This window comes from Lepidochelys olivacea (assembly GCF_965140295.1).
Source record: "Lepidochelys olivacea isolate rLepOli2 genome assembly, chromosome: 24".
Lineage (NCBI taxonomy): Eukaryota > Metazoa > Chordata > Testudines > Cheloniidae > Lepidochelys > Lepidochelys olivacea.
Genome location: NC_140434.1, coordinates 2,255,448 through 2,326,545, shown reverse-complemented (window position 1 = coordinate 2,326,545; position 71,098 = coordinate 2,255,448). Strand labels below are relative to the sequence as shown.

Sequence of the window (71,098 nt, the reverse complement as noted above, 5' to 3'; positions counted from 1 at the left end):
ACCTCTTTGCAGGTGTTTACAATTGTGAGTAATTTACCTTAATCACCTCTCACTGTTCTAGTTCCCCCTTCAGTAGAAAGGTGCATCTATACAGTCCCTGGCCCACAGTGATACATAAACATTATACGGCATGTTCCCCCAATGCTAGTGTGTGAGGTTACAATATCTGTCACAATTTCTGTGTGAGTTTGAGAACGGAGTAGTAGTCACACACACAGACAAAATACAATTGTATCAGCTAAAAGAGCGACCTGTGCAGCAGAATTTGTTTTGTAATTAATAGGGACCTCAAGATCAAAGGGTGTCTCAGATCCTACAGAAGAACTGAGAAATTGTATATAAGTTCTAGTGACTCAGAGCTTGTCTAACCACTTCTCTTGACCTGTTTTCTTTGGTGAACTGGATAAGTCTGACATGAATCAGCCTTGTTATAACTATTGAGGTGTCACATTAATGATAGTCTTAATTTAGGACTGATTCTTCCATACACAATATCTGATTCTCATGAAGTACAGAACCTACTGTGGGACCCTGGACAAATCGCATCTCCCTTCTGTGCTTCAACAGCTGTAAAATTGGAATAGAGGTAGTCACTTGCCTTTTAGGCAAGGTGTAAGGAGTAATTAATCAAGGTTTATGCAGCAGTTTGAATACATAAGAGAATATATGAGCTCTAAGTGCAATGAAAATTATTTCCTCACCTGTTATTGGATGGCCTAAAGTACAGTGCCATATCGGAAAGGAAATATGAACTTACATTTCTTGCTCACCTTGTGGCACTGCTGATGCTATAAAATACTTGTCCCTAACTGTGAGGTATCTCTCATGTCATGGGAAACTGGAAGATATTAGTAATGTAAGCTTTACCTCCTACTCACCCAATATCCTGCTCAAAGTGACAGGCCACGATTTTTTCTAAAAAATATCCTTTCCGGTCTTCCCTAAACTAAACTATGCAGTCTCTAGCTCAATAATAACTATTGAGCTTTTTGTCTTTTAACATCCCTCCTCCCTCCAATGTCCATGTTGATGTCAAAAAATCAAAAACATAATCAATGAAAAAATTCTATCTGTCGAGAACCCCACACATTTAAAAGGTAATTGATTCATTTGTGGTTCCTGCCATGTCAAGCCATGGTACCTCAGGTCAGTTTATAAAAACAATGTTCATTAGCAGGACTGTGGGTACACACTATCTTGAAACCTCCTGGATTTCATTACTGAACTAAAACACAAATTCTGTTGGGAGAATGGACTTAGCTGTGTTTGCTACATGTCTCTTGAGTCCATTTTTATCATGTCTTTTGATTCTCACATAAAAGACTAGAAATTGCTGCAGGGCAGGCTATGAACACATCAGTACAAACAACTGAATGCATCTGATGAAGTGGGCTTTAGCCCACGAAAGCTTATGCTCAAATAAATGTGTTAGTCTCTAAGGTGCCACAAGTACTCCTCGTTCTTTCCGCTGATACAGACTAACACGGCCGCTGCTCTGAAATGCTTTAAGGGTTAGTTGGTGTTTTATTGGTGGATCAAAATCCAGAATCTTAATATGAAGCTGAATGACATGGCATTGCCCTGGATCTTGAATGGTCATCTAAAGGAGTGCAAAGTGAATGTTGGATATCAGAACTTGTAGAGTTTACTTCCATGATTGTCTGCTTCTAACCAGATTCTAATCTCTACATGTCACTGAGGGATAGGGGTAATACCTTACCTATGATTTACAGACTCTTGCCAGGCCTGATGGTTTTTGCACTACAGGGCTCGAATGAGATTTAAGAATATAAGAATGGCCCTACTGGGTCAGACCATAGGTCCATCTGGCCCAGTATCCTGTCTTCCGACAGTGGCCAGTGCCAGGTGCCCCAGAGGGAATGAACAGAACAGGTAAGCATCAAGTGAATCATCCCCTGTTGCTCATTCCCAGCTTCCAGCAAACAGAGGCTAGAGTCACCATTCCTGCCCATCCTGGCTTAAAGAGGGAACAGGCTCTGGCGGCCTGCAAAAGAGTGAATTTTTACCCACACTCCCAAATTCACAAGGGTATTTAGGTGCCTCTCTCACATTGGTTTCAATGTGCTAAGTAGCTAAGTAGCTTTGTGAATCTAGGCCACAGAGACTGACAAATAAGGAATGAAGCAGAAAGGAAAACCAGAAACCTGATATTATGATGCAGAATCAGTTTAATGTGAATTAGAAGAGGAGCACATGGAAACAGACAGAAATAAAAAGAATCTATTTCCAGGGTTTCGAGATAGTTAACAATGAATCACCCCTCCAAGATGAGACATTTCACACCAGATGTTCTTCTTTCTTCATGGCAGTTGTAGCGTTAGACATTCAAGTCCTGTTTGTAACCATTTTAAAGTACTTGTTTCATCCCAATCACGGTTAAATGAGACAAAGTACAATATGAGCAGAGCACTAAGCAACTTCTCCATGATACATTTTCTGTAGCAAAATTAAAGCCAGAAACAAAAAGTACATATTCACGAAAGGGCTAGAAAACCCAGGGCCTAATTCTCATTGACACAAAGATCCTTGTACACTGCTCTGTAAGGAGCATTCAAGTGAGTGTAAATGTTATTTCTGCCAATCTTAAGGCCCTTGCTTCATTTACACTATCAGAGTGGCATAAAGGAGTCTGCATGGACTTGAGATTCAGGCCCTCGGAGAATTATAGAGGCAGATAGTACAGAAGGCATTTGAAGAAAGAGTCATAAAATGTAACCTGGGAAATACAGATATGGGGTAGTTTTATAGAGTTACTAGGCACTCACAGCTCTCATTGGAGTCATGGGTGCTCAGCCATGAATCCACATCTTGCTTTTCATATCCTTGTTGTTCCTTGTTCCTGGGCTATTCCTGCTGGGTTTAACAGGGCCAACGTTTTCCATAGGGGTACCAATGACCCCATCGGGAAGAGTAAGGGTAGTAGCAATCGTAACCGTGGCCCCACCCCAACCTGGATTGCCTCCCATAACCCCATGGCCTCCCGCAGCCGTAATGGCCCCTGGAACCGTGCCAGCACCCGTGACTCCAGGGGTTATAAAACAATTCCTCATTAATGCTTTCATCGAAAGTCATCTTTCTGCACTGGAGGTAAACCTAAAACAAACAGCAGGGAAAAGAGTCAACACAATGCGCTAGGGCCAGTGGAATAAAAGACTGAATGCTCAGTTATTACTGTGTTGGAGGCCATGGAGAGAGAGAGACAGAGTGAGATGGAACAGAGAAATTATGACCTAGACCCTCAATTCCTGGCTATATATTCCCTCCCATTCCCTCCTTCTAATAGTCTTCCTTCACTCATTCTTAGCCTCCTTCTTAACCAACCCCTTTAATTCTCTCTCAGTCCCTTTATCTGAAAAATACTGATGGCAAAGTAAATATGGGCTACAAACTCTTGCTATCACGCATTGTATTCTCTTTTACAGATGGTTGGGGCAAAGTCTGGCTGGACAAAGGTAATCATGTTCGTGTCTTTGGGAGGATTTAACCTCAGCATGGAGACGAGTTCTCTCTAGAACCAGAACATGGCGCTTTGGCTTCTAAAGCTTGTGAGTCAGAGATACTTGCTAATGAATGAATGGACAATAGTCATTTCCCAAGGAAACACACGAAGGAACAGATCTTGAGCTGGATTAAATCAGCTCAGTTACAGACTTCAGTGGAGCTTTGCTAACCTACACCAGTCTAAGATGTGCCTCTGAAATTCTTAGTTGCACACAAGAATATAATAATTGTCACACTATGTCAGACCGGTGGGCCATTTAATCCATTATACTGTCTCAGGGTGTTGAGTATCAACCATTTACCAATGAAGTAAAAGAGGAGTGCGTTAGTCATTTGTGGATGGAAGTGGAAAAGCTTCTTCCCCAAACCTCCTAGCTAATACTGGGTTGGAGATTATTCAAAGCTACCAAAGGGATTCCAATTCCCTATTTTCAATTAAGATTCGTAGGAATTGGGTGTCAGAAATATATATGTTGCTCTGAAAATCCCACCATTAACTTCTAAAGCATGAATCCACCAAAGTCTGCTACTTAAAAACTGTGAAAAAATATGGAAAAACTCCTTAGCACTGCTAAAAATCACAGAGTCTAGTTGAAAAATTCAGTCCTAAATTAAAACCATTACTAATGTGACACCTCAATAGATAAAGAAAGATTGATTCAAATCAGACTTACCCAATTCACCAAGGAAACAAAGTCAAGAGAAGTGGTTAGAAGAGCTGGACTCACAAGAGCTTTTATACTGTTTATCTTACCACATGGAGAACTGAGACATCATTGTGCATCAGGTCTTTATTAGTTACAAAACAAATTTTGTTGCACATGTCACTCTTTTAATTGATATAATTGTTTTCCTCAGTGCTTGTGGTTATTAATCTCTCCTTAAACTCACATGGAATAATGTGCACATTACACCCAGCAGGAATCAATTGTACTAAATATTTTATGGATGAACTGTATTCCTGGTCTCATTCTCCTGACTTCCCTGACATTACACTGAGAATGAATCTGAAGGAAATTCAGAGCCAGATCTGTGCATCAGTATCATGTATAGGAATCCAATCTGGTCCTTGAAATCCATGCTGGTATTGGTTAGGGATATTTTGGCATTTGCCCACTGTAATTCTTTAGACTCAATCAGCCTTCATTCTGCATACTCAGCACATCCACCCATAATGCAGCTGAACCAACGCCCATGGAAATGAATGGGTAGCTAATCCATTGACTTCAGTGGGCTGTTCATGAAGCCATATGGCTTGAAATTAACCCTGGCAGAGGGGCAATACAAGAGCTATAAACCCCATAAGTCCCACTTACACATTCAAAAATAGCTCTTCTCACACTCCTAAGTTTGCATAAGCTTTTGTGCTGCCCCTCTGCCCTGGGGTGAATTTCACCTTACGGTGATTAGAAATACAGCTCTCAATAGAGCTCCAGGTATGTCACCAATGGTGTGGAATTAGCATGATCACCACGGCAGAGCCGCACAAAGCTGTTTATTGCGGGGTTGCTCATTGTTCACACCGAGGGTTGGTGGGGCAGTGTTTTATACAATCTTTGAGTTATAACTTTGACTCTGTATGGCCTCAGAAAATGCAGAAAATGAGAAAATGCAGCTGAGGTAGCCCACGAGAAGCACAGGAGAGATGGCAAAAAGGGAGCATTGGCCAAGTAGGAGATGGCAGTGGGATAAGATTAGGCTAATGCAGACTCAGACCAGCCAAAAGTCATGCTTCCAGATCCTTCTCTTGTATAAAGAGTTCCACCTATAATCCTTGCAGCATTCTATATGCTCCAGTCAGTGGTTCCTCTTACCAGGGGGAAAGGAAGAGAGTGTCTTTGATTTTCAGCTGTCATTGTAGTGAACAGAGCTGGAAAGATTTCCACCAGCTGAGCTTCTGGCCCATAAACTATACAATGGCATTTTATACAATAGAGAAACACATAGCTGCTATTTAATGAAAATCAAATAGTTCCAAATTCGGAGGCTACAAATCATGACCTGATTAAGGTATAGAAATAAGAGAACTTGACATGCATTTTAAGTGACGCTGTTGCTCAAATCATGGGCATTTTCCAAGATTGAACTATTAATATTGTCCTTGGAAAATCCTAATCAGTGTTTGTGGGGTGCTTTGATACCATGAGTTCTGAGGAAGCCTTACAAAGCATGCAGCAGGCATGTTATCCCCATTTTATATGTAGATAAACAGAGGCACATTGAGTTGAAGGTCACATAAGGAGTCAGGTGTAGAGACAGAAATAAAAGCCAATAGTCCTGACAACTCATACCAGATGTTATTCTGAGATGAACACCATTAGACTGCATTACAAGACAACATTAGTAATGTGTGCTGTTGTCTTGTTAATAACATTTAGTATTTTTGACTTCCTAATATGACACTGACATGACTATAATTGTTACAGAGACTCAATTATGTTGTTGTTTCTTTGGTTTTTTGGTGTTTTATTTTTCTGGGAGCTTCTGGATGAATCATCTTCCGGGCTTCTGTATGCATGTAGACAATAATTCTCCAAAGGAATGACCAGTGTATACATAACATATGGGTCCATTCATGAGTAGTAGAGAATCATAGAATCTTAGAATCGCAGGACTGGAAGGGACCTCGAGAGGTCGTCTAGTCCAATCCCTTGCACTCAAGTCAGGACTAAGTATTATTTAGACCATCCCTGACAGGTGTTTGTCTAACCTGCTCTTAAATCTCTCCAATGATGGAGATTCCACAACATCCCAAGGCAATTTATTCCAGGTCTTAACTACCAAGACAGGAAGTTTTTCCTAATGTCCAACCTAAACCACCCTTTCTGCAATTTAAGCCCATTGCTTCTTCTCCTATCCTCAGAGGTTAAAGAGAACAATTAATCTCCCTCACTGTTCTTTTCTTCAGACTAAACAAACCCAATTTTTTAAATCTTTCCTCAGATGACATCTTTTCAAGGCCTTTAATAATTTTTGTTGCTCTCCTTTCTCAAATTTGTCCACATCTTGCCTGTAATATGGCACCCAAAACTGGACAGAATACTCCAGCTGACGCCTAACCAGTGTGGAGTTCAGTGGAAGAATGACTTCCCCTGTTTTGCTCACAACACTCCTGTTAATACATCCCAGAATGTTTGCCTTTTTTGCAATGGTGTTAGACTGTTGAATCATATTTAGCTTTGATCTAATGTGACACCCCAGATCCCTTTCTGGAGTACTCCTTCTTAGGCAGTCACTTCCCATTTTGTATGGATACAACTGATTGTTCTTTCCAAAGTGGAGTAATTTGCATTTGTCCTTATTGAATTTCATCCTAATTACTTCAGACCACATATCCAGTTTCTCCAAATCATTTTTAATATTAATCCTATCCTCCAAAGCCTATCCTTACAAGCTCTCCCAGCTTGGTATCCTGCACAAACTTTATAAGTGTACTCTCTATGCCATTATCTAAATTAAGAAATGGAACAAAACTGGACCCAGAACTCATCCCTGATGGATCATAATCATAATGATCATAATAAGGATCAGTAACATAATCTTCAGTTTAGAATTCAAATCTCCAGAAGATTGTGATAAGACACTTACGTTTATTCCTGTGGAAAATCCCATTCCTCGCTTCTCTCCATCTGACTGTGACTATAAAGCAGAATCTTAACTCCAACCTCATATTTCCCTCCAAACATTTTCCCATCTCCTCCAGCAACATGGGCCCTGGACCTGTTCCACCTACATTAGCTGAGGTTGCAGCTAAGGTTTGAAGAAGTGGTTTGCGATGTGGTGCTAGCTGTCTTGGGCCCAGGGTATTCGAAAGACAAGGTTGGAGAGGTAATATCTTTTGTAGGTGAAAGAGACAAGTTTCCACTGAACGATTCTTCTGCATGGGCTGGAAAACTTACACAAGTTGGTCCAATAAAATATATGACGTTACCTACTTTTTCTTTTGTTAGTGAAATATTTGGAAGCCGAGAAAGTGAAGGGTCTAAGAAAGTTTAGCAACAGTGAGAAGTGGGTAGCAAATGCTACCTAGATGACGGTGCGTTATTTGTAACTTTGTCACTTCCTCTGTGACCTTCACCCCAACGTAACTCTATTTATTTGCACCTAAGACAGGAGTGATAACAATCTCGTGGATGTTCTATTTCCCCCGGACTCCAGATATCAAAGCACTTCACAAACATTCATTAAAATTGTTGATATACAAAGTGTTGGATTATTAGGATGGTAATAGTTTCTTACTGGAAGACGCCCTTCGAATGAGCAATAGAGTCACTCTAAAAATGCATGTCAAGGTTACTTGTGTCATTCTCCTAATTAAGTCATGATTTGTAGCTCAGAGTTTCAGACTATTTGATTTCCATTGGAAAAAAAATGGCATTTCCTTTTCAGATAAAAATTCCTTTTCAAGTTTAAGAGCAGGAGATCAGCTGGCATAAATAAGCACAGCTCCATAGAATTCAGAGATGTTCGTGGCATTTGAATCAACATAAGCGTCTTCAACCTTGCCTGGTTAGAGGAAAGAGCCTGTGGGAAAAGAGGTTGTTACACTTTAAAAATCATTCTCATCATGCTAAGAAAGCTTTCTGCAAGCTCCGGGTCTTGCAACGTGCCCTAAAGTTGGTCAGATGTTGAATTAATCTAACCTCATAACATAGCATTGGCCGAGAAGGCCATATCTCCATTTTCCTGAGGCTTTATCAGCTGCATTTTCCTGCAAGACAAGAATTGTCTTGGCTGTTGTTGGAGGGAAATCATATTGCTCATGTTGTAAATATTCCGGGATTGACCTCAAAGCCTTTATAAAATATTGCAATGCTTTTCATCACCCACCCTCACCTCAACGCAAGAGGAACCCTGCAGTAGGCAGCACCATGAGCTTCTGCCATCATGATCATCCTGACCCCACAGCATTGGTGACATAACTAGAGGTAGATTATGAACTGAATTTCTAATCAATGTATGGGGAAATTCACTCCTGCACAGAGGACCAACACAAAGGCCTATTCAACTCACAGGTCCCTCTTAAGACCTAATTTGAAAGATGAAATGGGACTTAGAGAGTTCAAAGACCTTATCCTCTCTTTCTTCCAGGGGGAATTTTCAAGTCATAAGGTCTGAGTCAAAACCCTCCCACACTAATATCTCACATTGATTTCAATGGGCGTTAGATCTCGAAACTTAGGCTTACAGGTTCTGAGCATTGAGATTTCCCCTTTCCTCCTAGGAATTACAAGAGCAGTACAATGCCCGCAATACATAGCATATTTTAGCAGGACGAAACTGGATTCCTCTGCAGGACAGCAGATTGCGAAACTGATACAGCCCTGAATCTCCTTGACAATCACTCTCATTAGCACTCCTGAGGAGGTCACTAGAATGATACCAGGCACAAACGTGTCCCATAAAACTTTTAAAATAAAAGAAACCCGTGGGCTTGTATGTGCATGTTATACCCCATGTGAGCCTGATAACACAACAATCCTGAACACAGAAGAAAACAATTATATCAATTGCAGGAGTCATGTGCCCAGCAACATATGTTTTGTAACTAATTAGGACCTCGAGCAAAAGGATGTCTCAAATTCTCCAGGCTGTTTAAGAAACTGTATAAAAGTGCTCGCGACTCAGGGTTCTTTAACCACTTCTCTTGACTTCTCCTCCCTGGTGACCTTGGTAAGTCTGATTTGACTCTATCTTTCTATAGCTATCAAGACGTGTTCGTGATGGTTTGATTTAGTTCTGAAACTTGCACATACCTCTGTGATTACTGGCTTTATTCAGGGGTTTTCCCACTGGAAAAAATGGTAAGTTATTAAGTTGCAGGCATTGGTGGATTCAGGGTTTAGAAGTTAAGGCTGCAATCTTTCAGAGGTACATAGGAATTTCTGGACACTAGGTCCTCTTTATTTTCATTAAGAATAAAGTGTTCAACTCCCTTCGGTAGATTTGAAAAATCTCAGACCCAACTTTTCAGTTTGTGGGGTTAGGAAGAAATTCCCCCAGTTTATTGCCAAACAGATTGCTTCTGTGTGCTTCTGCGTTCTTCTGTGGCAGCTGGTACCGAACATTCTTTCGGACACATTATTCTGATCTGATCCAGCAGGGCAATGTCTATGTTCTTCTGTGCACCAGGAGCATATTAAGATGCAGAGCCACAACTGGTGTAACTCCACTGAACTCAGTTGATCAGTGCTGATTGCTACCGGCTGAGGATCTGGTTCTTACTGTTTTGTTTTCCCAAAAGCATATTGTCCATTGATTCATTTGTAAGTATTACTGACCCACAAGGTTCAGAAGCCAAAGCACCATGCTCTGATTTTGAAGGGAACTGATCTCTCTGATGAGGTTAAATCCTCACAAGGAAACTATCCCGAACAAATTTGTCCCTGCCATGCTCCTTAGAAACATTTTGTAAGAAGGAATAAAAATCCCTTGCGTGTATGACAGAAATACTCTGTGTTCTACGTTTACTTATTCCAAACAGTGTTCTTAGGAGAAATGGACTGAGAAGTGTTCAAAAGGGTTGGATCAGAGGGGGGCTAAGAGAGAGGGGAGCAAGAGGACAAGAAGGAGAAACTGGGAGGCAATAGGTAGCCAGGACATAAGGGTCTAGGTCACCATTTCTCTACCTCTCTCTATCTCCCTGGCCGGCAATACAGTAGTAACTGAGTTTTGACCCTTATTATTCCACTGGCCCTAGCGCATTGTGTTGACTCTTTTCCCTGCTGTGTGTTTCAGGTTAACCTCCGGCGCAGAAAGATGACTTTCGATGAACTCATGAATGATGAATTGTATTATAACCCCTACTGTTACCAGGGCTGGCGCGGCTATAGAGGCCATTATGGCTGCTATAGGCCCTGGGGTTCCTGGAAGCCATACAGGTATGGGTGGGGCCATCAGTATGGTGGCCACTACCCTTACCGATGGGGCCATGGGTACGGCTATGGAAAGTTCTGGCCATGTTTAGCCGAGGAGGAATAGACCCGGAACAAGGAACAACCAGGAAACGTCAAGCGAGATATGGAATCACAGCTGGGCTTATGGGCAATGACGTTCAGAAATGCTGATTGCGCACAACTCCCATGGGAGCTCTGAGTCCTCAGCACCTCCGGAAATCTGCCCAGGATCTTTATTTCCCCACTTACACTTTATGACTTTTTCCTCTATTGTCTTCCAGAACATCTGGTGTGAAAGGCGTCACCTTGTAACGGGTGATTTCTTGTTGACTTTCATGAAACCCTGGAAATAGGTTCTTTTTACGCTGCCTACTGTCTGTCTCTTCCTGTGTACTTCTCCTCTTTTTCACATTAAACTGATTCTGCCTCAAAATATCAATCTTTTCGTTTTCCTTTCGGCTCCATTCCCGATTTACCAGCCACTATGGCCCAGATTCAAAAGAGCTACTTACGTGCCTAACTCCCACTGAAATCAGTGCGAGCCAGGCACCTAAATACCTTTGTGAATCTGGGTCTGTGGGTAACAACTCGCTGCTGGGCAGGGAACCAGTGCCTGTGCATTACTTAAGTCCCACTCAAGCCCTGTATTGCGAAGAGCATCAGGTCTGGCAAAAGTCTGTATATCATAAGAGAGGTATTAGCCCTCTAGGTCCCCTCTCTTTACCAATTAGGTGTCGGGGATGCCTTCTGATTCACAGCTTCTAGACCTTGCCAGTCCCGGTTCAATCTCGAACAGTAGGTGCTTGGTACCCTCAAGATGGGCAATGCCAACACTGAAACCATCCCTCCTATTCCCTCCCTCCCAAGGGTGTTTAATTAAAAGCCCGTCAGGTTTAAATTTCAGAAATCTTGTGCATCACTGGGCCTTGGTCCTGTGTAAAGGGAAGGGGCAACCTAAGCGCCCCCTTTTGGCCAGATGTGCCACTCTGGGTGAGCCACCTTACCGCCCCCTACTTAGAATCATAGAATCACAGAATATCAGGGTTGGAAGGGACCTCAGGAGGTCATCTAGTCCAACCCCTTGCTCAAAGCAGGACCAGTCCCCAACTAAATCATCCCAGCCAGGGCTTTGTCAAGCCTGACCTTAAAAACTTCAAAGGAAGGAGATTCCACCACCTCCCTACGTAATGCATTCCAGTGTTTCACCACTCTCCTAGTGAAAAAGTTTTTCCTAATATCCAGCCTAAACCTTCCCCACTGCAACTTGAGACCGTTACTCCTTGTTCTGTCATCTGCTACCACTGAGAACAGTCTAGAGCCATCCTCTCTGGAACCCCCTTTCAGGTAGTTGAAAGCAGCTATCAAATCCCCCCTCATTCTTCTCTTCCGCAGACTAAACAATCCCAGTTCCCTCAGCCTCTCCTCATAACTCATGTGTTCCACTCCCCTAATCATTTTTCTTGCCCTCCGCTGGACTCTTTCCAATTTTTCCACATCCTTCTTGTAGTGTGGGGCCCCAAACTGGACACAGCACTCCAGATGAGGCCTCACCAATGTCGAATAGAGGGGAAGGATCACATCCCTCGATGCGCTGGCAATGACCCTACTTATACATCCCAAAATGCCATTGGCCTTCTTGGCAACAAGGGCACACTGTTGACTCATATCCAGCTTCTCGTCCACTGTAACCCCTTGGTCCTTTTCTGAAGAACTGCTGCCGAGCCATTCGGTCCCTAGTCTGTAGCGGTGCATGGGATTCTTCCAACCTAAGTGCAGGACTCTGCACTTGTCCTTGTTGAACCTCATCAGACTTCTTTTGGCCCAATCCTTTAATTTGTCTAGAGCCCTCTGTATCCTATCCCTACCCTCCAGTGTATCTACCTCTCCTCCCAATTTAGTGTCATCTGCAAATTTGCTGAGGGTGCAATGCACATCATCCCCCAAATCATTTATGGAGATATTGAACAAAACCGACCCGAGAACCGACCCTTGGGGCACTCCACTTGATACCAGTTGCCAACTAGACATGGAGCCATTGATTGCTACCCGTTGAGCCCCACAATCTAGCCAACTTTCTATCCACCTTAGAGTCCATTCATCCAGCCCATGCTTCTGTAACTTGCTGGCAAGAATACTGTGGGAGACCGTGTCAAAACCTTTGCTAAAGTCAAGGAACGACACATCCACTGCTTTTCCCTCATCCACAGAGCCAGTTATATCCCCATAGAAGGCAATTAGATTAGTCACGCATGACATGCCTGGACTCACCAGTCCTCTCTTCATCAAAACGGCCCATTCTCCATCCTGGTTTTCATTTCTTCGCTGCCAGATCCTCCACTGTTACGTAGGGATTAGAATCAATCTAGAGAGCCATCATTTATGCCAGTGTACTGTGGGCGTACATTTTACAAGATCTGACACTTGACACTCACTTCCGCTCAGCTTGCATGATCCAGAGCAAAAGCAGATGGGACCCAGAGAATTCAGCTTCAAATGGAGATCGATTTTTAACAATATTTTTTCTTTCGGAAAACCTAGTCTGTTCTCAGTTACGGGTGTTAGTTGTGACAAATAATGAAACCACATGCAGAATCTTTGGGGAAATGCTTTGTATTAGGATTATCTCTCACTGTGTGTACAGCAATGTAGGGATGATTGTGTCTGATAGACACAAAGAGGAAGGATACCACAGCTCCTGCAGGAACTAAAACAGTAGGGGGTGATTACGGTAAATCATTGAGGAATGGAAACACTTCCAGAGAGGTACTACCCCCTGGCAACCTGGCATATGGTTGTGCAGCCTTCAATCCCTGGGTGAGAAGGGAGCCTGATGCGGGTCTCCAACCAAGAACGCTGACAACCGGGAGCTGAGGGAATCACACAGGGGGCTACAGTTGCATTTACACTGAAACTGTGATCGTGTGATATTCACGTTACATCCACATACAAATCAGTACTCATGTGCCTCTCTCACGCCGATTGCAATACAGGTTATGTACCTCATTAGTTCTGTGACTCTCTGCCACAGTGGTTGGCAAATAAGAAATGGAGCAGAAAGGAAAACCAAAAGGCTGGTAATATGATGCAGAAGGACTTTAATGTGAATTAGAAGAGAAGGACATAGCAAGAGACACAAGGAATGCAGAGCAGAAAGACTATATTTCTAGGGTTTCAAGAAGGTCTACAAGAAATCACTGGCTCCACGGTGATGCATTTCATACCAGATGTTCTTCTTCCTTCATTGCAGCTGTAGCGTTAAGAGTGAAGTCCTGTTTCCAGCATTTTTATCCCAGTCAGGATCAAATGAGACAAAGCAGAATGGGAGCAGAGCACTACGCTCTTTCTCTGTGAGTCATCTTCTGTAGCAAAACTAAAGGCAGAGACAAATGGCCCATACTCAGGAAGAGGCCAGTACACCCAGGGCCTAATCCTCACTGACACTAAGGTCCCTTTACGTTGCTCTGTAAGGAGCCTGCTCGTGAGTGTAAATGTTATTTGTGCCAACTTTAAGGTCCCGGCCTCAGTGACACTGTCAGAGTGGCCTAAAGGGGCCTTCATGGAATTGGGAGTCAGGCCTTTAGAGAGTTCTAGAAGAAGCTGTTAGAATAATGGTGGGGAGGGATAGCTCAGTGGTTTGAGCATTGGCCTGCTAAACCCAGGGTTGTGAGTTCAATCCTTGAGGGGGCCGTTTAGGGATCTGGGGCAAAAAAAAATTGGGGAGTGTGCCTGCTTTGAGCAAGGGGTTGGACTAGATGATCTCCTGAGGTCCCTTCCAACTCTGATACTCTAATAGGAGGCATTAGCGGAAACAGTCATAAAGGGAAATCCAGCTACTAGGTAGGTTTCCTGAGGCACTGAGCAATCACAGCTCCCATGGCAGTGGTGGTTGCTCAGCATTTCTGAAAGCCATTGCCCATAAGCTGATCGCTGAATCGTATCTTGCTTTTCGTTTCCTGGTTGTTCCTTGTTCCGGGTCTATTGCTCCTCAGCAAAACATGGCCAGCATCGTCCATAGCCGTACCCACTGCCCCATCGGTAAGGGTAAGAATAGCAGGAATCGTAATTAGGGCCCCATCCATAACTGTATGGCCTATAGTAACCCCATGGCCGATAGCAGTCATAATAGCCCCTATAACCGCCCCAGCCCCCATTCCAACAGGGGTCACAGCCCCAGTAATGAGAAATCTTTTGGTGGTGGTAAGTCATCTTTCTGCGTTGGAGGTAAACCTGAAACACACAGGGAAAAGCAGGGAAAAGAGTCAGCGTAATGCATTAGAGCCAAGAGAATGAAAAGGAAAAAGCTCAGTTCCTATGCTAACGGGGGCTAGAAAAAGAGAGAGATGGAGCCAGGAAATGATAATCTAGCCCCTGAGTTCCCAGCTCCATTTTGCCTCCTATTGCCTCGCCCTAGTCCTCTTGCTCCCCTCTCTCTTAGCCTCCCTCCTAACCAACCCTTCTCAACCCTTCTGAGTCCCTTTCTCTTAAAAAAACTGACTGGAATAAATAAACGTACAATATAGAGTATTTCTGTCAGACACTCATGGGATTTTTCTTCCCTTGTAGAAAAGGTTTATACAACGCTTGGCAGGGACAAATGTGTTAAGATTAGCTTGTGAGGATTTTACCTCAGCTTAGAGACCAATTCTCTCCAGAATCAGAGCATGGCACTTTGGCTTCTGAAGCTTGTGAGTCAGCAATACTTACAAATGAATGAATGGACTATTCTTTTGTCAAAGCGAAATACGAAGAACCGGAACCTGAGCAGGCAGATATCAGCACTGGTCAACTAAATTTAAGGATCTAAGCTAACTTACACTACCTGAGGATCTGCGTCTGACATGGCTACTCATGCGCACAAGACCACAGAAATTGCCCTCCTGGATCACACCAGAAGTCCATGTAATGTCAGACTCTCTGAACTATTGTTGAGCAGCAGCTGTCACACTATAAAGAAGCACACAGACGTGGTTTCTTATGGAATAAACTGGGGAAGTTTCTTTCTAGCACCCCTTAGTGAAAAGGTGGGTATGAGATTTTTCCAATCTACCTAAGAGATTTGAACACCTAATTCTTAAGGAAAATAAACAGGCACTAGTGTCCCAAACGCCTAGGTACCTGTAAAAATTGCAGCCTATGCTTCTAAACCATGAATCTACCAATGCCTGCAACTGACTAACTGCTATTTTAATGGAGAAGCCCCTTTCCGTAGCCAATATTCACAAAGTTACTTGCAAGATTACGTCCTAAATTAAAACCATCACATATGTAACATTTCGATAGCTCTAGAGAGTTTGAGAGAAATAGGACTCACCGAGCTCACCGAGGAGGATAAATCAAGGGAAGTGGTTAAAGGGCCCTGAGTCCCGAGCGCTTTTATACAATTTCGCAGACTGCCAGGAGAATCTGAGACAACCTTTAGTTTAAGGTCTTAAATGACTACAAAACAGGCTTTGCTACGCACGTCACTCCGTCATCTGATATAATTGTTTTCAAGATTATTGTGTTTTCAGCCTCCCATGGCATGACATGCACACAACACCCTTTCCGTTTCAGATTAGCAGCTGTGTTAGTCTGAATCTGCAAAAAGAAAAGAAGGACTTGTGGCACCTTTGTTAGTCTCTAAGGTGCCACAAAAACACCCTTTAGGTTTCTTTCATTTGAAAGGTTTTATGGGGCACAATTTAACCTGGAATTATTCTAGGGACCTCCATCAGATTTACAGGAAGAATTAATGCAAAGGTTCGTCAGAGCTGTATCTATTGAACAATCTGCTGTCCTGTAAAAGAATCCAGTTTGGTCCTTGTGAGCCAAGCCGGTAAGCGTTGCGGGCATTGCACAGTTCCTCTTAAAATTCAAAGGAGGGAAGGAACGCTGTCCAAAGTCTGAACCCTCAAGTTTTCTGATCTCCTGCCCATTGAAGTCAATGACAGCCATTACTCTGGCTGGGTGGGTTTTCTCTCAGGTATCGGACGCAAACTTTCTCAGTGTACTCTCTATGCCATTATCTAAATCACTGATGAAGAAATGGAACAAAACTGGACCCAGAACTCATCCCTGATGGATCATAATCATAATGATCATAATAAGGATCAGTAACATAATCTTCAGTTTAGAATTCAAATCTCCAGAAGATTGTGATAAGACACTTACGTTTATTCCTGTGGAAAATCCCATTCCTCGCTTCTCTCCATCTGACTGTGACTATAAAGCAGAATCTTAACTCCAACCTCATATTTCCCTCCAAACATTTTCCCATCTCCTCCAGCAACATGGGCCCTGGACCTGTTCCACCTACATTAGCTGAGGTTGCAGCTAAGGTTTGAAGAAGTGGTTTGCGATGTGGTGCTAGCTGTCTTGGGCCCAGGGTATTCGAAAGACAAGGTTGGAGAGGTAATATCTTTTGTAAGTGAAAGAGACAAGTTTCCACAGAATGATTCTTCTGCATGGGCTGGAAAACTTACACAAGTTGGTCCAATAAAATATATGACATTACCTACTTTTTCTTTTGTTAGTGAAATATTTGGAAGCCGAGAAAGTGAAGGGTCTAAGAAAGTTTAGCAACAGTGAGAAGTGGGTAGCAAATGCTATCTAGATTACGGTGCGTTATTTGTAACTTTGTCACTTCCTCTGTGACCTTCACCCCAACGTAACTCTATTTATTTGCACATAAGACAGGAGTGATAACAATCTAGTGGATGTTCTATTTCCCCAGGACACCAGATCTCAAAGCACTTCACAAACATTCATTAAGGTTGTTGATGTCCAAAGTGTTGGATTATTACAATGGTAATAGTTTCTTACTGGAAGACGCCCTTCGAATGAGCAATAGAGTCACTTTAAAATGCATGTCAAGGTCACTCGTGTCATTCTGCTAATTAAGTCATGATTTGTAGCTCAGAGTTTTGGACTATTTCATTTCCATTGGAAAAAAAATGGCATTTCCTTTTCAGATAAAAATTCCTTTTCAAGTTTAAGAACAGGAGATCAGCTGGCATAAATAAGCACAGCTCCATAGAATTCAGAGATGTTCGTGGCATTTGAATCAACATCAAGTGTCTTCAACCTTGCCTGGTTAGAGGAAAGAGCCTTTGGGAAGAGAGGTTGTTATACTTTAAAAAACATTCTCATCATGCTAAGAAAGCTTTCTGCAAACTCTGGGTCTTGCAACGTGCCCTAAAGTTGGTCAGACGTTGAATTAATCTAACCTCATAACATAGCCTTGGCCGAGAAAGCCATATCTCCATTTTCCTGAGGCATTTTCCTGCAAGAGAGAATTGTCTTAGCTGTTGTTGGAGGGAAATCATATTGCTCATGTTGTAAATATTCCGGGATTGACCTCAAAGCCTTTATAAAATATTGCAATGCTTTTTATCACCCACCCTCACCTCAACGCAAGAGGAATCCTGCAGTAGGCAGCACCATGAGCTTCTGCCATCATGATCATCCTGACCCCACAGCATTGGTGACATAACTAGAGGTAGATTATGAACTGAATTTCTAATCAATGTATGGGGAAATTCACCCCTGCACAGAGGACCAACACAAAGGCCTATTCAACTCACAGGTCCCTCTTAAGACCTAATTTGAAAGATGAAATGGGACTTAGAGAGTTCAAAGACCTTATCCTCTCTTTCTTCCAGGGGGAATTTTCAAGTCATAAGGTCTGAGTCAAAACCCTCCCACACTAATATCTCACATTGATTTCAATGGGCGTTAGATCTCGAAACTTAGGCTTACAGGTTCTGAGCATTGAGATTTCCCCCTTCCTCCTAGGAATTACAAGAGCAGTACAATGCCCGCAATACATAGCATATTTTAGCAGGACGAAACTGGATTCCTCTGCAGGACAGCAGATTGCGAAACTGATACAGCCCTGAATCTCCTTGACAATCACTCTCATTAGCACTCCTGAGGAGGTCACTAGAATGATACCAGGCACAAACGTGTCCCATAAAACTTTTAAAATAAAAGAAACCCGTGGGCTTGTATGTGCATGTTATACCCCATGTGAGCCTGATAACACAACAATCCTGAACACAGAAGAAAACAATTATATCAATTGCAGGAGTCATGTGCCCAGCAACATATGTTTTGTAACTAATTAGGACCTCGAGCAAAAGGATGTCTCAAATTCTCCAGGCTGTTTAAGAAACTGTATAAAAGTGCTCGCGACTCAGGGTTCTTTAACCACTTCTCTTGACTTCTCCTCCCTGGTGACCTTGGTAAGTCTGATTTGACTCTATCTTTCTATAGCTATCAAGACGTGTTCGTGATGGTTTGATTTAGTTCTGAAACTTGCACATACCTCTGTGATTACTGGCTTTATTCAGGGGTTTTCCCACTGGAAAAAAATGGTAAGTTATTAAGTTGCAGGCATTGGTGGATTCAGGGTTTAGAAGTTAAGGCTGCAATCTTTCAGAGGTACATAGGAATTTCTGGACACTAGGTCCTCTTTATTTTCATTAAGAATAAAGTGTTCAACTCCCTTCGGTAGATTTGAAAAATCTCAGACCCAACTTTTCAGTTTGTGGGGTTAGGAAGAAATTCCCCCAGTTTATTGCCAAACAGATTGCTTCTGTGTGCTTCTGCGTTCTTCTGTGGCAGCTGGTACCGAACATTCTTTCGGACACATTATTCTGATCTGATCCAGCAGGGCAATGTCTATGTTCTTCTGTGCACCAGGAGCATATTAAGATGCAGAGCCACAACTGGTGTAACTCCACTGAACTCAGTTGATCAGTGCTGATTGCTACCGGCTGAGGATCTGGTTCTTACTGTTTTGTTTTCCCAAAAGCATATTGTCCATTGATTCATTTGTAAGTATTACTGACCCACAAGGTTCAGAAGCCAAAGCACCATGCTCTGATTTTGAAGGGAACTGATCTCTCTGATGAGGTTAAATCCTCACAAGGAAACTATCCCGAACAAATTTGTCCCTGCCATGCTCCTTAGAAACATTTTGTAAGAAGGAATAAAAATCCCTTGCGTGTATGACAGAAATACTCTGTGTTCTACGTTTACTTATTCCAAACAGTGTTCTTAGGAGAAATGGACTGAGAAGTGTTCAAAAGGGTTGGATCAGAGGGGGGCTAAGAGAGAGGGGAGCAAGAGGACAAGAAGGAGAAACTGGGAGGCAATAGGTAGCCAGGACATAAGGGTCTAGGTCACCATTTCTCTACCTCTCTCTATCTCCCTGGCCGGCAATACAGTAGTAACTGAGTTTTGACCCTTATTATTCCACTGGCCCTAGCGTATTGTGTTGACTCTTTTCCCTGCTGTGTGTTTCAGGTTAACCTCCGGCGCAGAAAGATGACTTTCGATGAACTCATGAATGATGAATTGTATTATAACCCCTACTGTTACCAGGGCTGGCGCGGCTATAGAGGCCATTATGGCTGCTATAGGCCCTGGGGTTCCTGGAAGCCATACAGGTATGGGTGGGGCCATCAGTATGGTGGCCACTACCCTTACCGATGGGGCCATGGGTATGGCTATGGAAAGTTCTGGCCATGTTTAGCCGAGGAGGAATAGACCCGGAACAAGGAACAACCAGGAAACGTCAAGCGAGTTATGGAATCACAGCTGGGCTTATGGGCAATGACGTTCAGAAATGCTGATTGCGCACAACTCCCATGGGAGCTCTGAGTCCTCAGCACCTCCGGAAATCTGCCCAGGATCTTTATTTCCCCACTTACACTTTATGACTTTTTCCTCTATTGTCTTCCAGAACATCTGGTGTGAAAGGCGTCACCTTGTAACGGGTGATTTCTTGTTGACTTTCATGAAACCCTGGAAATAGGTTCTTTTTACGCTACCTACTGTCTGTCTCTTCCTGTGTACTTCTCCTCTTTTTCACATTAAACTGATTCTGCCTCAAAATATCAATCTTTTCGTTTTCCTTTCGGCTCCATTCCCGATTTACCAGCCACTATGGCCCAGATTCAAAAGAGCTACTTACGTGCCTAACTCCCACTGAAATCAGTGCGAGCCAGGCACCTAAATACCTTTGTGAATCTGGGTCTGTGGGTGACAACTCGCTGCTGGGCAGGGAACCAGTGCCTCTGCATTACTTAAGTCCCACTCAAGCCCTGTATTGCGAAGAGCATCAGGTCTGGCAAAAGTCTGTATATCATAAGAGAGGTATTAGCCCTCTAGATCCCCTCTCTTTACCAATTAGGTGTCGGGGATGCCTTCTGATTCACAGCTTCTAGACCTTGCCAGTCCCGGTTCAATCTCGAACAGTAGGTGCTTGGTACCCTCAAGATGGGCAATGCCAACACTGAAACCATCCCTCCTATTCCCTCCCTCCCAAGGGTGTTTAATTAAAAGCCCGTCAGGTTTAAATTTCAGAAATCTTGTGCATCACTGGGCCTTGGTCCTGTGTAAAGGGAAGGGGCAACCTAAGCGCCCCCTTTTGGCCAGATGTGCCACTCTGGGTGAGCCACCTTACCGCCCCCTACTTAGAATCATAGAATCACAGAATATCAGGGTTGGAAGGGACCTCAGGAGGTCATCTAGTCCAACCCCTTGCTCAAAGCAGGACCAGTCCCCAACTAAATCATCCCAGCCAGGGCTTTGTCAAGCCTGACCTTAAAAACTTCAAAGGAAGGAGATTCCACCACCTCCCTACGTAATGCATTCCAGTGTTTCACCACTCTCCTAGTGAAAAAGTTTTTCCTAATATCCAGCCTAAACCTTCCCCACTGCAACTTGAGACCGTTACTCCTTGTTCTGTCATCTGCTACCACTGAGAACAGTCTAGAGCCATCCTCTCTGGAACCCCCTTTCAGGTAGTTGAAAGCAGCTATCAAATCCCCCCTCATTCTTCTCTTCCGCAGACTAAACAATCCCAGTTCCCTCAGCCTCTCCTCATAACTCATGTGTTCCACTCCCCTAATCATTTTTCTTGCCCTCCACTGGACTCTTTCCAATTTTTCCACATCCTTCTTGTAGTGTGGGGCCCCAAACTGGACACAGCACTCCAGATGAGGCCTCACCAATGTCGAATAGAGGGGAAGGATCACATCCCTCGATGCGCTGGCAATGACCCTACTTATACATCCCAAAATGCCATTGGCCTTCTTGGCAACAAGGGCACACTGTTGACTCATATCCAGCTTCTCGTCCACTGTAACCCCTTGGTCCTTTTCTGAAGAACTGCTGCCGAGCCATTCGGTCCCTAGTCTGTAGCGGTGCATGGGATTCTTCCAACCTAAGTGCAGGACTCTGCACTTGTCCTTGTTGAACCTCATCAGACTTCTTTTGGCCCAATCCTTTAATTTGTCTAGAGCCCTCTGTATCCTATCCCTACCCTCCAGTGTATCTACCTCTCCTCCCAATTTAGTGTCATCTGCAAATTTGCTGAGGGTGCAATGCACATCATCCCCCAAATCATTTATGGAGATATTGAACAAAACCGACCCGAGAACCGACCCTTGGGGCACTCCACTTGATACCAGTTGCCAACTAGACATGGAGCCATTGATTGCTACCCGTTGAGCCCCACAATCTAGCCAACTTTCTATCCACCTTAGAGTCCATTCATCCAGCCCATGCTTCTGTAACTTGCTGGCAAGAATACTGTGGGAGACCGTGTCAAAACCTTTGCTAAAGTCAAGGAACGACACATCCACTGCTTTTCCCTCATCCACAGAGCCAGTTATATCCCCATAGAAGGCAATTAGATTAGTCACGCATGACATGCCTGGACTCACCAGTCCTCTCTTCATCAAAACGGCCCATTCTCCATCCTGGTTTTCATTTCTTCGCTGCCAGATCCTCCACTGTTACGTAGGGATTAGAATCAATCTAGAGAGCCATCATTTATGCCAGTGTACTGTGGGCGTACATTTTACAAGATCTGACACTTGACACTCACTTCCGCTCAGCTTGCATGATCCAGAGCAAAAGCAGATGGGACCCAGAGAATTCAGCTTCAAATGGAGATCGATTTTTAACAATATTTTTTCTTTCGGAAAACCTAGTCTGTTCTCAGTTACGGGTGTTAGTTGTGACAAATAATGAAACCACATGCAGAATCTTTGGGGAAATGCTTTGTATTAGGATTATCTCTCACTGTGTGTACAGCAATGTAGGGATGATTGTGTCTGATAGACACAAAGAGGAAGGATACCACAGCTCCTGCAGGAACTAAAACAGTAGGGGGTGATTACGGTAAATCATTGAGGAATGGAAACACTTCCAGAGAGGTACTACCCCCTGGCAACCTGGCATATGGTTGTGCAGCCTTCAATCCCTGGGTGAGAAGGGAGCCTGATGCGGGTCTCCAACCAAGAACGCTGACAACCGGGAGCTGAGGGAATCACACAGGGGGCTACAGTTGCATTTACACTGAAACTGTGATCGTGTGATATTCACGTTACATCCACATACAAATCAGTACTCATGTGCCTCTCTCACGCCGATTGCAATACAGGTTATGTACCTCATTAGTTCTGTGACTCTCTGCCACAGTGGTTGGCAAATAAGAAATGGAGCAGAAAGGAAAACCAAAAGGCTGGTAATATGATGCAGAAGGACTTTAATGTGAATTAGAAGAGAAGGACATAGCAAGAGACACAAGGAATGCAGAGCAGAAAGACTATATTTCTAGGGTTTCAAGAAGGTCTACAAGAAATCACTGGCTCCACGGTGATGCATTTCATACCAGATGTTCTTCTTCCTTCATTGCAGCTGTAGCGTTAAGAGTGAAGTCCTGTTTCCAGCATTTTTATCCCAGTCAGGATCAAATGAGACAAAGCAGAATGGGAGCAGAGCACTACGCTCTTTCTCTGTGAGTCATCTTCTGTAGCAAAACTAAAGGCAGAGACAAATGGCCCATACTCAGGAAGAGGCCAGTACACCCAGGGCCTAATCCTCACTGACACTAAGGTCCCTTTACGTTGCTCTGTAAGGAGCCTGCTCGTGAGTGTAAATGTTATTTGTGCCAACTTTAAGGTCCCGGCCTCAGTGACACTGTCAGAGTGGCCTAAAGGGGCCTTCATGGAATTGGGAGTCAGGCCTTTAGAGAGTTCTAGAAGAAGCTGTTAGAATAATGGTGGGGAGGGATAGCTCAGTGGTTTGAGCATTGGCCTGCTAAACCCAGGGTTGTGAGTTCAATCCTTGAGGGGGCCGTTTAGGGATCTGGGGCAAAAAAAAATTGGGGAGTGTGCCTGCTTTGAGCAAGGGGTTGGACTAGATGATCTCCTGAGGTCCCTTCCAACTCTGATACTCTAATAGGAGGCATTAGCGGAAACAGTCATAAAGGGAAATCCAGCTACTAGGTAGGTTTCCTGAGGCACTGAGCAATCACAGCTCCCATGGCAGTGGTGGTTGCTCAGCATTTCTGAAAGCCATTGCCCATAAGCTGATCGCTGAATCGTATCTTGCTTTTCGTTTCCTGGTTGTTCCTTGTTCCGGGTCTATTGCTCCTCAGCAAAACATGGCCAGCATCGTCCATAGCCGTACCCACTGCCCCATCGGTAAGGGTAAGAATAGCAGGAATCGTAATTAGGGCCCCATCCATAACTGTATGGCCTATAGTAACCCCATGGCCGATAGCAGTCATAATAGCCCCTATAACCGCCCCAGCCCCCATTCCAACAGGGGTCACAGCCCCAGTAATGAGAAATCTTTTGGTGGTGGTAAGTCATCTTTCTGCGTTGGAGGTAAACCTGAAACACACAGGGAAAAGCAGGGAAAAGAGTCAGCGTAATGCATTAGAGCCAAGAGAATGAAAAGGGAAAAGCTCAGTTCCTATGGTAACGGGGGCTAGAGAGAGAGAGAGACGGAGCCAGGAAATGATAATCTAGCCCCTTAGTTCCCAGCTCCATTTTGCCTCCTATTGCCTCGCCCTAGTCCTCTTGCTCCCCTCTCTCTTAGCCTCCCTCCTAACCAACCCTTCTCAACCCTTCTGAGTCCCTTTCTCTTAAAAAAACTGACTGGAATAAATAAACGTACAATATAGAGTATTTCTGTCAGACACTCATGGGATTTTTCTTCCCTTGTAGAAAAGGTTTATACAACGCTTGGCAGGGACAAATGTGTTAAGATTAGCTTGTGAGGATTTTACCTCAGCTTAGAGACCAATTCTCTCCAGAATCAGAGCATGGCACTTTGGCTTCTGAAGCTTGTGAGTCAGCAATACTTACAAATGAATGAATGGACTATTCTTTTGTCAAAGCGAAATACGAAGAACCGGAACCTGAGCAGGCAGATATCAGCACTGGTCAACTAAATTTAAGGATCTAAGCTAACTTACACTACCTGAGGATCTGCGTCTGACATGGCTACTCATGCGCACAAGACCACAGAAATTGCCCTCCTGGATCACACCAGAAGTCCATGTAATGTCAGACTCTCTGAACTATTGTTGAGCAGCAGCTGTCACACTATAAAGAAGCACACAGACGTGGTTTCTTATGGAATAAACTGGGGAAGTTTCTTTCTAGCACCCCTTAGTGAAAAGGTGGGTATGAGATTTTTCCAATCTACCTAAGAGATTTGAACACCTAATTCTTAAGGAAAATAAACAGGCACTAGTGTCCCAAACGCCTAGGTACCTGTAAAAATTGCAGCCTATGCTTCTAAACCATGAATCTACCAATGCCTGCAACTGACTAACTGCTATTTTAATGGAGAAGCCCCTTTCCGTAGCCAATATTCACAAAGTTACTTGCAAGATTACGTCCTAAATTAAAACCATCACATATGTAACATTTCGATAGCTCTAGAGAGTTTGAGAGAAATAGGACTCACCGAGCTCACCGAGGAGGATAAATCAAGGGAAGTGGTTAAAGGGCCCTGAGTCCCGAGCGCTTTTATACAATTTCGCAGACTGCCAGGAGAATCTGAGACAACCTTTAGTTTAAGGTCTTAAATGACTACAAAACAGGCTTTGCTACGCACGTCACTCCGTCATCTGATATAATTGTTTTCAAGATTATTGTGTTTTCAGCCTCCCATGGCATGACATGCACACAACACCCTTTCCGTTTCAGAGTAGCAGCTGTGTTAGTCTGAATCTGCAAAAAGAAAAGAAGGACTTGTGGCACCTTTGTTAGTCTCTAAGGTGCCACAAAAACACCCTTTAGGTTTCTTTCATTTGAAAGGTTTTATGGGGCACAATTTAACCTGGAATTATTCTAGGGACCTCCATCAGATTTACAGGAAGAATTAATGCAAAGGTTCGTCAGAGCTGTATCTATTGAACAATCTGCTGTCCTGTAAAAGAATCCAGTTTGGTCCTTGTGAGCCAAGCCGGTAAGCGTTGCGGGCATTGCACAGTTCCTCTTAAAATTCAAAGGAGGGAAGGAACGCTGTCCAAAGTCTGAACCCTCAAGTTTTCTGATCTCCTGCCCATTGAAGTCAATGACAGCCATTACTCTGGCTGGGTGGGTTTTCTCTCAGGTATCGGACGCAAACTTTCTCAGTGTACTCTCTATGCCATTATCTAAATCACTGATGAAGAAATGGAACAAAACTGGACCCAGAACTCATCCCTGATGGATCATAATCATAATGATCATAATAAGGATCAGTAACATAATCTTCAGTTTAGAATTCAAATCTCCAGAAGATTGTGATAAGACACTTACGTTTATTCCTGTGGAAAATCCCATTCCTCGCTTCTCTCCATCTGACTGTGACTATAAAGCAGAATCTTAACTCCAACCTCATATTTCCCTCCAAACATTTTCCCATCTCCTCCAGCAACATGGGCCCTGGACCTGTTCCACCTACATTAGCTGAGGTTGCAGCTAAGGTTTGAAGAAGTGGTTTGCGATGTGGTGCTAGCTGTCTTGGGCCCAGGGTATTCGAAAGACAAGGTTGGAGAGGTAATATCTTTTGTAAGTGAAAGAGACAAGTTTCCACAGAATGATTCTTCTGCATGGGCTGGAAAACTTACACAAGTTGGTCCAATAAAATATATGACATTACCTACTTTTTCTTTTGTTAGTGAAATATTTGGAAGCCGAGAAAGTGAAGGGTCTAAGAAAGTTTAGCAACAGTGAGAAGTGGGTAGCAAATGCTATCTAGATTACGGTGCGTTATTTGTAACTTTGTCACTTCCTCTGTGACCTTCACCCCAACGTAACTCTATTTATTTGCACATAAGACAGGAGTGATAACAATCTAGTGGATGTTCTATTTCCCCAGGACACCAGATCTCAAAGCACTTCACAAACATTCATTAAGGTTGTTGATGTCCAAAGTGTTGGATTATTACAATGGTAATAGTTTCTTACTGGAAGACGCCCTTCGAATGAGCAATAGAGTCACTTTAAAATGCATGTCAAGGTCACTCGTGTCATTCTGCTAATTAAGTCATGATTTGTAGCTCAGAGTTTTGGACTATTTCATTTCCATTGGAAAAAAAATGGCATTTCCTTTTCAGATAAAAATTCCTTTTCAAGTTTAAGAACAGGAGATCAGCTGGCATAAATAAGCACAGCTCCATAGAATTCAGAGATGTTCGTGGCATTTGAATCAACATCAAGTGTCTTCAACCTTGCCTGGTTAGAGGAAAGAGCCTTTGGGAAGAGAGGTTGTTATACTTTAAAAAACATTCTCATCATGCTAAGAAAGCTTTCTGCAAACTCTGGGTCTTGCAACGTGCCCTAAAGTTGGTCAGACGTTGAATTAATCTAACCTCATAACATAGCCTTGGCCGAGAAAGCCATATCTCCATTTTCCTGAGGCATTTTCCTGCAAGAGAGAATTGTCTTAGCTGTTGTTGGAGGGAAATCATATTGCTCATGTTGTAAATATTCCGGGATTGACCTCAAAGCCTTTATAAAATATTGCAATGCTTTTTATCACCCACCCTCACCTCAACGCAAGAGGAATCCTGCAGTAGGCAGCACCATGAGCTTCTGCCATCATGATCATCCTGACCCCACAGCATTGGTGACATAACTAGAGGTAGATTATGAACTGAATTTCTAATCAATGTATGGGGAAATTCACCCCTGCACAGAGGACCAACACAAAGGCCTATTCAACTCACAGGTCCCTCTTAAGACCTAATTTGAAAGATGAAATGGGACTTAGAGAGTTCAAAGACCTTATCCTCTCTTTCTTCCAGGGGGAATTTTCAAGTCATAAGGTCTGAGTCAAAACCCTCCCACACTAATATCTCACATTGATTTCAATGGGCGTTAGATCTCGAAACTTAGGCTTACAGGTTCTGAGCATTGAGATTTCCCCCTTCCTCCTAGGAATTACAAGAGCAGTACAATGCCCGCAATACATAGCATATTTTAGCAGGACGAAACTGGATTCCTCTGCAGGACAGCAGATTGCGAAACTGATACAGCCCTGAATCTCCTTGACAATCACTCTCATTAGCACTCCTGAGGAGGTCACTAGAATGATACCAGGCACGAACGTGTCCCATAAAACTTTTAAAATAAAAGAAACCCGTGGGCTTGTATGTGCATGTTATACCCCATGTGAGCCTGATAACACAACAATCCTGAACACAGAAGAAAACAATTATATCAATTGCAGGAGTCATGTGCCCAGCAACATATGTTTTGTAACTAATTAGGACCTCGAGCAAAAGGATGTCTCAAATTCTCCAGGCTGTTTAAGAAACTGTATAAAAGTGCTCGCGACTCAGGGTTCTTTAACCACTTCTCTTGACTTCTCCTCCCTGGTGACCTTGGTAAGTCTGATTTGACTCTATCTTTCTATAGCTATCAAGACGTGTTCGTGATGGTTTGATTTAGTTCTGAAACTTGCACATACCTCTGTGATTACTGGCTTTATTCAGGGGTTTTCCCACTGGAAAAAAATGGTAAGTTATTAAGTTGCAGGCATTGGTGGATTCAGGGTTTAGAAGTTAAGGCTGCAATCTTTCAGAGGTACATAGGAATTTCTGGACACTAGGTCCTCTTTATTTTCATTAAGAATAAAGTGTTCAACTCCCTTCGGTAGATTTGAAAAATCTCAGACCCAACTTTTCAGTTTGTGGGGTTAGGAAGAAATTCCCCCAGTTTATTGCCAAACAGATTGCTTCTGTGTGCTTCTGCGTTCTTCTGTGGCAGCTGGTACCGAACATTCTTTCGGACACATTATTCTGATCTGATCCAGCAGGGCAATGTCTATGTTCTTCTGTGCACCAGGAGCATATTAAGATGCAGAGCCACAACTGGTGTAACTCCACTGAACTCAGTTGATCAGTGCTGATTGCTACCGGCTGAGGATCTGGTTCTTACTGTTTTGTTTTCCCAAAAGCATATTGTCCATTGATTCATTTGTAAGTATTACTGACCCACAAGGTTCAGAAGCCAAAGCACCATGCTCTGATTTTGAAGGGAACTGATCTCTCTGATGAGGTTAAATCCTCACAAGGAAACTATCCCGAACAAATTTGTCCCTGCCATGCTCCTTAGAAACATTTTGTAAGAAGGAATAAAAATCCCTTGCGTGTATGACAGAAATACTCTGTGTTCTACGTTTACTTATTCCAAACAGTGTTCTTAGGAGAAATGGACTGAGAAGTGTTCAAAAGGGTTGGATCAGAGGGGGGCTAAGAGAGAGGGGAGCAAGAGGACAAGAAGGAGAAACTGGGAGGCAATAGGTAGCCAGGACATAAGGGTCTAGGTCACCATTTCTCTACCTCTCTCTATCTCCCTGGCCGGCAATACAGTAGTAACTGAGTTTTGACCCTTATTATTCCACTGGCCCTAGCGTATTGTGTTGACTCTTTTCCCTGCTGTGTGTTTCAGGTTAACCTCCGGCGCAGAAAGATGACTTTCGATGAACTCATGAATGATGAATTGTATTATAACCCCTACTGTTACCAGGGCTGGCGCGGCTATAGAGGCCATTATGGCTGCTATAGGCCCTGGGGTTCCTGGAAGCCATACAGGTATGGGTGGGGCCATCAGTATGGTGGCCACTACCCTTACCGATGGGGCCATGGGTACGGCTATGGAAAGTTCTGGCCATGTTTAGCCGAGGAGGAATAGACCCGGAACAAGGAACAACCAGGAAACGTCAAGCGAGATATGGAATCACAGCTGGGCTTATGGGCAATGACGTTCAGAAATGCTGATTGCGCACAACTCCCATGGGAGCTCTGAGTCCTCAGCACCTCCGGAAATCTGCCCAGGATCTTTATTTCCCCACTTACACTTTATGACTTTTTCCTCTATTGTCTTCCAGAACATCTGGTGTGAAAGGCGTCACCTTGTAACGGGTGATTTCTTGTTGACTTTCATGAAACCCTGGAAATAGGTTCTTTTTACGCTGCCTACTGTCTGTCTCTTCCTGTGTACTTCTCCTCTTTTTCACATTAAACTGATTCTGCCTCAAAATATCAATCTTTTCGTTTTCCTTTCGGCTCCATTCCCGATTTACCAGCCACTATGGCCCAGATTCAAAAGAGCTACTTACGTGCCTAACTCCCACTGAAATCAGTGCGAGCCAGGCACCTAAATACCTTTGTGAATCTGGGTCTGTGGGTGACAACTCGCTGCTGGGCAGGGAACCAGTGCCTCTGCATTACTTAAGTCCCACTCAAGCCCTGTATTGCGAAGAGCATCAGGTCTGGCAAAAGTCTGTATATCATAAGAGAGGTATTAGCCCTCTAGATCCCCTCTCTTTACCAATTAGGTGTCGGGGATGCCTTCTGATTCACAGCTTCTAGACCTTGCCAGTCCCGGTTCAATCTCGAACAGTAGGTGCTTGGTACCCTCAAGATGGGCAATGCCAACACTGAAACCATCCCTCCTATTCCCTCCCTCCCAAGGGTGTTTAATTAAAAGCCCGTCAGGTTTAAATTTCAGAAATCTTGTGCATCACTGGGCCTTGGTCCTGTGTAAAGGGAAGGGGCAACCTAAGCGCCCCCTTTTGGCCAGATGTGCCACTCTGGGTGAGCCACCTTACCGCCCCCTACTTAGAATCATAGAATCACAGAATATCAGGGTTGGAAGGGACCTCAGGAGGTCATCTAGTCCAACCCCTTGCTCAAAGCAGGACCAGTCCCCAACTAAATCATCCCAGCCAGGGCTTTGTCAAGCCTGACCTTAAAAACTTCAAAGGAAGGAGATTCCACCACCTCCCTACGTAATGCATTCCAGTGTTTCACCACTCTCCTAGTGAAAAAGTTTTTCCTAATATCCAGCCTAAACCTTCCCCACTGCAACTTGAGACCATTACTCCTTGTTCTGTCATCTGCTACCACTGAGAACAGTCTAGAGCCATCCTCTCTGGAACCCCCTTTCAGGTAGTTGAAAGCAGCTATCAAATCCCCCCTCATTCTTCTCTTCCGCAGACTAAACAATCCCAGTTCCCTCAGCCTCTCCTCATAACTCATGTGTTCCACTCCCCTAATCATTTTTGTTGCCCTCCACTGGACTCTTTCCAATTTTTCCACATCCTTCTTGTAGTGTGGGGCCCCAAACTGGACACAGCACTCCAGATGAGACCTCACCAATGTCGAATAGAGGGGAGGATCACATCCCTCGATGCGCTGGCAATGACCCTACTTATACATCCCAAAATGCCATTGGCCTTCTTGGCAACAAGGGCACACTGTTGACTCATATCCAGCTTCTCGTCCACTGTAACCCCTTGGTCCTTTTCTGCAGAACTGCTGCCGAGCCATTCGGTCCCTAGTCTGTAGTGGTGCATGGGATTCTTCCGACCTAAGTGCAGGACTCTGCACTTGTCCTTGTTGAACCTCATCAGACTTCTTTTGGCCCAATCCTTTAATTTGTCTAGAGCCCTCTGTATCCTATCCCTACCCTCCAGTGTATCTACCTCTCCTCCCAATTTAGTGTCATCTGCAAATTTGCTGAGGGTGCAATGCACATCATCCCCCAAATCATTTATGGAGATATTGAACAAAACCGACCCGAGAACCGACCCTTGGGGCACTCCACTTGATACCAGTTGCCAACTAGACATGGAGCCATTGATTGCTACCCGTTGAGCCCCACAATCTAGCCAACTTTCTATCCACCTTAGAGTCCATTCATCCAGCCCATGCTTCTGTAACTTGCTGGCAAGAATACTGTGGGAGACCGTGTCAAAACCTTTGCTAAAGTCAAGGAACGACACATCCACTGCTTTTCCCTCATCCACAGAGCCAGTTATATCCCCATAGAAGGCAATTAGATTAGTCACGCATGACATGCCTGGACTCACCAGTCCTCTCTTCATCAAAACGGCCCATTCTCCATCCTGGTTTTCATTTCTTCGCTGCCAGATCCTCCACTGTTACGTAGAGATTAGAATCAATCTAGAGAGCCATCATTTATGCCAGTGTACTGTGGGCGTACATTTTACAAGATCTGACACTTGACACTCACTTCCGCTCAGCTTGCATGATCCAGAGCAAAAGCAGATGGGACCCAGAGAATTCAGCTTCAAATGGAGATCGATTTTTAACAATATTTTTTCTTTCGGAAAACCTAGTCTGTTCTCAGTTACGGGTGTTAGTTGTGACAAATAATGAAACCACATGCAGAATCTTTGGGGAAATGCTTTGTATTAGGATTATCTCTCACTGTGTGTACAGCAATGTAGGGATGATTGTGTCTGATAGACACAAAGAGGAAGGATACCACAGCTCCTGCAGGAACTAAAACAGTAGGGGGTGATTACGGTAAATCATTGAGGAATGGAAACACTTCCAGAGAGGTACTACCCCCTGGCAACCTGGCATATGGTTGTGCAGCCTTCAATCCCTGGGTGAGAAGGGAGCCTGATGCGGGTCTCCAACCAAGAACGCTGACAACCGGGAGCTGAGGGAATCACACAGGGGGCTACAGTTGCATTTACACTGAAACTGTGATCGTGTGATATTCACGTTACATCCACATACAAATCAGTACTCATGTGCCTCTCTCACGCCGATTGCAATACAGGTTATGTACCTCATTAGTTCTGTGACTCTCTGCCACAGTGGTTGGCAAATAAGAAATGGAGCAGAAAGGAAAACCAAAAGGCTGGTAATATGATGCAGAAGGACTTTAATGTGAATTAGAAGAGAAGGACATAGCAAGAGACACAAGGAATGCAGAGCAGAAAGACTATATTTCTAGGGTTTCAAGAAGGTCTACAAGAAATCACTGGCTCCACGGTGATGCATTTCATACCAGATGTTCTTCTTCCTTCATTGCAGCTGTAGCGTTAAGAGTGAAGTCCTGTTTCCAGCATTTTTATCCCAGTCAGGATCAAATGAGACAAAGCAGAATGGGAGCAGAGCACTACGCTCTTTCTCTGTGAGTCATCTTCTGTAGCAAAACTAAAGGCAGAGACAAATGGCCCATACTCAGGAAGAGGCCAGTACACCAAGGGCCTAATCCTCACTGACACTAAGGTCCCTTTACGTTGCTCTGTAAGGAGCCTGCTCGTGAGTGTAAATGTTATTTGTGCCAACTTTAAGGTCCCTGCCTCAGTGACACTGCCAGAGTGGCCTAAAGGGGCCTTCATGGAATTGGGAGTCAGGCCTTTAGAGAGTTCTAGAAGAAGCCGTTAGAATAATGGTGGGGAGGGATAGCTCAGTGGTTTGAGCATTGGCCTGCTAAACCCAGGGTTGTGAGTTCAATCCTTGAGGGGGCCGTTTAGGGATCTGGGGCAAAAAAAAAATTGGGGAGTGTGCCTGCTTTGAGCAAGGGGTTGGACTAGATGATCTCCTGAGGTCCCTTCCAACTCTGATACTCTAATAGGAGGCATTAGCGGAAACAGTCATAAAGGGAAATCCAGCTACGAGGCAGGTTTCCTGAGGCACTGAGCAATCACAGCTCCCATGGCAGTGGTGGTTGCTCAGCATTTCTGAAAGCCATTGCCCATAAGCTGATCACTGAATCGTATCTTGCTTTTCGTTTCCTGGTTGTTCCTTGTTCCGGGTCTATTGCTCCTCAGCGAAACATGGCCAGCATCGTCCATAGCCGTACCCACTGCCCCATCGGTAAGGGTAAGAATAGCAGGAATCGTAATTAGGGCCCCATCCATAACTGTATGGCCTATAGTAACCCCATGGCCGATAGCAGTCATAATAGCCCCTATAACCGCCCCAGCCCCCATTCCAACAGGGGTCACAGCCCCAGTAATGAGAAATCTTTTGGTGGTGGTAAGTCATCTTTCTGCGTTGGAGGTAAACCTGAAACACACAGGGAAAAGCAGGGAAAAGAGTCAGCGTAATGCATTAGAGCCAAGAGAATGAAAAGGGAAAAGCTCAGTTCCTATGGTAACGGGGGCTAGAGAGAGAGAGAGACGGAGCCAGGAAATGATAATCTAGCCCCTTAGTTCCCAGCTCCATTTTGCCTCCTATTGCCTCGTCCTAGTCCTCTTGCTCCCCTCTCTCTTAGCCTCCCTCCTAACCAACCCTTCTCAACCCTTCTGAGTCCCTTTCTCTTAAAAAAACTGACTGGAATAAATAAACGTACAATATAGAGTATTTCTGTCAGACACTCATGGGATTTTTCTTCCCTTGTAGAAAAGGTTTATACAACGCTTGGCAGGGACAAATGTGTTAAGATTAGCTTGTGAGGATTTTACCTCAGCTTAGAGACCAATTCTCTCCAGAATCAGAGCATGGCACTTTGGCTTCTGAAGCTTGTGAGTCAGCAATACTTACAAATGAATGAATGGACTATTCTTTTGTCAAAGCGAAATACGAAGAACCGGAACCTGAGCAGGCAGATATCAGCACTGGTCAACTAAATTTAAGGATCTAAGCTAACTTACACTACCTGAGGATCTGCGTCTGACATGGCTACTCATGCGCACAAGACCACAGAAATTGCCCTCCTGGATCACACCAGAAGTCCATGTAATGTCAGACTCTCTGAACTATTGTTGAGCAGCAGCTGTCACACTATAAAGAAGCACACAGACGTGGTTTCTTATGGAATAAACTGGGGAAGTTTCTTTCTAGCACCCCTTAGTGAAAAGGTGGGTATGAGATTTTTCCAATCTACCTAAGAGATTTGAACACCTAATTCTTAAGGAAAATAAACAGGCACTAGTGTCCCAAACGCCTAGGTACCTGTAAAAATTGCAGCCTATGCTTCTAAACCATGAATCTACCAATGCCTGCAACTGACTAACTGCTATTTTAATGGAGAAGCCCCTTTCCGTAGCCAATATTCACAAAGTTACTTGCAAGATTACGTCCTAAATTAAAACCATCACGTATGTAACATTTCAATAGCTCTAGAGAGTTTGAGAGAAATAGGACTCACCGAGCTCACCGAGGAGGATAAATCAAGGGAAGTGGTTAAAGAGCCCTGAGTCCCGAGCGCTTTTATACAATTTCGCAGACTGCCAGGAGAATCTGAGACAACCTTTAGTTTAAGGTCTTAAATGACTACAAAACAGGCTTTGCTACGCACGTCACTCCGTCATCTGATATAATTGTTTTCAAGATTATTGTGTTTTCAGCCTCCCATGGCATGACATGCACACAACACCCTTTCCGTTTCAGAGTAGCAGCTGTGTTAGTCTGAATCTGCAAAAAGAAAAGAAGGACTTGTGGCACCTTTGTTAGTCTCTAAGGTGCCACAAAAACACCCTTTAGGTTTCTTTCATCTGAAAGGTTTTATGGGGCACAATTTAACCTGGAATTATTCTAGGGACCTTCATCAGATTTACAGGAAGAATTAATGCAAAGGTTCGTCAGAGCTGTATCTATTGAACAATCTGCTGTCCTGTAAAAGAATCCAGTTTGGTCCTTGTGAGCCAAGCCGGTAAGCGTTGCGGGCATTGCACAGTTCCTCTTAAAATTCAAAGGAGGGAAGGAACGCTGTCCAAAGTCTGAACCCTCAAGTTTTCTGATCTCCTGCCCATTGAAGTCAATGACAGCCATTACTCTGGCTGGGTGGGTTTTCTCTCAGGTATCGGACGCAAACTTTCTCAGTGTACTCTCTATGCCATTATCTAAATCACTGATGAAGAAATGGAACAAAACTGGACCCAGAACTCATCCCTGATGGATCATAATCATAATGATCATAATAAGGATCAGTAACATAATCTTCAGTTTAGAATTCAAATCTCCAGAAGATTGTGATAAGACACTTACGTTTATTCCTGTGGAAAATCCCATTCCTCGCTTCTCTCCATCTGACTGTGACTATAAAGCAGAATCTTAACTCCAACCTCATATTTCCCTCCAAACATTTTCCCATCTCCTCCAGCAACATGGGCCCTGGACCTGTTCCACCTACATTAGCTGAGGTTGCAGCTAAGGTTTGAAGAAGTGGTTTGCGATGTGGTGCTAGCTGTCTTGGGCCCAGGGTATTCGAAAGACAAGGTTGGAGAGGTAATATCTTTTGTAGGTGAAAGAGACAAGTTTCCACAGAATGATTCTTTTGCATGGGCTGGAAAACTTACACAAGTTGGTCCAATAAAATATATGACGTTACCTACTTTTTCTTTTGTTAGTGAAATATTTGGAAGCCGAGAAAGTGAAGGGTCTAAGAAAGTTTAGCAACAGTGAGAAGTGGGTAGCAAATGCTATCTAGATTACGGTGCGTTATTTGTAACTTTGTCACTTCCTCTGTGACCTTCACCCCAACGTAACTCTATTTATTTGCACATAAGACAGGAGTGATAACAATCTAGTGGATGTTCTATTTCCCCAGGACACCAGATCTCAAAGCACTTCACAAACATTCATTAAGGTTGTTGATGTCCAAAGTGTTGGATTATTACAATGGTAATAGTTTCTTACTGGAAGACGCCCTTCGAATGAGCAATAGAGTCACTTTAAAATGCATGTCAAGGTCACTCGTGTCATTCTCCTAATTAAGTCATGATTTGTAGCTCAGAGTTTCGGACTATTTCATTTCCATTGAAAAAAAATGGCATTTCCTTTTCAGATAAAAATTCCTTTTCAAGTTTAAGAACAGGAGATCAGCTGGCATAAATAAGCACAGCTCCATAGAATTCAGAGATGTTCGTGGCATTTGAATCAACATAAGCGTCTTCAACCTTGCCTGGTTAGAGGAAAGAGCCTTTGGGAAGAGAGGTTGTTATACTTTAAAAAACATTCTCATCATGCTAAGAAAGCTTTCTGCAAACTCCGGGTCTTGCAACGTGCCCTAAGGTTGGTCAGACGTTGAATTAATCTAACCTCATAACATAGCCTTGGCCGAGAAAGCCATATCTCCATTTTCCTGAGGCATTTTCCTGCAAGACAGAATTGTCTTAGCTGTTGTTGGAGGGAAATCATATTGCTCATGTTGTAAATATTCCGGGATTGACCTCAAAGCCTTTATAAAATATTGCAATGCTTTTTATCACCCACCCTCACCTCAACGCAAGAGGAATCCTGCAGTAGGCAGCACCATGAGCTTCTGCCATCATGATCATCCTGACCCCACAGCATTGGTGACATAACTAGAGGTAGATTATGAACTGAATTTCTAATCAATGTATGGGGAAATTCACCCCTGCACAGAGGACCAACACAAAGGCCTATTCAACTCACAGGTCCCTCTTAAGACCTAATTTGAAAGATGAAATGGGACTTAGAGAGTTCAAAGACCTTATCCTCTCTTTCTTCCAGGGGGAATTTTCAAGTCATAAGGTCTGAGTCAAAACCCTCCCACACTAATATCTCACATTGATTTCAATGGGCGTTAGATCTCGAAACTTAGGCTTACAGGTTCTGAGCATTGAGATTTCCCCCTTCCTCCTAGGAATTACAAGAGCAGTACAATGCCCGCAATACATAGCATATTTTAGCAGGACGAAACTGGATTCCCCTGCAGGACAGCAGATTGCGAAACTGATACAGCCCTGAATCTCCTTGACAATCACTCTCATTAGCACTCCTGAGGAGGTCACTAGAATGATACTAGGCACAAACGTGTCCCATAAAACTTTTAAAATAAAAGAAACCCGTGGGCTTGTATGTGCATGTTATACCCCATGTGAGCCTGATAACACAACAATCCTGAACACAGAAGAAAACAATTATATCAATTGCAGGAGTCATGTGCCCAGCAACATATGTTTTGTAACTAATTAGGACCTCGAGCAAAAGGATGTCTCAAATTCTCCAGGCTGTTTAAGAAACTGTATAAAAGTGCTCGCGACTCAGGGTTCTTTAACCACTTCTCTTGACTTCTCCTCCCTGGTGACCTTGGTAAGTCTGATTTGACTCTATCTTTCTATAGCTATCAAGACGTGTTCGTGATGGTTTGATTTAGTTCTGAAACTTGCACATACCTCTGTGATTACTGGCTTTATTCAGGGTTTTCCCACTGGAAAAAATGGTAAGTTATTAAGTTGCAGGCATTGGTGGATTCAGGGTTTAGAAGTTAAGGCTGCAATCTTTCAGAGGTACATAGGAATTTCTGGACACTAGGTCCTCTTTATTTTCATTAAGAATAAAGTGTTCAACTCCCTTCGGTAGATTTGAAAAATCTCAGACCCAACTTTTCAGTTTGTGGGGTTAGGAAGAAATTCCCCCAGTTTATTGCCAAACAGATTGCTTCTGTGTGCTTCTGCGTTCTTCTGTGGCAGCTGGTACCGAACATTCTTTCGGACACATTATTCTGATCTGATCCAGCAGGGCAATGTCTATGTTCTTCTGTGCACCAGGAGCATATTAAGATGCAGAGCCACAACTGGTGTAACTCCACTGAACTCAGTTGATCAGTGCTGATTGCTACCGGCTGAGGATCTGGTTCTTACTGTTTTGTTTTCCCAAAAGCATATTGTCCATTGATTCATTTGTAAGTATTACTGACCCACAAGGTTCAGAAGCCAAAGCACCATGCTCTGATTTTGAAGGGAACTGATCTCTCTGATGAGGTTAAATCCTCACAAGGAAACTATCCCGAACAAATTTGTCCCTGCCATGCTCCTTAGAAACATTTTGTAAGAAGGAATAAAAATCCCTTGCGTGTATGACAGAAATACTCTGTGTTCTACGTTTACTTATTCCAAACAGTGTTCTTAGGAGAAATGGACTGAGAAGTGTTCAAAAGGGTTGGATCAGAGGGGGGCTAAGAGAGAGGGGAGCAAGAGGACAAGAAGGAGAAACTGGGAGGCAATAGGTAGCCAGGACATAAGGGTCTAGGTCACCATTTCTCTACCTCTCTCTATCTCCCTGGCCGGCAATACAGTAGTAACTGAGTTTTGACCCTTATTATTCCACTGGCCCTAGCGTATTGTGTTGACTCTTTTCCCTGCTGTGTGTTTCAGGTTAACCTCCGGCGCAGAAAGATGACTTTCGATGAACTCATGAATGATGAATTGTATTATAACCCCTACTGTTACCAGGGCTGGCGCGGCTATAGAGGCCATTATGGCTGCTATAGGCCCTGGGGTTCCTGGAAGCCATACAGGTATGGGTGGGGCCATCAGTATGGTGGCCACTACCCTTACCGATGGGGCCATGGGTACGGCTATGGAAAGTTCTGGCCATGTTTATCCGAGGAGCAATAGACCCGGAACAAGGAACAACCAGGAAACGTCAAGCGAGATATGGAATCACAGCTGGGCTTATGGGCAATGACGTTCAGAAATGCTGATTGCGCACAACTCCCATGGGAGCTCTGAGTCCTCAGCACCTCCGGAAATCTGCCCAGGATCTTTATTTCCCCACTTACACTTTATGACTTTTTCCTCTATTGTCTTCCAGAACATCTGGTGTGAAAGGCGTCACCTTGTAACGGGTGATTTCTTGTTGACTTTCATGAAACCCTGGAAATAGGTTCTTTTTACGCTGCCTACTGTCTGTCTCTTCCTGTGTACTTCTCCTCTTTTTCACATTAAACTGATTCTGCCTCAAAATATCAATCTTTTCGTTTTCCTTTCGGCTCCATTCCCGATTTACCAGCCACTATGGCTCAGATTCAAAAGAGCTACTTACGTGCCTAACTCCCACTGAAATCAGTGCGAGCCAGGCACCTAAATACCTTTGTGAATCTGGGTCTGTGGGTGACAACTCGCTGCTGGGCAGGGAACCAGTGCCTCTGCATTACTTAAGTCCCACTCAAGCCCTGTATTGCGAAGAGCATCAGGTCTGGCAAAAGTCTGTATATCATAAGAGAGGTATTAGCCCTCTAGATCCCCTCTCTTTACCAATTAGGTGTCGGGGATGCCTTCTGATTCACAGCTTCTAGACCTTGCCAGTCCCGGTTCAATCTCGAACAGTAGGTGCTTGGTACCCTCAAGATGGGCAATGCCAACACTGAAACCATCCCTCCTATTCCCTCCCTCCCAAGGGTGTTTAATTAAAAGCCCGTCAGGTTTAAATTTCAGAAATCTTGTGCATCACTGGGCCTTGGTCCTGTGTAAAGGGAAGGGGCAACCTAAGCGCCCCCTTTTGGCCAGATGTGCCACTCTGGGTGAGCCACCTTACCGCCCCCTACTTAGAATCATAGAATCACAGAATATCAGGGTTGGAAGGGACCTCAGGAGGTCATCTAGTCCAACCCCTTGCTCAAAGCAGGACCAGTCCCCAACTAAATCATCCCAGCCAGGGCTTTGTCAAGCCTGACCTTAAAAACTTCAAAGGAAGGAGATTCCACCACCTCCCTACGTAATGCATTCCAGTGTTTCACCACTCTCCTAGTGAAAAAGTTTTTCCTAATATCCAGCCTAAACCTTCCCCACTGCAACTTGAGACCATTACTCCTTGTTCTGTCATCTGCTACCACTGAGAACAGTCTAGAGCCATCCTCTCTGGAACCCCCTTTCAGGTAGTTGAAAGCAGCTATCAAATCCCCCCTCATTCTTCTCTTCCGCAGACTAAACAATCCCAGTTCCCTCAGCCTCTCCTCATAACTCATGTGTTCCACTCCCCTAATCATTTTTGTTGCCCTCCACTGGACTCTTTCCAATTTTTCCACATCCTTCTTGTAGTGTGGGGCCCCAAACTGGACACAGCACTCCAGATGAGACCTCACCAATGTCGAATAGAGGGGAGGATCACATCCCTCGATGCGCTGGCAATGACCCTACTTATACATCCCAAAATGCCATTGGCCTTCTTGGCAACAAGGGCACACTGTTGACTCATATCCAGCTTCTCGTCCACTGTAACCCCTTGGTCCTTTTCTGCAGAACTGCTGCCGAGCCATTCGGTCCCTAGTCTGTAGTGGTGCATGGGATTCTTCCGACCTAAGTGCAGGACTCTGCACTTGTCCTTGTTGAACCTCATCAGACTTCTTTTGGCCCAATCCTTTAATTTGTCTAGAGCCCTCTGTATCCTATCCCTACCCTCCAGTGTATCTACCTCTCCTCCCAATTTAGTGTCATCTGCAAATTTGCTGAGGGTGCAATGCACATCATCCCCCAAATCATTTATGGAGATATTGAACAAAACCGACCCGAGAACCGACCCTTGGGGCACTCCACTTGATACCAGTTGCCAACTAGACATGGAGCCATTGATTGCTACCCGTTGAGCCCCACAATCTAGCCAACTTTCTATCCACCTTAGAGTCCATTCATCCAGCCCATGCTTCTGTAACTTGCTGGCAAGAATACTGTGGGAGACCGTGTCAAAACCTTTGCTAAAGTCAAGGAACGACACATCCACTGCTTTTCCCTCATCCACAGAGCCAGTTATATCCCCATAGAAGGCAATTAGATTAGTCACGCATGACTTGCCCTTGGTGACTCCATGCTGACTGTTCCTGATGACTTTCCTCTCCTCTAAGTGCTTCAGAATTGATTCCTTGAGGACCTGCTCCATGATTTTTCCAGGGACTGAGGTCAGGCTGACTGGCCAGTAGTTCCCAGGATCCTCCTTCTTCCCTTTTTTAAAGATGGGCACTACATTAGCCTTTTTCCAGGCGTTCGGGACCTCCCCCGATCGCCATGAGTTTTCAAAGATAACGGCCAATGGCCAACGGCTCTGCAATCACATCCGCCAACTCCTTTAGCACTCTCGGATGCAGCGCATCCGGCCCCATGGATTTGAGCTTCTCCAGCTTTTCTAAATAGTCCCAAACCACTTCTTTCTCCACAGAGGGCTGGTCACCTCCTCCCCATGCTGTGCTGCCCACTGTGTCAACCATGCACTTGCACAGATCAGGGCAACAAAAGGACAAAACAAACTAGTCCAAAGAAGTGTGTTTCCCTTAATGAAGCCCCGGGACAGGAGCCCATGTAATAACAAACCAAATGCCCTTTTCGCCAGATCCATGTTCAGATCCCACTCACTAAAGTCCAGACAAAGTCTCTTGTGCCTGCGCGGGGTAAACTTCCACAGCTGGGAGATCACCGCCTCTGACAGGCTGGTCAGCTCCTCGTATCCTCTCCTCTATCCAGCTGCTTCTTCCGGATGAACTAGTCACTAGCGCAGAGCAGGGAGTCTCCTTAGTTGCACACAGTCTGTTCTGTTTGTGGCCTCCAGGCTGACTGCTAAAAGGGGAGTACGCTGCTTCACATACCTCCCTACCGTGAGTGGACCAGTTGGTGCACTCACCGAATAGCCAGATCTCCTCATCTGTTCATGAGAAGATGTCCACCTTCTCACGCTCCTTTTTAGGATGGTGTCCTACCCAGACCCAAAAGAACTGCAATGCCAAGTACCACTGGGTAAGACAGCCATTTGAGTCCTTCATTGTCTGGAGCCAACACAGAACTTCATGATCTGTCAGCAGGACAAGTGCCCCTCAGTAGTTAGTCTCCTTATTTCTCACCTGGCATTTCCTTGGGTTTACTCTCACATTGGCCTCTCGTCGCCTGGATTTGAAGGCCCAGACTGGATCTAAATGACCTGACTGGATTGCTCATGCACAGATACAACTCTGGATATCAGTAACTCCAGTGAAGTCAGGAAGGTAGGTTGCCCTTAAAACTTTTACTGTGAAAGAAACCTGCAGGGTGTAATGTGTGTATCGTACTCTTACAGTTTCATGTAAATACGTCTGTATTCCCCCACTGTGGCCCCTTCAAGTTTCCGGTTCCCAGGCAACAGTGCTCTTGGGTGGAGATCTGCCTCTCTCTCTCCCTTCTGACAGGGTGCTTTCAGGCTGCAGCAGATCTCTGCCTTACCCTCTGATATCCCCAGCAAGCCTGACTACCTAAAGGTGAGCACCTGTAGCCCCTGTGCCTTCTTTTCTCTCTGAGGTCTATGAACAGTGTAGTGCCTTCAGTTACACGTTACCACACAGCTCCTTCGGTGCAAGCACCTCTACTCTTACGGTAAAGGCATTTCGGAGAAAGCAGATGAACAACAATAAAAGTCCCTATAAGCATGCTCAAAGCTTACCAGAGGGCACCATCAGCCAAGTCTTTCCTACTCTTCGGCAACTACTTGGCCAGAAGGTCCTGTATGGTTGTGGATCAGAAAGAAGGCTCTGAGTCAGTTCAAGCCCAGACCTTTTATACCAGAAGCCCTTTCTTCGTTGGTCTTTGGAAAATCCAGCATGAATCAGAGAGAGATGGTACCTCTGTGTGGATGTTTACAAATGTCTGCATTTTACCTTAATCACCCACGCACACACTGTTTTAGTTTCTAGGGAAGCAGTGATACCCTTCCCGCTGGAGTAAAACACAATCCTACGTACACTCTCTGACCCACAGTGACATGTAAATTTCATAACATACATTCCCACAAAGTTATTGCATACAATTGCAATATTTCTCACAACTACTAGGTGAGGTTGAGAACAGACTGGAAATCACAAACATGAAGGAAAACAATTAGATCAGTTGAAAGAGTAATGTATGCAACAACATTAATTTGCAACTAATAAAGACCTCGTGAACAAAGGGCATCTCAGACCTTCCAGGAGATCTGAGAAACTGTATAAAAGCTCTTTCAACTCAGGGCTATTTCCCTACTTCTCTTCACCTCTTTTCTTTGCTGAACTGGGTACGTCTGATGTGAATCACTCTCTTTATAACTACTGAGGTGCCACATTAGCGATAGTTTCCATTCAGGAGCAAATCTTGTAGTTTGCATGACTAATACGATCTCAGTTCCTGATGAATCCTCCAATCAGTCCGTCTCTTACCCCCTCTATGCCCACGCAGCTCTTAAACAGAAATTCTTCCAGACCTCAAATCTGGACTGACCAGTCCTCTCTTCATCATAATGGCCCATTCTCCATCCTGGTTTTCATTTCTTCGCTGCCAGATCCTCCACTGTTACGTAGGGATTAGAATCAATCTAGAGAGCCATCATTTATGCCAGTGTACTGTGGGCGTACATTTTACAAGATCTGACACTTGACACTCACTTCCGCTCAGCTTGCATGATCCAGAGCAAAAGCAGATGGGACCCAGAGAATTCAGCTTCAAATGGAGATCGATTTTTAACAATATTTTTTCTTTCGGAAAACCTAGTCTGTTCTCAGTTACGGGTGTTAGTTGTGACAAATAATGAAACCACATGCAGAATCTTTGGGGAAATGCTTTGTATTAGGATTATCTCTCACTGTGTGTACAGCAATGTAGGGATGATTGTGTCTGATAGACACAAAGAGGAAGGATACCACAGCTCCTGCAGGAACTAAAACAGTAGGGGGTGATTACGGTAAATCATTGAGGAATGGAAACACTTCCAGAGAGGTACTACCCCCTGGCAACCTGGCATATGGTTGTGCAGCCTTCAATCCCTGGGTGAGAAGGGAGCCTGATGCGGGTCTCCAACCAAGAACGCTGACAACCGGGAGCTGAGGGAATCACACAGGGGGCTACAGTTGCATTTACACTGAAACTGTGATCGTGTGATATTCACGTTACATCCACATACAAATCAGTACTCATGTGCCTCTCTCACGCCGATTGCAATACAGGTTATGTACCTCATTAGTTCTGTGACTCTCTGCCACAGTGGTTGGCAAATAAGAAATGGAGCAGAAAGGAAAACCAAAAGGCTGGTAATATGATGCAGAAGGACTTTAATGTGAATTAGAAGAGAAGGACATAGCAAGAGACACAAGGAATGCAGAGCAGAAAGACTATATTTCTAGGGTTTCAAGAAGGTCTACAAGAAATCACTGGCTCCACGGTGATGCATTTCATACCAGATGTTCTTCTTCCTTCATTGCAGCTGTAGCGTTAAGAGTGAAGTCCTGTTTCCAGCATTTTTATCCCAGTCAGGATCAAATGAGACAAAGCAGAATGGGAGCAGAGCACTACGCTCTTTCTCTGTGAGTCATCTTCTGTAGCAAAACTAAAAGCAGAGACAAATGGCCCATACTCAGGAAGAGGCCAGTACACCAAGGGCCTAATCCTCACTGACACTAAGGTCCCTTTACGTTGCTCTGTAAGGAGCCTGCTCGTGAGTGTAAATGTTATTTGTGCCAACTTTAAGGTCCCTGCCTCAGTGACACTGCCAGAGTGGCCTAAAGGGGCCTTCGTGGAATTGGGAGTCAGGCCTTTAGAGAGTTCTAGAAGAAGCCGTTAGAATAATGGTGGGGAGGGATAGCTCAGTGGTTTGAGCATTGGCCTGCTAAACCCAGGGTTGTGAGTTCAATCCTTGAGGGAGCCGTTTAGGGATCTGGGGCAAAAAAAATTTGGGGAGTGTGCCTGCTTTGAGCAAGGGGTTGGACTAGATGATCTCCTGAGGTCCCTTCCAACTCTGATACTCTAATAGGAGGCATTAGCGGAAACAGTCATAAAGGGAAATCCAGCTACGAGGCAGGTTTCCTGAGGCACTGAGCAATCACAGCTCCCATGGCAGTGGTGGTTGCTCAGCATTTCTGAAAGCCATTGCCCATAAGCTGATCGCTGAATCGTATCTTGCTTTTCGTTTCCTGGTTGTTCCTTGTTCCGGGTCTATTGTTCCTCAGCGAAACATGGCCAGCATCGTCCATAGCCGTACCCACTGCCCCATCGGTAAGGGTAAGAATAGCAGGAATCGTAATTATGGCCCCATCCATAACTGTATGGCCTATAGTAACCCCATGGCCGATAGCAGTCATAATGGCCCCTATAACCACCCCAGCCCCCATTCCAACAGGGGTCACAGCCCCAATGATGAGAAATCTTTTGGTGGTGGTAAGTCATCTTTCTGCGTTGGAGGTAAACCTGAAACACACAGCAGGGAAAAGAGTCAGCGTAATGCATTAGAGCCAAGAGAATGAAAAGGAAAAAGCTCGGTTCCTATTGTAACGGGGGCTAGAGAGAGAGAGAGATGGAGCCGGGAAATGATAATCTAGCCCCTCAGTTCCCAGCTCCATTTTGCCTCGTCCTAGTCCTCTTGCTCCCCTCTCTCTTAGCCTCCCTCCTAACCAACCCTTCTCAACCCTTCTGAGACCCTTTCTCTTAAAAACACTGACTGGAACAAATAAATGTACAATACAGCTTCTTCCAATAAATTTAATTCCTAATGGAAATAATGTCCCAAATGCCTATTTACCAGTGAAAATTGCAGCTTTTTTTTCAAAACCACGACTCCATCAGTGCCTTCAACTGCATAACTCTTATTTTAATGGAAAAGTTTTATGAAAGATTCAGTCCTCATTTAAAACTATCACTAACATTTCAATAGCTCTAGAGAGATTGAAACAAATGGGACTTACCAAGCTCACCAAAAAGGTTAAGTCAAGAGAAGCGGTTAAAGAACCTTGAGTCGCGAGGGCTTTTATACAGGCTCTCAGATTGCCTGGAGAATATGAGACACCCTGTAGCTTGATTTCTGAATTGGTTACAAAACATGCTTTGCTACACACGTCAGTCTTTCAGTTGACATAATTGTTTTCAGGCTTATTGCATTTTCAGCCTCACATGGTATGTCAGAAACAAAACACCTTATAAATTTCTTTCATCTCAAAAGTTTATGGGACACAATCTTCACTGGAATCATGCTAATGAGCTCTGTCAGATTTACAATAAGAATGAACCTAAAGGTTAGTTTGAGCTGTATCTGTTGCACAATGTACTGTCATGGAAAGGAATCCAGGTGTGTCCTTGTGAGCCATGCTGCTATATGTTGGGGGCATTGCAGAGTTCTTCCTGAAATTTCTAGGAGGGAAGGACCACTGTATATAGCTTGGACCCCCAAGTTTTCTGATCTACTGTCCATTGAAGTCAATGGGAGTCATTACTCTGTGTGAGTTTTGTCTCAGGCCCCATGACTTAAAATGTGCCCTTATGTTGCTTAGAAATTCAGTTCCTAAACCACTTTCACCAACGCTGCAGGATCATCATGCAGAAGCTCAGTGTGTTGCCTATTGTGGGGTTGCTCTGGGTTGAGATGAGGGATGGCAGTGGGTGAAAACAAGCAGTGCAGTCTATTAGAAAGGCTTTGAGATAAACCCTGGAATATTTATGGCATCAGGAACATGATCTCCATCCAACAGCAGCCAAGACAAATTGCGGTCTTGCAAGAAAATACAGCTGATAAATCCCAGAAAAAAAACACAGAAAAGATGGAGATGTGGCTTTCTTGAACAAAGCTATGGGCTAAGCTTAGATTGATTGAAAACCTGACGAGCCTTAGGGCATGCTGCAAGCCCCTGAGTTTGCAGAATGCTTGTTTACCTTGCTGAGAATTATTTTCAAAGTGGAACACAAAAGCCATATATTGTTTCCTCTAACCAGGCAAGGGTGAAGAGCCTTGTTTTGATTTAAAAGCACTGAATATTTTTAAATTCTATGGAATTGTTTTGAGTCTTTCCAGTTGATCTCCTACTCTTAAACTTTCCAAAGGAATTTATATAATAAAAGGAAATGGAAAGCTTCTTTTAACGGAAATCAAATAATCCCATATTCTGAGCTATAAATCACAACCTCATTAGGGGAATGACTTGACTCACCTTGACATACATATTTTTAAAGGTGAGTATATTACTCAATAGAAGGGCGTCTTCCAGCATCAAACTATTAATATCATTATAATATACTTCTTTGTGTACCAAAAACCTTAATGAGTATTTGTGAGGTGCTCTGATATCCAGAGTCCTGAGGAAATAGAACATCCTCCATGAGTGCTATGATTCCCTTTTTTCATGCAGAGAAACAGAGGCACATTAAGGTGAAGGTCAAACAGGGAACAAGTTGCAAAATCAGAAATGAAACCCAGTAGTCTTGACATCTGCTATGTACTTACCAGTGGTCCTGAGCCCTCTTAGACTCTTCACATTCTTGACTTTCAAATAGGTCAGGTTGAAATATCAAGTCACAGGGCCTGAGACAAAACCCACCCAGAGTAATGACTCCCACTGACTTCAGTGGGCAGTAGATTAGAAAACTTGAGAGTGCAGGCTTTGCACAGTGTTCCTTCCCTCCTATGAAGTTCAGGAAGAACTATGCAATGCCCCCAACACATACTAGCAGATGTTGCATAAATGATGGTTTTAATTTAAGACTCAAACTTTTATAAAACTTTGTGAGTATTGGCTATGTAAAGGTGTTGTTCCATTAAAATAGCAGTTATGCAACAGATACAGCTCTCATTAACCTTCAGATTAATTCCTATTGTAAAGCCAATGGAGGTCACTAGACTGATTCCAGGAAAGATTGCGTCCCATAAAACTTTTCAGATGAAATAAACCAATAGGGTGTTTTGTCTCAGGCCCTTTTGTGACTTGAAATTTCAACCTGACCTATTTGAAAGCCAAAAATGTGAAGGGTCTAAGTGAGTTCAGAACCAATGGTAAGTACATAGCACATGTTGTCAAGTCTACTGGGTTTTATTTCTGATTTTGCAACTTGCTTCTTGTCTGACCTTCACCTTAACATGCCTCTGTTTCTCTGCATAAAAATAGGGATCATAACACTCATGGAGGATACTCTACTTCCTCAGGACTCTGAATATCAAAGCACTTCACAAGCACTCATTAAAGCTTTTCATATATAAAGTGGTATGTTATTATGATATTAATAGTTTGATACTAAAAGACGCCATTCAACTGAGTAATATACTCACCTTTAAAAATATGCATGTCAAGGTGACTTGAGTCATTCCCCTAATGAGATTGTGATTTGCAGCTCAGGATTTGGGATTATTTGATTTCCATTTAAAAGAAGCTTTCCATTTCCTTGTATTATACAAATTCCTTTGGAAAGTTTAAGAGCAGGAGATCAACTGGAATGAATCAAAACAATTCCACAAAATTTAAAGTTGTTCAGTGCTTTTAAATCAGAAGAAGGCTCGTCACGCTTGCCTGGTTAGAGGAAACAATGTATGGTGTCTGTTACACTTGGAAAATAATTCTCAGCAAGGTAGACAAGCATTCTGCAAGCTGAAGGTCTTGCAGCATGCCCTAAAGCTGATCAGGTTTTCAATTAATCTAATCTCATCCCATAGCCATGGCCAAGAAGACCACATCTCCATCTTTCCTGTGTTTCATCTAATCAGCTGTATTTTCTTGCAACACCACAATTTGCCTTGGCTGCTGTTGGATGGAGATCAAGTTGATGATGCAATAAATATTCCAAGATTTAGCTCAAAGCCTTTCTAATAGACTGCACTGCTTGTTTTCACCCACCACCATCCCTCAACTCAACCCCAGAGCAGCCCCGCAGTAGGCAGAACACTAAGCTTCTGCCAGTATGATCCCACGATCCCTTAGCACTGGTGACACAGTGGAGGTTCATAATCATGAACTGAATTCCTAGTCAGCATGGGGGGAAAATTCACCCCTGAGAAGAGGGCCAGCACAAAGGCCTAATCAACTCTAAGGTCCCTATCAAGATCTATTTTGAAGGCTTAAGTGGGACTTAAGTGGTGCACAGGCGCTATACTATAATTTTTTCAGGGGGCAATTTCAAGTCATAGAGCCTGAGACAAAGCCCATGCAGAGTAATGGCTGTCATTGACTTCAATGGGCAGTAGATCAGAAAACTTGAGGGTGCAGGCCTTCCACAGTGATCCTTTCCTCCTACGAATTTTAGGAGGAACTATGTAATTCCCCAAAGATGTACCAGAATGGCTCACAAGGACCAAACTGGATTCCTTTACAGGACAGCAGATTGTGCAATAGATACAGCTCTGACTAACCTTTGCATTAATTCCTACCGTAAATCTGATGGCGGTCACTAGAATAATTTCACGTTAGATTGTGCCCCATAAAACCTTTCAGATGAGAGAAACCTATAGGGTGTTTTCTACATGTCATGCCACGGGAGGCTGAAAACACAATCCTGAAAACAATTATAACAGATGAAGGAGTGACGTGCGTAGCAAAGCCTGTTTTGTAATCATTTAAGACCTTAAACTAAAGGTTGCCTCAGATTCTCCTGGCAGTCTGCGAAATTGTATAAAAGCACTCAGGACTCAGGGCTCTTTAACCACTTCCCTTGATTTATCCTCCTCGGTGAGCTCGGTAAGTCCCATTTCTCTCAATCTCTCTAAAGCTATCGAAATGTTACATTAGTGATGGTTTTAAATTAGGACTGAATCTTGCATATAACTGTGTGAATATTGGCTACATAAAGGGATTTTTCCATTAAAATAGCAGTTATTCAGTTGCAGGCATTGGTAGATTCATGGTTTAGAAGTAAAGGCTGAAATTTTCACAGTTACCTAGGCATTTGGGACACTAGTTCCTGTTTATTTCCATTAGGAATTAGGTGTTCAAATCTCTTAGATAGCTTTGAAAAAATCTTATACTCAACTTTTAACTAAGGGGTGTTACAAAGAAACATCCCCAGTTTATTCCACAAGAGACCACGGCTGTGTGCTTCTCTAGGTGGTGGCAGCTGGTGCTCAACAATATTTCAGAAGCACGAACGCTTAAGACGGACTTCTGGTCTGATCCAGGAGGGCAATTTCTATCTCCTTATCTGCGCTAGTGGCAGTTTTAGATTCATACCTACAATTGGTGTAAATTAGCTTAGATCCCCGAATTCAGCTGAACAGTGCCGATATCTTCCTGCTCAGGACTCGGCATTAGAAACCAAAGCACCACACTCTGATGCCAGAAGAGAAGTGGTTTGCATGCTGAGGTTAAATCCTCACAAGTTCACCTTTATCCTGGCCATACTTTATATAAACCTTTTGTATAAGGGGGAAAAAATCCCATGAGTGTCTGACAGAAATACTCTGTATTGTACGTTTATTTGTTCCAGCCAGTGTTTTTAAGAGAAAGGGACTCAGAAGGGTTGAGAAGGGTTGGTTAGGAGGGAGGCTAAGAGAAAGGGGAGCAAGAGGACTAGGACAAGGCAATAGGAGGCAAAATGGAGCTGGGAACTGAGGGGCTAGATTATCATTTCCCGGCTCCGTCTCTCTCTCTCTAGCCCCCGTTACAATGAGAACCGAGCTTTTTCCTTTTCATTCTCTTGGGTCTAATGCATTACACTGACTCTTTTCCCTGCTGTGTGTTTCAGGTTTACCTCCAACGCAGAAAGATGACTTACCACCACCAAAAGATTTCTCATCACTGGGGCTGTGACCCCTGTTGGAATGGGGGCTGGGGCGGTTATAGGGGCCATTATGACTGCTATCGGCCATGGGGTTACTATAGGCCATACAGTTATGGATGGGGCCATAATTACGATTCCTGCTATTCTTACCCTTACCGATGGGGCAGTGGGTACGGCTATGGACGATGCTGGCCATGTTTCGCTGAGGAACAATAGACCCGGAACAAGGAACAACCAGGAAACGAAAAGCAAGATACGATTCAGCGATCAGCTTATGGGCAATGGCTTTCAGAAATGCTGAGCAACCACCACTGCCATGGGAGCTGTGATTGCTCAGTGCCTCAGGAAACCTGCCTCATAGCTGGATTTCCCTTTATGACTGTTTCCGCTAATGCCTCCTATTCTTTCGGCTTCTTCTAGAACTCTCTAAAGGCCTGACTACCAATTCCATGAAGGCCCGTTAGGCCACTCTGACAGTGTCACTGAGGCACTGAGGGACCTTAAAGTTGGCACAAATAACACACTCACGTGCAGGCTCCTTACAGAGCAACATAAAGGGATCTTAGTGTCAGTGAGAATTAGGCCCCAGGTGTACTGGCTTCTTCCTGAGTATGGGCCGTTTGTCTCTGCCTTTAACTTTGCTACAGAAGATAACTCACAGAGAAAGAGCATAGTGCTCTGCTCACATTCTGCTTTGTCTCATTTGATCCTGACTGAGATAAAACAAGTATCTTAAATGCTGGATATAGGACTTCACTGTTAATCTCAACAGCTGCAATGAAAGAGGAAGAAGATCTATTGTGAAATGCATCACCGTGGAGCCAGTGATTCATTGTAGACCTTCTTGAAACTCTGGAAACATGACAGGTTTCATAGTAGCAGCTGTGTTAGTCTGTATCCGCAAAAAGAAAAGGAGTACTTGTGGCACCTTAGAGACTAATAAATTTATTTGAGCATAAGCTTTCGTGAGCTACAGCTCACTTCATCAGATGCATGTAGTGGAAAATACAGATTTCCCCACTGTATTTTCCACTGAATGCATCCGATGAAGTGAGCTATAGCTCATGAATGCTTATGCTCAAATAAATTTGTTAGTCTCTAAGGTGCCACAAGTCTTCCTTTTCTTTTTTCTGGAAACATATTCTTTCTGCTCTGCATTGCTTGTGTCTCTTCCTATGTACTCCTCATCTAATTCACATTAAAGTCCTTCTGCATCATATTACCAGCCATTTGGTTTTCCTTTCTGCTCCATTTCTTATTTACCAGCCACTGTGGCTGAGGTCCACAGAATTACTTTGGCATATAACCTATATTGAAATCAGTGTAAGAGAGACACGTAATACTTTCCTGTATGTATCTGGGTATAATGTGAATATTGTATTATCATCATTTCAGGGTAACTGGAACTTTATCCCTCCCTGTGGTTCCTTCATAGAATCATAGAATCATAGAATATCAGGGTTGGAAGGGACCTCAGGAGGTCATCTAGTCCAACCCCCTGCTCAAAGCAGGACCGATCCCCAATTAAATCATCCCAGCCAGGGCTTTGTAAAGCCTGACCTTAAAAACTTCAAAGGAAGGAGATTCCACCACCTCCTTCGGTAACGATTTCCAGTGTTTCATCACCCTCCTAGTGAAAAATTTTTTCCTAATATCCAACCTAAATCTCCCCCCACCGCGGCTTGAGACCATTACTCCTTGTTCTGTCATCTGCTACCACTGAGAACAGTCTAGAGCCATCCTCTTTGGAACCCGCTTTTAGGTAGTTGAAAGCAGCTATCAAATCCCCCCTCATTCTTCTCTTCCGCAGACTAAACAATCCCAGTTCCCTCAGCCTCTCCTCATAACTCATGTGTTCCACTCCCCTAATCATTTTTCTTGCCCTCCGCTGGACTCTTTCCAATTTTTCCACAACCTTCTTCTAGTGTGGGGCCCCAAACTGGACACAGCACTCCAGATGAGGCCTCACCAGTGTCAAATAGAGGGGAACGATCACATCCCTTGATCTGTTGGCAATGCCCCTACTTATACATCCCAAAATGCCATTGGCCTTCTTGGCAACAAGGGCACACTGTTGACTCATATCCAGCTTCTCATCCACTGTAACCCCTAGGTCCTTTTCTGCAGAACTGCTGCCGAGCCATTCGGTCCCTAGTCTGTAGCGGTGCATGGGATTCTTCCGTCCTAAGTGCAGGACTCGGCACTTGTCCTTGTTGAACCTCATCAGATTTCTTTTGGCCCAATCCTCCAATTTGTCTAGGTCCCTCTGTATCCTATCCCTACCCTCCAGTGTATCTACCTCTCCTCCCAGTTTAGTGTCATCTGCAAACTTGCTGAGGGTGCAATCCACACCATCCTCCAGATCATTTATGAAGATATTGAACAAAACCGGCCCGAGAACTGACCCTTGGGGCACTCCACTTGATACCGGCTGCCAACTAGACATGGAGCCATTGATCACTACCCGTTGAGCCCAACAATCTAGCCAACTTTCTATCCACCTTAGAGTCCATTCATTCAGCCCATGCTTCTGTAACTTGCTGGCAAGAATACTGTGGGAGACAGTGTCAAAAGCTTTGCTAAAGTCAAGGAACAACATGTCCTCTGCTTTCCCTTCATCCACAGAGCCCGTTATCTCGTCATAGAAGGCAATTAGATTAGTCAGGCATGACTTGCCCTTGGTGAATCCATGCTGACTGTTCCTGATCACTTTCCTCTCCTCTAAGTGCTTCAGAATTGATTCCTTCAGGACCTGCTCCATGATTTTCTAAGGGACTGAGGTCAGGCTGACTGGCCTGTAGTTCCCAGGATCCTCCTTCTTCCCTTTTTTAAAGATGGGCACTACATTAGCCTTTTTCCAGTCATCAGGGACCTCCCCCGATCGCCATGAGTTTTCAGAGATAATGGCCAATGGCTCTGCAATCACATCCGCCAACTCCTTTAGCACTCTCGGATGCAGTGCATCCAGCCCCATGGACTTGTGCATGTCCAGCATTTCTAAATAGTCTCGAACCACTTCTTTCTTCACAGAGGGCTGGTCACCTCCTCCCAATGCTGTGCTGCCCAGTGCAGTAGTCTGGGAGCTGACCTTGTTCGTGAAGACAGAGGCAAAAAAAGCATTGAATACATTAGCTGTTTTCCACATCCTCTGTCACTAGGTTGCCTCCCTCGTTCAGTAAGGGGCCCACACTTTCCTTGACTTTCTTTTTGTTGCTAACATACCTGAAGAAACCCTTCTTGTTACTCTTAACATCTCTTGCTAGCTGCAACTTCAGGTGTGATTTGGCCTTCCTGATTTCACTCCTGCATGCCTGAGCAATATTTTTATACTCTTCCCTGGTCATTTGTCCAATCTTCCACTTCTTGTAAGCTTTTTTTTTGTATTTAAGATCAGCAAGGATTTCACTGTGAAGCCAAGCTGGTCGCCTGCCATATTTACTATTCTTTCTACACATCAGGACGGTTTGTTCCTGTAACCTCAATAAGGATTCTTTAAAATACAGCCAGCTCTCCTGGACTCCTTTCCGCCTTATGTTATTCTCCCAGGGGACCTTGCCCATCAGTTCCCTGAGGGAGTCAAAGTCTGCTTTTCTGAAGTCCAGGGTCCGTATTCTGCTGCTTTCCTTTCTTCCTTCTGTCAGGATCCTGAACTCGACCATCTCATGGTCACTGCCTCCCAGATTCCCATCCACTTTTGCTTCACCTACTAATTCTTCCCGGTTTGTGAGCAGCAGGTCAAGAAGAGCTCTGCCCCTAGTTGGTTCCTCCAGCACTTGCACCAGGAAATTGTCCCCTACATTTTCCAAAAACTTCCTGGATTGTCTGTGCACTGCTGTATTGCTCTCCCAGCAGATATCAAGGTTATTGAAGTCTCCCATGAGAACCAGGGCGTGCGATCTAGTAACTTCTGCGAGTTGCTGGAAGAAAGCCTCGTCCACCTCATCCCCCTGGTCCGGTGGTCTATAGCAGACTCCCACCACGACATCACCTTTGTTGCTCACGCTTCTAAACTTAATCCAGAGACTCCGAGGTTTTTCTGCAGTTTCATACTTGAGCTCTGAGCAGTCATACTGATCTCTTACATACAGTGCAACTCCCCCACCTTTTCTGCCCTGCCTGTCCTTCCTGAACAGCTTATACCCATCCATCTCCCAATCGTCAGCTTTCTTAGTTGGAGATCTTCATCAGGCTCCCTTCTCACCTGAGGATTTAAGGCTGCACAACCCTTACACCAGCCTCCCAAGGGTGGCACCTCTCTGGAGGTGTTTCCATTCCTCAGTTATTTACCTTAGACACTGTTTTAGTTCCTGAAGGAGCTATGGTAACCCTCCCCTTTGTGTGTGTCAAACACAATCATACCTACATTGCTTTGCAGATGGTAATAGATAATCTTAATACAAAGCATTTCCTGAAAGATACTGATTCTGGTTTCAAGATTTGTCACAACGAACACATGTAGTTGAGAGCAGATTCTCAAAAAAAAAAAAAAGATCCTAGAAAAAAACGATAAGTTAAAAATGTCCATCTTTTGAAAATGAGAACACCCCACATGAAAAAGATATTCTTTCATTTAAGGTTTCTTCCATGTCAAGCCATGGTACTTCATTTTCAGGTTATATAATTGTATAGGACAATTCTCATTAGCAGTGCTGTGGGTCCATGCTACCTTAATAACCCTTACAGAATTAATACACCTTGTATTTTGGGAGAACAGACTCAATCAATTGTGTTTGTAACATTCCAGATGAAGCTAATTTTGACTATTGTCTCTCACTGGACCCTACAAAATTAGAAATTGCTGCAGCCCAGTTTATGAGCAAAAAATGAAAAAAATATACATTTAATTGAGTTTTATCAAGTGGAGTGAAATCCAAAACTTCAATATCAAATTGCCATTGCCCCTGGATCTTGTAAAGTGATTGCAAATTAAGTGTCTAGTATCCGATCTTGCAGAATTTACACCAACATTAGCCTGGCATGAATGACAGCTCTCTAGCTGGATGCTAATCTCTACACATCAGTGGAGTATCTGGCAGAGAAGAAACTGGTGGAAAATAGATAGTTATGATAAATGAGAGCTGGTGAGTCCAGAATTAAGGCCCACAGGAATTTCTGTTTAAGATTTGCACAGGCATGCATGGACATAGACAGATTAATTAGAAAATTCATCATTAGGGCCTCAGGTAGCATTAGTCATGCAAACTGAGCTTTGTTTGATCAAAGGGCTCTAGATAAAGCATCCATATTAAAGGGACCTTTTCCCACTATTAGTCCTTATTATGGACGCACACAAAAAGCATGGGAGGAAAGGTCCATGGAACAATTACTTGGATAGTGAGTTGTGCAGTTTTTGCCTGTAATGTAAGTGCCAAGATTTTCCTTCACCACTCTGAACTCTAGGATACAGATGTGGGGACCTGCATGAAAAAACCCCTAAGCTTATTTTTATCAGTTTAAGTTAAAACTTCCCCAGGGTACAAACTATTTTACCTTTTGTCCCTGGACTTTATTGCTGCCACCATCAAGTGTCTAACAAAATATAACCTGGAAAGATCCCAGTTGGAAACGTCTTTCCCCCCAAAATCTCCCCAAGCCCTACACCCCCTTTCCTGGGGAAGGCTTGATAAAAATCCTCACCAATTTGCATAGGTGAACACAGACCCAAACCCTTGGATCTTAAGAACAAGGAAAAAGCAATCAGGTTCTTAAAAGAAGAATTTTAACTGAAGAAAAAGTAAAAGAATCACCTCTGTAAAATCAGGATGGTAAATACCTTACAGGGTAATCAGATTCAAAACACAGAGAATCCCTCTAGGCAAAACCTTAAGTTACAAAAAGACACAAAAACAGGAATATCCATTCCATTCAGCACAGCTTATTTTATCAGCCATTTAAACAAAACAGAATCTAACGCATATCTAACTAGATTGCTTATTAACCCTTTACAGGCGTTCTGACCTACATTCCTGCTCTGGTCCCGGCAAAGGCAACACACAGACAGAGAGAAGACTTTGTTCCCCTCCCCGCCTCCAGCTTTGAAAGTATCTTGTTTCCTCAATCGTCATTTTGGTCAGGTGCCAGAAATGTTATCTTTAGCTTCTTAACCCTTTACACTTGAAAGGGTTTTTCCTCTGGACAGGAGAGATTTAAAGGTGGCTAGCCTTCCCTTTATATTTGTGGCATAAGTAAATATCTCTGTTCCCATTTTACAGACATAGGCACACAAAGGGGGCAAATGACATGTCCAAGATCTCACAATAAGTCCCATAATTCATAAGAACCACAGAGTGTATATGCAAGATTGACTCCTAAATTACAACTAGCACCAATGTGACACCTCACCAGTAATACTGAGAGTGATTCAGATCAGCCTTACCCACTTTACCAAAAAAAAGAGGTCACAAGACATCATTAGAATAGTCCCATATCTCAACAGGGACTATTGAGGATCTGAACCCTGGAGGATCTGAGACACCCTTTCTTCATAAGGTCCTTATTAGTTACAAACCAAATTTTGTTGCACAAGTCATTCTATCAATCAACAGAATTGTTTTCCTCTGTGTTTGCGATTATTTGTCTATTGTCAACCTCACGTGAAAGTTGTGACGTATATTGCAATTCTATGCCGTCCCTTCACAGGACTCCATTGTGTGAAGTTTATGTATAACTGTGGGCCAGGGATTGTATGTATGATTGCGTTCTACTCCAAGGGGGAAGGTTACCACAGCTTCTTCAAGAACTAAAACAGTGGAGAGCGATTAAGATAAATCATTGACGAATGGAAACACCTCCAAAGAGGTGCCACTGGGGTTATTCATGAATTACCAGTGCGAACTGGGTTTTCCAGAGAACGACAAAGAAAAGAACTTGATGTAAAAAGGCTTGGTTTGAACTGACTCAGGGACTTCTTTCTCATCCACAAATGGCCAGGCCTTCTCTTCAAGGGGGTTTGCACCCTGGCAGAAGGGCTGGAAAGGCTTTGGCCAGCTAGGGATGCATAAGGTTGATGGTGACCTCTGGCAAGCTTTCAGGATGCATGGAGGAACTTTTATTGTTTTTACATGTCTTCTCTGTAATGTTTTTATCTTAAGAATCCCGCTGTGTTCTTAGAAAGAGCAGAGTGATGAATTGTTAACTATTAGCAATATGCTGTTAACAGATTTCAGAGAAAAAGCAGCATACAGGAACTGGCCTTTAGACTGGTTAGCTGGGGATAACATACTTTAAGGCAGGGTTCTATGCAACCTTAAAACCTTTGGTCAGGTTGGAGAGTGAGGAATATCTCTCTACCCAAAATAGGTGACATCTTGGAGTCAGAAACCTTAAGGGACTGCCCTAGAGGAGTCACAGGGACAGTTAACAGAAACTGTGATAGTATGGTATGCAGATTACATTATATGCTCTGTTTCAGAGTACCAGCCGTGTTAGTCTGTATTCGCAAAAAGAAAAGGAGTACTTGTGGCACCTTAGAGACTAACCAATTTATTTGAGCATAAGCTTTCGTGAGCTACCTCACGAAAGCTTATGCTCAAATAAATTGGTTAGTCTCTAAGGTGCCACAAGTACTCCTTTTCTTTTTGCATTATATGCTCTGCAGGTGTCTTTCAAGTTAAAGTTTTATTGGCAAACTACATTCCTGGTATCATTTTCCTGACTTCACTGGAGTTTACAACGGGAAGGTATCTGAAGGTTATTTGGGTTACTCAGTACACAGAAGGGAACGGAAGGGGTAATACCTCTCTTATGAATTGCAGACTCTTGCCAGACCTGATCCACTTCTCACTACAGGGCTCCAATGGGATTTAAGCAGTGCATGTACACTGGCCTCCTGCACAGCAGTGAATGGTTACACACAGGCCCAGATTCACAAAGGTGTTTAGGTGCCTTATTCATACTGATTTCAATAAGAGTCAGCGCCTAAGGAGATCTGTGAACCTGGGCCACAGTGGTTGCTGAATAAGGAATGGAGCAGAAAGAAAAACCAGAAGGCTGGTATTATAATACAGAATCAGTTTAATGTGAAAAAAACAAGAATAGTACACAGCAAGAGACAAAAGGAATGCACAGGAGAAAGAATATATTTCCAGGGTTTCAAGAAGGTCTGTGTAAGCGGGGGAATAGTCCCGCTCTTGTGGGGAACTTTCCTGGCTTCTGCACTACCCCGGTGAAGTGGGCTAGCGAAAGGATCTGAGTCCTCGCTCCCACTTCCTTTACCCAGTGGCCTCCCTGCCCTTGAGGACTCCTCTTCCACTCTCCTGTCTGGCAGAGTCCTCATAATCCCAACAAGGCTGGGCCCAGGATTCCTGGGGGGCTGTGGTCACCTAGGACAGGGGCTAGGGTGTCCCCACTCCAGGGTACTCTCTCTGCCCTGGGCACTTCTCTGACCCACTAACAATTACATACAAGTTAAAGCAAATGCAAATTATTTAATTAACAATTAATGTTAAAAAGGATAAGGAAAAATGGGAAAGGTTAAAGGAAACACATCACCCTGCTCTGTGGCAGGGAACATCACAAACAGTGTCTCTGGAACATCAGGGCAGTTCACAGTCTGTTCCTTGTAAGTCCCAGGCCTCCTGCTCCGGCCCTGGCTGTGCTGCGGGGATGCTGTGGGTTGGACACTTGCTCTGGTGGTGGCCACAGGCTCTCAGGCTCTAAGTGGTAGGACCCTTCTTCCCAGCGTCGCCCCTGCCCTGTCGGGGTTACGACCCAAGCCTGGCCTGCAGAGCCCCTTGGCTGAGGTGTCTCCCTGCGCTGGGCCTGCTGCCCAGAGTCCCCCTCAGTTTCCCCAGCTGCTCACCACAACCAGCTCCGGACTGCTCCAGCCCCAGCTCCACCACTCTGTCTCTGCACGGCTGCTGCTGCTGCCTCCAGCTCCCTGGGCTGCTTCTCTGGCCCCTCTGGCTCTGGTCGCTGCAGCTCTGCTCCTAGGACAGGTCTGCTCTGCAAGCTCCTTCTGTGACTCTGCTCCCAGCACTGACCTGCTTCCTGGGCTGCTTTTCTGGCCCCTCTGGCTCCGGTTGCTGCAGCTCTGCTCCCAGGGCAAGTCTGCTCTCCCTGGGCTGTGCCTCTGGCTTTGGGGCTACAGCTCTGCTCCAAGGACAGGGTCTCCTCTCTAGGCTGCTTTTCTGGTCCCTCTGGATCTGGCCCAGCTCTGCTCCCCAGTTTAGCTTGGGCCCCTGCTTTCTTCTTAGCTCAGCCCCATTCTGTCTGACTCAGGCAATTCCAGCTCACAGGGAGGACGGGACCTCCCTGGCCTCCTGACTCTCTGATTAGCCTGCTTGCCCTGTCATTCAGGCTGACCTGGAGCATTGGCCTCTCCCCATTGTTCCTGGGGGCTGTCAGGCTGAGGGTCCTGATTCCCCATCAACCCTTCCCCCTTTTTAGTACTGGGAGTTAGCAACTAAAACACCCCCACTGAATGTTAGTAAGGGGGCAACAGTCCCTTTACATCTGCAATGAATCACTGGCTCCAAGGTGATAACATTTCACACCAGATGTTCTTCTTTCTTCATTGCAGCTGTAGACTTTGACAATCAAGGCCTGTTTGCAGCCATTTTGAGATATGTCTTTCATCACAGTCAGAATCAAACAAGACAAAGCACAACTTAATCCCAGGACTAAGCTGCCTCACCAATACACAACTTTTGTAGCCCTGTTGAAACCAGAGACCAATGGCACATTCATGAAAAGGCCAGAACACATAGGGCTCGATTCTCATTGGCACAACGGACCCTTACACAGCTCTTTAAAGAGCCTTCAAGTGAGTGTAAATGTTTTTTGACCCACCCACAAGGCACTTGCTTCACTTACTGTGTCACAGTGGCCTAAAGGGGCTTCATGGAATTGAGATTCATGCCTAAACTGATCATTCTAGAAGAAGCAGAGAGTTTGGAAAGTATTAGAGGAAACAGTCATAAAGTGTAACCGGGGAAATAGAGATATGGGGCAGATTTACTTAGGAGCTGAGCGCTCACGACTCCCAGGGGAGTCAAGGACGCTCTGCATTTCTGAAAGCTATTGCCCATAAACTCAGCCAAAAATCTGTACCTTCCTTTACATTTCCTGGTCTTTCCATGTTCCAGATCTATTCCTCCTCAGCGAAACATGACTAACCATTTCCATAGCCGTACCCACAGACCCATCGGTAAGGGTAAGGGTAACAGCATTTGTAGTGATGGCCCCAACCATATGGGTATGGCCTTTGGTAACACCATGGAAACCTGTAACCACGATAGCCCCCATAACAGCAGGGATTATAGTACAATTCGCCGATAATACTTTCGTCGAAAGACATCTTTCTGTGTTGGGGGTACACCTGAAACACAGCAGGGGAAAAAGTCAACATAATGCACGAGAGCCGGTGGAATAAAGGATCAAAGCTCAATTACTATTGTATTGGAGACCAAGGATAGAGAGCAGGCAAATGATGACCTAGACCCACAGTTCCTGGCTACGTGTGGCCTCCCATTTTCTCTACTAGTCCTCTTCTTCCACTTACTCTTAACCTCCCTCTCAACTAAGCTCTTTGACCCTCTCAGTCCCTTTCTCTGAAAAATATTGACAGTAGACGAAACATATGATAGAGACCCTTTCTAGGAAAGAGATATTTACTCCCTTTGACAAAATGTTTATACAAAGCATGGCAGGAATAAAATTCATAATGTTCCTTGCCCTGTGTGCATTTTGCCACAGCATGCTAACCACTTCTCTCCTTGAGCAGATTATGGCGTCGCGGGTTGTCACGCTTGTGAGGCAGCAATACTTGCTAATGAATGAATGGACAATATTCTATTTTCAGTACAAAACTCAAAGGACCAGATTGTCAGCTGGGTTAAATCAACTCAGTGACACTGACTTTAATGGAGCTATGCTAATTTACACCAGCCAAAATCTGCATCTAAAACTGCGAGTTGCACACATAACATAGGAATTGTCATACTAGATCAGACTGAAGGTCCATTGAAACAATTACTCTGTCTCAAACAGAATTGAGTAGCAGCTACTTCCCAATGAAGTAGAACAACACTGAAATGGCCCTTTATGGAAGCAAGTGGAGGGGTTTCTTCCCAAAACCCCTCAATGAAAGCTGCGCTTTGAGATTATTCAGAGCTGCCAAAGGGATTCCAATTTCCTGTCTCCAGTTAAGAGTCATAGGAATGCTGTGTTGGAAACATGTATGTTCCTCTGCAAATCCCACACTTAATTTCTAAAACCTGAATCCACTAATGCCTGCAACTTAACAGTCTCAAAAAATTACAGAAAAATTCCTTAAAAATGCTGAGAATCACAGAGTCAACATACAAGATTTAATCCTGAATTGAAGAGATTACTAATGTGCCACCTCAAAAGTTAGAGAGAAATTAATTCAAATCAGACTTACCTAGTTCATCGAGGACAGTAAGTCAAGAGAAGTGGTTGGAAGAGCCCTGAGTGATGGGAGCTTTTATACACTTACTCAAACTGCCTGGAGGAACGGAGACACCATATGTGCATTAGGTTCTTATTAGTTACAAAACACATTTTATTAGACTGTTTGTAGTGACTCTTTTAATTGAGGTAAGTCTTTCCTCAGTCTTTATGTTCATTAGTCTATTCTCGACCTCACATGGTACAACGTGCAAACTACACCCTGCAGGTTTCTTTCCTATGAAAATTTACATGGGCATGCTACATTGCTGTATCATTCTCCTGACTTCATTGGGAAGTGGGAATGAATCTGAGGGAAATTCAGCGGTGGATCTGAGCATCAGTAACATGTACAACAATCCAGTCTGGTCTTTCAAATCCATGCTGATATTGGTTTGGGATATTCTGCCATTAAGCACTGCAATTTCAGGGAGCCTGTATTCTGAATACTCTGCACATCCACCCATAATGCATCTAATCTAATGCAACCTGAAATGAATGGGAGAGAATCATGGCAGAAGCACACCATACTATTTCTTCCAGCGCTGCTCATTGACTGTGTTCGGGGTTGGTGGCACAGTGTTTTATAAAGGCCTGGACTTACAATCTTGAATCTATACCACCTCAGCAACCACATCTCCGTCCATGAGAAGCTAAGAGAAGGGAGATCTTATGGGAAAGTGCGGCCAAGAGAGCCCAAGTGAAGCACGGGAAGATGAAGAAAAGGCATCACGGACCAAGCAAGAGACCTCTGTGGAATGAGTTTAGGAGAATGCATACTCTCACCACCTGGAGGTCGTGTTTCCAGGTCTTTCTCCGGCGGGAATAGTTCCAGTAGTCAACAGAGCCGGAACGATTTACAGCTGGCTCAATAACTATACAATGGAATTTTATAGAAAAGAGAAACACCTAGCTGCTATAGAATGAAAATCGACACAGCTACAAATTCTGAAGCGAGAAATCATGACCTGACTAAGGCCTAGAAATGAGAGCCACTGAAATACATTTTTGAAGTGACTCTATTACTCAAACATGGGCAATTTCTATGAACAAAACATCAACATTGTAATCATACAACATTTTGCATATATAGAACTTTAATGACTGTTTGTGAAGTGGTTGGTATCCTCAGTTACCACTTACCATCTGACACGAGTGTTCTTATCCTTATTGTCTATGCAAATAAACAGAGGCAAATAAACTGTGCAGAAGGTCACCCAAGGAGTCCGTTGCAGAGACAGCAATAAAACCACATAGTCCGATTTCTCATGCCACACGCTACTCTCTGGGTTGAACATTAGTTGACCTCATTACGTGACGTTAATCAAGTGTTTTGTTAATAACATTTCGTGTTTTGGGCTTCCTCATATGCAATTTACATGACTCTAATGATTACGGCGACTCTATCGTATTCTTGTTTTGTTTGGCAAGCTTCTGGACAAATTCTCTTCTGATCTAAGCATAAACAAAGACCAACTAAATAATGTGCTGATCCCCTTCAGTTTTGCCTTCTTTGTACATGGAGATACTAATTTGCCAAAGGAATGATCAGGATGTAAATTACATACATGTTCATTGGTGGCTTAAGATTATAAACTGCTATTTATAATTCAAATATTAAGTACTGAAGTGATAAGACACATGTCTCTTCCTGTGAAAAATCCAGCTGTTATTGTCAAACAAAATCTTAACTCCAGCCTCGTTTGCCTCAAAACATTTTTCCACCACCTCCAGCAACATGGACCCTTCACTTGTTCCACATTTTTTTTGCTGAGTATGTCAGTTACATAGTTCGTAATAGGCGGTGTAGGATAGTCAACTTGAAGTTAGAATTCCAATATAAAGTTTCCTCACTCCCATGCAGAAGAATCAGAAGATGTTTCCTCCAGAAACTTGTCAAAACAAAACAAAAAAAGAACTCATGAATGCGTCTCTCTATGGCAGGGGTTCTCAAAAATTAAGACAGCACCACAGGAGGTCGGCCTGAAGCCTGATCCCGCCCAAGCCCTGCTACCTGCGGTGTGGGGGCGGGGGCAAAGCGAAAGCCCCACTGCCCCAGGCCACAGGGACAAAGCCGAAGCCCGAGGGCAGAGGCCTGTAAACTTAGCCCCACCACCCAGGACTGAAGCCTTCTCGCTTTGGCTTCGGCTTTGGCCCTGGGCCTCAGCAAGTCTAAACCAGCTCTGGCGACCCTATTAAAATGGGGTCGCAACCCACTTTGGGGTCCTGACCCACAGTTGAGAACCACTGCTCTATGTATTACTCTCCTCTTTGTCATACATTTAGAATCCAAAAATGTGAAGGGCCTGACAGGGTCCAGGCTCAATGGGAAGCATGTGTTTTCAAGACTAATCAGTCTAATTCTGTCTCTGCAACTCATTTCCTGTTAGACCTTATTCTCAATGTGCCTGTGTTTATCCACGTAGATAACAGGGACAATATCACTTGTCATGGATGTTCCACTTCCTTGACACACTGGATAGCAACCCTCTTCGCAAACACTCATTAAGGCTTTTGATGTCTAAAGTATTGAATTATGATGATAATGATAGTTTATTCCTGAAAGACACCCTTGTATTGAGTAACAGCGTCACTTTACAAGGAATTAATATCTAGACCACAGATACTCAACCTTCATTGCACCATGACCCCCTTCTGACAAAAATTACTACATGACCCCAAGAGGAGGAACTGAAGCCTGAACCCACCCAAGCCCTGCTGCTCCAAGCAGGCGTGGGGGGAAGCGGTCAAAACCAAAGATCAAGGGCTTCAGCCCTGGGCAGAGGGCTTGCAACCGGTTGGTGGGGCTCAGGCTTCAGCCCTGAGCAGTGGGGCTAGGGTTTCGGCTTTGGCCCCGGGTCCCAACCAGTCTATAACCAGCCCTGGCAACCCCATCAAAATGGGGTTGCGACCCACTTTGGGGTCCCAACCTTCTAAGGTGTTCAGAGCCTTAGAATCACAACAAGGCTTCTCACGCTGATTCCAGGAAACTTTCCAGAAAATCTTTTGAAGTGATAAACACCCATTTTTCATGATTTGTGTGTATAAACACAAACACCTTCTGTAGTTTCCACAGTATGCATCCGATGAAGTGAGCTGTAGCTCACGAAATCTTATGCTCAAATAAATTGGTTAGTCTCTAAGGTGCCACAAGTACTCCTTTTCTTTTTGCGAATACAGACTAACACGGCTGTTACTCTGAAACCTTTCCATAGAGTGTATGTTACAATTTCAACATCATTCTCCTCATAGTAGACAAACATTCTGCTGGCTAGAAAGCTGGCTCGATTGACGGGCTCAACAGGTAGTTATCAATGGCTCCATGTCTAGTTGGCAGCCGGTATCAAGTGGAGTGCCCCATGGGTCGGTTCTCGGGCCGGTTTTGTTCAATATCTTCATAAATGATCTGGAGGATGGTGTGGATTGAACCCTCAGCAAGTTTGCAGATGACACTAAACTGGGAGGAGAGGTATGCTGGAGGGTAGGGATAGGATATACAGGGACCTAGATAAATTGCAGGATTGGGCCAAAAGAAATCTGACGAGGTTCAACAAGGACAAGTGCAGAGTCCTGCACTTAGGACGGAAGAATCCCATGCACCGCTACAGACTAGGGACCGAATGGAGGAACTGAAGCCTGAACCCACCCAAGATCATGTGACTGATGCCAGAAACGTTCCAAGGTTTATCTCAAAGCCTTTATCAAACATAACTTGTTTTCACCCACCACCAACCCTCACCTCAAACCAAGAGCAGCCCTGCAAGAGGAAGCACAGTGAGCTTCTGCCATGGTGATCACCCTCATCCCATAGCACTGGTGCCATAACTAATTGAATTTTTAATTAATCTGAGGGGAAACACGCCCCTAAGCAGAGGGTCAGCACAAAGGCCGGTGCAAATCTCAGGTCCCTGTTACGATCTTTTTTGGAACTGTAAGTGGGACTTCAGTGGTTCATAGGTCTTAAACTGTCCGTCTGACAGAGGGAAATTTCAATCCACAGGGCCTCAATGTGCCGTCCTCCTTGGAAATTCCATGGGGGGAACTGCCCTTGGCCCCTAGTACATACCAAAACATATCAGGGTCGCTTTAAAGGATCAAATTGGAGTCCTCTATGTGACAGGAGATTGTGCAACAGATACAGCTCTTAATAAGCTCCCAATTCATTCCCAGAGTAACTATGGTGGAAGCACTAGAAGGACACCAGAAATGAATTTGTCTCAGAAAACTTTTAAGATGAAGGAAACCTGCAGTGTGTCATATGCATGCCAAACCATGTGAGGTAGAAAACAACAATCCTGAAGATTGAAGCAACCAATTATATCCACTGAAGGAGTGACGTGCACAGCAAAATGTTTTTCTAACTAATTAAGACCTCAAGCAAAAGGGTGTCTCAGATTCTCCAGGCCATCTAACAACCTGTATAAAAGCCCTCGCAACTCAGGGTTCTTTAACCGCTTCTCTTGACGTCTCCTCCTCAGTGGGCTGGGTAAGTGCGATTTCACTGAATCTCTCCATAGCTATCCAGATGTCTCGTTAGTGCTCATTTCAATTTTGCATATAGACTCCAATTACTGTCTATCTTACGGGAGTTTCCACGAAAAAATCTTGATTATTAAGTTGCAGGCATTGGTGGATTCATGGTATAAAGCGAGGGTGGCAATTTTTTGCAGAACTACACAGGCATTTGGGACACAAGTTCAGGTTTATTTTCATAAAGAAACAGGCATTTGAATCCCTTTGGCAGCTTTGAAAAAGCTCATAAACCACTTTTAATTCAACAGCAGCTCAGGCAGATTGCTACATTAGATGGATCTCTGCTCTGAACCAGTTCGGCAATTTCTCTGTTCTTATGTGCTCTGCTAGCAATGATAGGTGCAGATCCCCAGCTGGTGTAAGTTAGCTTAGCACCATTCATCTCCGTTGAACAGTGGCGATTTCCGCTGGCTCGGGCTCTGGTCCTTAACGTTTTGTACTGACGAAGAATATTTTTCATACATACATGGTCAAGTATTGCTGACTCGCAAGCTTTAGAAGCCAAAGTACCACGCGCTCTCTCTTTCTATGTGGCCCCCATTTCAATGGGAACTGAGCTTTGACCCGTTTATTCCACTGGCTCTAAGGCATTATGGTGACTCTTTTCCTTTCTGTGTGTTTCAGGTTTAGTTCCAACGCATGGAGATGTTGTTCCACCACCAAAAAAAGATTTGCAAACCTTGGTGCTGTAAACCGCACCAAAAGATTTGTAAACCTTGGTTCTGTAAACCGTGGGGTTATGGGGACTCAAGCGGTTACGGAGGCGATTATGGACACTGGCCGCCATGCTGCTGGAAAAAGCCATTCAAGTGCTGCTACCCCTGCCCCTACCCCTGCTGCTACCCCCACCCCTATCCCTGCGGCCCCACAAACCTGTATCCATGTTTCGCTGAGGAGGAATAGCCATGGAACAAGGAACAACCAACAAACGAAAAGCAAGATACCGATTCACGGCTGAGCTCATGGACAATGGCTTTGGGAAATGCTGAGTGCCCACAACTCCCAAGGGAGCTGTGAGTTCTCAGCACTGCAGGAAACCTGCACCAGATTTCTATTTGCCAGGGGACACTTTAGCACAGTTTCCTCTAATACCGCCATACTCTCTCCTTTACTCTAGCTATCTGACGGCCCGAATCTCAGCTCCATCATGGCCCCTTTCGGCCTCTCTGACAGTGTCAATGCAGCAGGGGCCTGTGAGTTCATACAAATGATATTTACACTCACTCGAAGGCTCTTTACAAACCAACGTCCTGGGACGTAAGTGTCAATGAGAATTAGGGCCTATGTTTTCTAGCCTTTCCATAAATATGTACCATTTGTTTCCAGTTTCAACACTGCTACAGAAGATGTATAACAGAGAAAGAACTTAGTCCTCTCCTGATATTGTGCTTTGTCTAATTAGACTGGGGCTGGGATAACACAATTAACTGAAAATGGCTGCAAACAGGATTTGATTGTCACACTCTACAGCGGCACCAAAGAAAGAAGAACATCTGATGGGAAATGCATCACCTGGGAGCAGTTCATTTGTTGTAATCCTGGAAAACCTGGCAATGTATTTCCTACTCTGCATTCTGTCTGTTCCTATGTAATCCTATCAGATTAGCATTAAAGGGATTCTGAAACACGATAGCAATCCTCTGGTTTCCTTTCTCCTGCATTCCTCATTTACCAGTCTCTGTGAGTTAGGTGCATAAATACTTTGTGACTCAGGCCCTGTTGGTAACAATTTAGTCCAGCGCAGGGAGCCAGTGCCTGTGCACTACCATTCGAGCCTATGGTTCCCCTTTTAGTGCCAACTAACACCAGTCAGGTGTTCGGTATCCCGTCTCATCGGGAACAGCTCAACCTTGTCAGTCACAGTTTAATGCCTGACAAAGGGAGCCTGGTGTGATCCAGATGGGCAATGCCAGAGCTTAACCAGTTCCTCCCATTCCCTCCCATGCCCTGAGCTTAGCGAGCAGCCTGGTGTCCTCCCACAAGGTACTCTCACCTCTCATCATTTTTAATTCCCTGGGCTTCAGATTCAAGCGTAAGAAATCAGAAACCTTATAGGGGTGTGGCCTTGGTTTTAACAATGCACATGGAGCTTTTTCAGTTGTGCATCTCACACCAGTTTGGAAAAGAAAAACAGTCGTTGATAAACATTCAGATTAGGGAAACCTAAATAACCCCATTTTCTTTATACACCCTGGGCTGCTGTTTTGAAGCAGGAGATGTTTTTTTTATTGGACACTCATGTGTGAGCATGTGCTGTGACATACCAGTGATCAACATCCAATTCCCCAGAAAGGCTCAGAGCTTGGATAAAATCAGCCGTGTCACAAAATGTGAGCGAGGCTAGCAAGTTCATAGTTCTAGCCTGATCTAATACTGTGCATTTAACTTCCATAAAGGGTGTGGGGAAGAATACATGAACACATTTTCATTTAGATGTTCTTTGATTCATTATTCCTCAGACGTCCTCTGCGACACACCTATCTGCTTTTGTTCACATTCCACAGCTGGAGAAACTGAGGCACAGAGGCATCCAGGGATTTCCTCACAGATGTGGGAAGTGATTTGCTCGAGTTCACACCGTGAGGCCCTGGCAAAACTGGGATTAAAACTCACAATTTCCAGACTCCCAGCCTTTCTGACTCTGTTACCCCGCCATGGAAACCCCCTCATGTCTTGCTGGTGTGATGACTTACAGCTCTCCGCCCATGCATTTCCTTTATAGAAAATATACCTTTGCCCTCTAATATGGGACCCGTCACATGGAAACATTCTTTGAAAAACAGAAACATGAGACTTTCCATTTTGATCCTGTCAATGACTCATCTAAGCCAGTGTCATGCCTCTGCCAGTGACCAGCAACAGCTGCTTCAGAGGAAGGCTCAAGAAACTCTGCAGAAGGCAGTTGTGGGATAACCTGCCCATAGGAGAAGTTTCTGACTCATTTCTATTAATTACTCAGACCTAATCTCCATTATTGGCTAATGCCCTGAGGCAGGAAAGTTTATATCCTGCCAAACAAAGTGAAATAAGTCCGTCTCAGTCTACCGCTGCTCAAAGGTACGGCACACACCACTGTGCTTGGATTGCCCAGGAAACGCACCAGCTTCTCACTCTCCTTCGAAATACCAGGGTGACTAGCACATTTACAGCCTGGCCTCCTGAGGAATAAAGCCTTGCACAATCTACCAATGGGCATTTCATCTTCAGATCACAGCTCTGAGACCACTGTTCTTACCTCCTGCAACAGAGTCCACTCCTCTCTAGCCTCCCTTCATGGCCAGGCACGGCCTCACCTCTTTCCCGCGGGGGAAAGCCCCTGCTAATGCTCACTCCAGTGCTGTGGTGGTTTCTCTGTAGGGTGACCAGACAGCAAGTGTGAAAAATCGGGACGGGGGTGGGAGGTAATAGGAGCCTATATAAGAAAAAAACCCAAAAATCGGGACTGTCGCTATAAAAACAGGACATCCGGTCACCCTATTTCTCTGCCTTACGAGCTGGAGGGACCAGAGAGGCCCGCTTCAGAGACCGGGTAGGATGTAGCCCAGGGGCAGAACTGCACCGTGTGGTCAGCGTGGCGTGGATGGCCCCCCGCTGACCCAGCAACGGGACCTTCGCCTCCCACCACTGTCAGGGCCCTAGGCTGGAACGCAGTGGAGTTGGGTGGGCCTGCGTTCCCCTCCCCCGGCCAACCTACCTTGGGTAGCAGAATCGCATGCTACAAACCCGTACTGACGCTCCCCGGCCTGAGGGGCGCGCTACGGACTCGCGCCGACGCTCCCCGGCCTGAGGGGCGCGCTACGGACTCGCGCCGACGCTCCCCGGCCTGAGGGGCGCGCTACGGACTCGCGCCGACGCTCCCCGGCCTGAGGGGCGCGCTACGGACTCGCGCCGACGCTCCCCGGCCTGAGGGACGCGCTACGGACTCGCGCCGACGCTCCCCGGCCTGAGGGACGCGCTACGGACTCGCGCCGACGCTCCCCGGCCTGAGGGTCGCGCTACGGACTCGCGCCGACGCTCCCCGGCCTGAGGGTCGCGCTGCAGACTCGCGCCAACGCTCCCCGGCCTGAGGGACGCGCTGCTGATTCGTGCCGGAGCTCCCCGGCCTGAGGGACGCGCTACGGACTCGCGCCGACGCTCCCCGGCCTGAGGGACGCGCTACGGACTCGCGCCGACGCTCCCCGGCCTGAGGGGCGCGCTGCAGACTCGCGCCGACGCTCCCCGGCCTGAGGGGCGCGCTGCTGATTCGTGCCGGAGCTCCCCGGCCTGAGGGACGCGCTACGGACTCGCACCGACGCTCCCCGGCCTGAGGGACGCGTTGCTGATTCGTGCCGACGCTCCCCGGCCTGAGGGGCGCGCTGCAGACTCGTGCCGGCACACTTTCTCCGCTAATTCCCCAGAGCCCGAAAGGTGTGACTGAGGCCTGCCCGTGGGACCATAGCTCTCCATCGCCCCTTTGGGGCTTGGTGGACCGATTGAAACCTGTCACAGAT

At 44.6% G+C, this 71,098-nt stretch overlaps 12 long non-coding RNA genes across 12 annotated transcripts; 6 read left to right on the top strand and 6 right to left on the bottom strand.

The window, feature by feature from the left end:
* Positions 1–2,171: 2,171 nt before the first annotated feature.
* LOC311512158 lies at positions 2,172–4,266 on the bottom strand. The gene is made up of 2 exons (XR_014709418.1): positions 4,197–4,266; positions 2,172–3,114 (listed from the first exon to the last, which is right to left on the bottom strand). It is a non-coding gene; the product is annotated as an uncharacterized lncRNA (long non-coding RNA).
* A 4,726-nt stretch (positions 4,267–8,992) lies between these two features.
* On the top strand, positions 8,993–10,851 carry LOC311512663. The gene is made up of 2 exons (XR_014709519.1): positions 8,993–9,195; positions 10,261–10,851. It is a non-coding gene; the product is annotated as an uncharacterized lncRNA (long non-coding RNA).
* A 2,645-nt stretch (positions 10,852–13,496) lies between these two features.
* Positions 13,497–15,794, bottom strand: LOC311512565. The gene is made up of 2 exons (XR_014709477.1): positions 15,730–15,794; positions 13,497–14,645 (listed from the first exon to the last, which is right to left on the bottom strand). It is a non-coding gene; the product is annotated as an uncharacterized lncRNA (long non-coding RNA).
* A 2,643-nt stretch (positions 15,795–18,437) lies between these two features.
* On the top strand, positions 18,438–20,303 carry LOC311512429. The gene is made up of 2 exons (XR_014709456.1): positions 18,438–18,640; positions 19,707–20,303. It is a non-coding gene; the product is annotated as an uncharacterized lncRNA (long non-coding RNA).
* Positions 20,304–22,942: 2,639 nt separating this feature from the next.
* LOC311512679 lies at positions 22,943–25,240 on the bottom strand. Its single transcript, XR_014709525.1, has 2 exons — positions 25,176–25,240; positions 22,943–24,091 (listed from the first exon to the last, which is right to left on the bottom strand). It is a non-coding gene; the product is annotated as an uncharacterized lncRNA (long non-coding RNA).
* Positions 25,241–27,892: 2,652 nt separating this feature from the next.
* Positions 27,893–29,743, top strand: LOC311512144. The gene is made up of 2 exons (XR_014709410.1): positions 27,893–28,086; positions 29,153–29,743. It is a non-coding gene; the product is annotated as an uncharacterized lncRNA (long non-coding RNA).
* Positions 29,744–32,387: 2,644 nt separating this feature from the next.
* Positions 32,388–34,708, bottom strand: LOC311512080. The gene is made up of 2 exons (XR_014709390.1): positions 34,622–34,708; positions 32,388–33,537 (listed from the first exon to the last, which is right to left on the bottom strand). It is a non-coding gene; the product is annotated as an uncharacterized lncRNA (long non-coding RNA).
* A 2,628-nt stretch (positions 34,709–37,336) lies between these two features.
* On the top strand, positions 37,337–39,185 carry LOC311512068. The gene is made up of 2 exons (XR_014709383.1): positions 37,337–37,530; positions 38,595–39,185. It is a non-coding gene; the product is annotated as an uncharacterized lncRNA (long non-coding RNA).
* Positions 39,186–44,237: 5,052 nt separating this feature from the next.
* LOC311512801 lies at positions 44,238–45,971 on the bottom strand. The gene is made up of 2 exons (XR_014709569.1): positions 45,881–45,971; positions 44,238–45,386 (listed from the first exon to the last, which is right to left on the bottom strand). It is a non-coding gene; the product is annotated as an uncharacterized lncRNA (long non-coding RNA).
* Positions 45,972–49,507: 3,536 nt separating this feature from the next.
* LOC311512310 lies at positions 49,508–51,885 on the top strand. The gene is made up of 2 exons (XR_014709438.1): positions 49,508–49,627; positions 50,631–51,885. It is a non-coding gene; the product is annotated as an uncharacterized lncRNA (long non-coding RNA).
* A 6,776-nt stretch (positions 51,886–58,661) lies between these two features.
* Positions 58,662–62,113, bottom strand: LOC311512686. Its single transcript, XR_014709530.1, has 2 exons — positions 62,050–62,113; positions 58,662–60,984 (listed from the first exon to the last, which is right to left on the bottom strand). It is a non-coding gene; the product is annotated as an uncharacterized lncRNA (long non-coding RNA).
* Positions 62,114–66,511: 4,398 nt separating this feature from the next.
* LOC311512651 lies at positions 66,512–68,238 on the top strand. The gene is made up of 2 exons (XR_014709515.1): positions 66,512–66,561; positions 67,233–68,238. It is a non-coding gene; the product is annotated as an uncharacterized lncRNA (long non-coding RNA).
* The last annotated feature ends 2,860 nt before the right edge of the window (positions 68,239–71,098 follow it).